We start from the raw sequence: 72,089 nt of genomic DNA on the forward strand, positions 1-72,089 counted from the left end.
TTGCTAATTGAGAGAGAGAGGCAGAGAAAGAGAGAGAGCCAAGAAGTTGCTAATGAGAATACAGAGGAAACCAAAAAGAACAAGGACTAAAGTAACCAACTAAAGGTTGCAATATGGTTAATCCAAAAAAAAATCTAGTAAAGTAAACAAACATACAGTGGAGTAACTTAATACTATGTTGTTTTCGTAGGCAGATAGCATAAAAGGATCAAGTAAACATGTACCTTTCCATCTTTCTCTAGTTCTCCAAAATCCCTATTTTAAGAGAAAATTCATTCTCTTCTATTATTTTTGATTGTAGAGTTCGGAGTAGAAGGATACAAGCCAAGTAGTTTGGATAGATTAAGATTTATTGGTGGAAACACTTTTAGTGAACAGGACCAATCATTTTGCTAATATAATTAGACTGCCAAAATAATCCTGAGTTCCTATTTGTATCATCTCCCTGTTGTGAGTTCCTATTTGTATCATCTCCCTGTTGTGAGTTCCTATTTGTATCATCTCCCTGTTGTGAGTTCCTATATGTATCATCTCCCTGTTGTGAGTTCTCAAACCTTTTCTATAACATTACCTTTTCTTAATAAATTTTAAAAGGTTTCGTTCTTTTATCATGGGACGCTAAGCATCGGAATTCAAAAAGTTTATTTTTTTGTCTCGGGTAAATAGGTTCATATCACACTTAACATTATAGGAACATATATCGGGAACAGAAAAGAAAAAACAACAACAAAGTCTCACCTTCTTTTAATACTTGCTTATTTGCTAGCCACATAAATTGAAGTAACAGATAAAAAAAGAGAAAAACATAAGAACTGATAGGATTATATATGTAAAGTTACAACATCTCTGAAGATTTTTCCTATTAGAAAGAATGGATCTCAAAATTAGCCAGAGTTCTTAACATATAGAATCGTTTATTTTTTTGGAGGAAATGCAAAATCCCTAAATATCTTACACAAAAATAAAGTAACCAGCATCGTCTAATCATTTTGTTCTATGAGCTTTAGGCAATAAATTATGGAAGCGATCATAGTATAGCATTATTGGATATTCTTTAGCAGAATCGACAGCAAGAATGGCCTGCAATGATTAATTTACTTTAAATATGCTAACTTTTGTTTACAAAAATAATATACTAATGTAATATTTCATCTATAGGATGTGAGTAGAGTTCAATATTATCTTGTCTAGATACACCCATAAAGAAATCCAACTGAGAGGAAATAATAGGAAAAATATAAGGGAGAGGACGGGGGAGCAAATGACTTAACGAAATTAGAAAAGCAAAGAATCAAAGTTTGTTGATGCATTCCTCTTGAGAATGAAGGAGAATAGCACCATTTAACCGGTTCTTTACAACTGGGTCAATGGTGATAATTATGCACCTAAGTATCAATTTCAAACCATGCGTGAGTAAATCAAACCACATGCAAGTAGAGAATCCGACAATAAATTACCCAAAAAAAAAAATCTAACATACACACACCAAAAAACCGAAAATAGTAAATACCCAAAAAATTGTGACTACAAAAATGTGAAATAAATAAATAAAGAAAATGTGAAAATCTGCTTTACTGAGATCGAACTTTTAGCTTCATCAACAAAAATCACAATATGTAAGCCCAAAAGGTAAAGAGATATCAGGCCACCATCACATACCATCATAGAATCTGACATTGAAAGGGTGAAGAAGAAAATAGACGATGACATGCAACTAAAGAATATATCAGTGGTTGAAAAAAAAAACTAAAACAATCAGCTAGATGAAACAGAGAAGGATAGACAGGGATATGAAGAACCAGTACCGACAGAAACCAAAGATAAATATAATCAATCAAAGGCCAAGACCCAATCATAAAAATACTAAAAATGCTAACACCGGGTAAATTCTAGCTTTGATTTACAAAATCAATGGTAGAATTCTTACAAGAATAGAAGAAGATAAACTGGGTATGGCTGGCCTTGAGCAATACCTACGGAGAAATTGAGAAGAAAATGGTGACCACGAAATGGTATGGCAAATTATCAATAAAGAATCAGAAATGGATTGCTAAAAGGGAGAAGTGATACACGTGTTCATAGGAGAGAGCAATGAATAGTCAATCACTAATGAGATAGTGCCAAGTTTATAGTACAATTTACAGTACCTTTAGTACAAGTTCTCATTGTTGTGTTCGTCCATCTTGACCATTTATATATATTAGTAATATAAAATCTTTGATTTACAAGTTGAACAACACACATTTCTTGTATATATTTTATCAAAGGAAAGAAAGTCCATTTACATTCTCATCTTGAATATATAACGATGTGACTTACGTGTTTAAATTCTTTTTGTCTTGGATTTTTCTTCCTGTACGTTTTCCCAATCAAACAGCTCAGCTTTTCGGTTTGAAAAAAAGAAAATGGAAAGAGGTTAAATTCAATGTCAATTTAATGAACTTTTGAATTGTATTATACACCTCCAGACAGAGCAACTTGATAGTCAAGGGAGAAACTTCGATCATTGGCTTTTCTGAAGACATTTAGTTTTTAATGCTTTATATATAGAAAGACATGTAGAGTTTGAGTTCTAATTTTTAATATTAATAAAGGTTTGATAAGTTCCTGAATTCACCTAACATCGAATCTTTGTATTTAATAATAAAAACTTCCTGTGCTAGTCACGCCATTTTTATATGGTTCATTTACTTGTCCTTCTTAGGCCTATTTCATGTGTTTTATGTAACAATAGCCAATAAGTAAATTAGTAATTCACATGTTTGGTACATGAATGACAATCCACCTATTGGTATGTTGCTATTAGGGGTGTACAAAGGAAACCGATAAATCGTACCAACCCGATAATTCGAGTCAAACCGGAAAAAAAAATTCAACTATGATTTGGTTTAATTTGATTTGGTATTGGAAAAAAAACCCGACAATAATTGGTCTGGTTTGATTTTAACTAAGGAAAGTCAAACCGAAACCAAACCAACCCGATACTACATATATAAAAAATTTAGATATATTTAATATATAAATATATTTATTGTGATGTAATTTATAAATACTTCTTAAAAGATTTCATAATTTTATCTTTTGAGGTATTATTTCAAGGTTGGACTTAGAACTTTTGAATGTTCCAATAAATTTTATAGTCATTAACCTTAGTAAATTAAATAGTGCTAACAAAAGCACCAAACCAAAATCAAATCAATAGTAATGCTAACAAAAGACATTCAATTCAATACTACGAACGAGAATGTATTGAATATCTATTTTTTATTTTGCAATAATTTAGATAAAAAAGCATAACCTATTTTTTTAGCGTTTAGTCATGTAATTAATACTTCCTTATTAGTCTACTTATTTTAGCATGACTTAGTACTTTTAGATTATGTTTATTTTTATTATGGCTTTTTAATTAGCAATATTTATATTACATAATTTTATTGTCTTTATTGTTGAATATTTTAGCATAATGCCATCACATATATCATATTTTGTATTATTTTCTTGAAAAATACTTTATATAGTTATATCTTACTAGGATTAAAGAAATATTTTGAGCACAATTTATATGTTTTGTTCTACAAAGATTTTACCAGAAAAAAATTCGGAAAAAACCCGAATAACCCGAAAATCCGAGAAAACCCGAGAAAAAACGAGAGTGGAAAACCCAAATTTTATTGGTTTGGTTTGGTCTTTAGATTTAATAACCTGACACAATTGATTTGATTTGGTAATTGTAAAATTCGAACCAACCCGACCTATGTTTGCTATCCTCAAATCGTCCTAATCTATATGTCCTTACTAAGAATAATTTCGCAACTTCTTATCTAATTATCATAAAATATTCCAGCTCTTTCACTGAAATCAGATCTTGCCAAGAAGGATTTTTATTTTTATGTCAGAGTAGGTAAATTTCCTATATCTCCGATTTTGAATTAAATTAATTTGACTAGATGAAAAAAGGTCTAACTCCATCTTTATTCCGAAAATAAATACAATAAGATATGTTAATTTAAAGAGGAATAAGTCAGAACATGTGTTTTTCAACTTACTCAGCATGTGCATAGTGAACCCAAGATCATAAGATTGGAGAAGTAGATGAACTAATGCATTGTTTTTAGTGAAGGTTAAGGTTAATATATAGTTAAAAAAGAAATGGATATTTGACTTGGGAAAAGAGTTAGGCAAATGGGGTTAAAATAAAAAGAAAAAAGAAAGAAAGAGGAAGACAAAATAAGAAGTGTAGAATGGGGAGGAAGTGAAGACAAAAGGCAGGCAAGTAGTAGTGGTTGAGGTGGGAATTAGACAGTGGGTTTGGTGCTGCTGACGCCTATCAAACACACCGACTTTTTCTGACCATTATTTTCAGTCAACTATTATTTCATTCTTTGCTTAGTTGCTGTCATTTACTATGCTTCCTATCAAAATTTCTTACACCTTTTTATTATTACTCTCATTTGTATATATTGATAGTGTAAATTAGATTATATTACTCCATATTATAAAATATAATTTATAGGTAAATTAAAGTCTAGTATTTTTAGTTTTCTACTTGGTATCATGTATTCATAGTAGGACTCGGATTAATTCAATTTTGAGCAAGAAAATCCCTTCTCAGGAGTAAAACACTCCCTATCAAAATTGATTACATTTTCATGTCTCGAATCCAAAATATATTTAGTTAATGAGAATTGAAGAGTGCTTACAAATAGACACATGTAGTGGTATTAGATTTTAAGGGAGGGGGTTAGTCCAGCTCGTGTAACGAAAGAACTTGGTCTGGGACAAAACGTGAAATAGAGATTTAAAAAATCTTTATGTTTTGTTTTGCAAGGGTCAATTCGACAAAAAGTTTTATTTGAAATTGAACAATAATTCAACAACTTTACAAAATAAAATAGTAAAGTATATGAGAACTTATGGAGTACTATATGTATTATGAAAAGCTTAATTTCTAAACTACGATACATCTTAAGAAAACATTTGCCAAATATTCATTGTTTGACTCTTTGACATTTTGAAACAAAAATTAGACAAATTATTTAATAGAATATTTATTTGTTTGACTATTGGTACTTGTATGTGTGCTTTGCTTGTGTGTCTATGTGAGACTCAAAAAGACGAGTGGAGGAAGTTGAGGGTATAATTATTTAAGTGATACTTCATTATATATTTTATGATACTTACTAATCAATCAAATGAAGTCAAGGTTAATGAACCCAAGCATGAATTATTTAAGCAGACAGTTTGTTAAGCGTCAAGGTTATGAAACTATATATTGTTTTCTTCTAGAAATTTTGGAAGATCTTTGACAACTGTATTCTTAATGGATATTATGAGATTCTTATATCCATCCCCTTGAGTTTATTATATCTCTACTTCCTTCTCTTTTCGTTCCGATAATCCAGATAAGAAATTTCTGTCTTATGCGTTCATTTAATATTTGCGTGGACATGGTAATAAAAATCAATTAAAGAATTGCTCTCCTATAACTTGAACAAAATTCAGAATAGTGATATACAATTGGCATCCATAATTCCATATATAGAGTTTCCAAGTTGATTTCTTATATAATCATCAGTAAGGGCCGGGAGAAATAAAAAGAAAATCTAACAGGGTCGAGTGATTAATTTACTGTTAGGCGGTCTAAATTAAACTTTTGAACTCGTAATGTTGCAATATAATTGTGATCTATTGGTCACCAGGTTGTCCATATAAGGACTGATTTTAAACGTAGTTTGTTCATTCCAAAGAGATTCAACGTTATTTTTTTACTTACCTTTCATACACTCGAACTCATACTGGTGGATAATTAGCTACATCTTTCTTTTCAGACCTTTTAAAGATTGTTAAATAACTTAAGTCTTTTATGAATATCTACATAAATTAAGGAGTGAAAACTATGTTGTTGAGATTATTAAACCACTAATGAAAGAGAAAAAGGAAACAAATTAGGGTGATGAGTGGGTCAGCAAAGGAGATTGTGGAGAAGGTGGGTTAGGATGGGTTCTCCACTTGAAATGTTGAATGATGAGATCTTTGAACTCATATATATTATAAAATGCTAGTGGAAACTTAAGCTTTGCTATTGTTTAATTCGTTAATAAACCTAGGTTCTTGTTCATTATCATTTATTAATTCATTTCATCAACCAACCTTATATTGTCAACATCCATCTTTTTGCTTCTTCCTTTTCCCTCCTAGTTTTTTTTTTTAATAAATGTGAAGCGTTGAGATTATAAAAACTAAACGTATCTTGGGAGAATATTTCTTTGAAGTTGAGATTTTATTTTATCTACCAATAGTTGACTCAGAATGTTTTGTTGGGTTTTGTTAATCAAAACAAAAGAGGTGTGAATGGAAAATAGTGGGAAAAGAAAGTAAAAATTGTGTGAGGTAGTCACTTTTTAAAGTGATATTTACTTTTTATCCAGTATTTTTAATGTTTAGCAATAGTAGCCACTAGTCTATTAAAATTAATATGAAAAGACAGTGTTACCCTTTCTAAGTTTTTATGATCGGCAGGATTTTCCTTACTTTGGGCTTGCTATCGTCTTCATTGTCATGGCTGTGATTCGCGTAAGACAAATTTGGCCTCCAAATGAGATTCCTCCGAAGAAAACGTTGCTACTGTTTTACTTTCTCAAGAAGCTATTATGCTTCTGCCATTTCTCTTGTGGCAGAATCGGTGTGCTGATTATTTTTCTTTCTAGTGAGTTTAATGTAATAGGGTTTATTTGCTCTTAGCTCCTTGAATTTATTTTTAGATCTAAAATTTGTGAAAATAAGAAAAAGAGTGATGAGTAAACAGGAAATGCAATTCCTTCCCAGAAGTTAAGGACACGTAGTCCTTAAGTCCTAAAGTTAAATTCAAAAGTTAAGGACATAGTCCTGAACTTAGAATTTCAAGTTCAAAAGTTAAGGAAATGTAGTCTTGAAGTCCTAAAGTTAAGTTCAATAGTTAAGGACACAAGTTCAAAAGTTAAGGACAGACAGTCTTTAACTTACAGTTACAAGTTCAAAAGTTAAGGATAACAGGTCCTTAACTTTGATTTCCAAGTTCAAAAGTTAAGGAGAGACAGTCCTTAACTTACAGTTACACGTTCAAAAGTTAAGGACAAGCAGTCCTTAACTTACAGTTACAAGTTCAAAAGTTAAGGACAATAGGTCCTTAACTTTATTGTCCTTAACTTTGACTTACAAGTTCAAAAGTTAAGGACGCTTGGTCTTGAAGTTTGAGTTCCAAGTTCAAAAGTTAAGGATATGTAGCCTTAAAGTCCCGAACTTAGAGTTCTAAGTTCAAAAGTTAAGGACATGTAGTTCTAAAGTCCTGAACTTAGAGTTATATGTTCAAAAGTTAAGGACATGTAGTCCTGAAGTCTTGAACTTAGAGTTCCATGTTCAAAAGTTAAGGACATGTAGTCCTGAAGTTAAGTACAAAAGTTAAGGACATGAGCACTATTTTCGTCCGGGCAGTTAAAGTTTATTAAAGCAGTGGCAAAAGACTAAAGACATTTTAAACGGTGGCTTAAAAGTAAATACATGTGTTATTAGTGGCCAACCGTGCACTTCCCCTGAAAAGAAATGGAGGAAAATAAAATTTTGAATTAGTCCTTTTTATAAAGGAACTTTGTCCCTTATTGGATAGAAAGAAGAAAATTCTTGTGCTTATATATAGAAGCACTTCTACTAGCTCTTGAAGAGTTGAGAATAGAGCAAGGCTCACGTCGTCGTCGTCGCTCGAATTCGGATTCGGTCAATTGATATGATTGATTGATAAATTTTTGGACCAAATTTAGTTTCCATTTCAGAAATTTAGCTAGCGTTTGGCCATAGATCCCAAATTTATTTTGAAAAATTCTGAGGGTGAAGTTTGGTTTAAAGATGAAAATGTGTTTGGACATACGTTTTCAAAACATATTTTCCAACTTTATTTTGGAAAAATATGTATATAATTCCCAAGTTTTGGGATTTTGAGATTTCGGATTTGGCATTTGGCCAAAATGTAGGGAAAATTTATGGCCAAACATGAGTTTTGAAAATAAATCCCAAATTTATTTTGGCAAAACTCATGGCCAAATAGGGCCTTAATATTTCCTTTCCTAATATTTCGCGGCACTTCCAACGGTCAATTTCACGACCAGTCATTCCGTTTAATAGAAATTCTGTCGAATAGATGCCTCTTCAACCGAACAGGCACCTTTGTAACTGTTGAAACTCAACTATGTTGGTTATAAATAGAGAGGCTCAGCCTCATTTTTAAATACAGGGAGTAAAATGTGTAAGATTTCTTTTATAAATTGATACCACTAGACATATCATAATATTCGGGACAATCCATGGCAATATTCTCAGACTCGGTGCACTAAGGTTACGTTATGCACAAGTCCACATTCAGTCTATTGTGCAATGTTACCTTACATTCTGCCAAAGGCTATTTTCATTGTTTGAACTTGTGATCTCCTGATCATACGACGACAACTCTTAACGTTACGTCAAGGCCTTCATTTAATGACAATATGTATGCTTTTGTTTTCTTTTACTATAATTAAATTCATATTTTTATAGCTGGTACTAGTTTTGTTCCGGTGAGAAGATGTAATTCTTTTGTGTCAAATACTAATATTGTCAAACAAATCCAAGAGAGGTAACAATTAGTAACATATACTGTAAAGAAGTCATGTCAAGTTTTTCTAAAGGCGCAATTAATGTTAAGAAGTTGACAAGAAAAGGGGGTAAAAGGTAGATGAAACACAACATAAATAAGGCAAATAGAGGCAAATTGCATTAAAGCATGATTAAGAGCATTTACTAGGTGCAAACATAATTTTGATGATGTCTTATCATAAAGTCAAAGTGTAATCCGAAAACCATTTGCTACTCGAGAGGTACTTAATGACTTAGTTAAGTGACAGAAAAGAAGATTTAACTTGCATTAAAAACAGCTGACTTTTGAAGTGTTAAAATCAGCTACTTCAACCTAATTTAGGACCCACAAAATAACCCTGAAAATAGCATTTAATTTGTACTCGTACATATCAGTAAATGGAAAGAGTTATTAATATATTTAGTCAAGCCCACCTAAAACACTAAGCCGACAATAAATGTTTTAGTAGCCTTTGCATTTGCATTTGCAACCACCCCACCTTGCAAAATAAATATACGGTTAATCCTTCTTTTTTTTAAACTGCTTTTTACACTGCTCAAGTCGGTAAAAATAACTATTCTCAAACTCAGATAAAGAATAAGGATTAAAGTAGCTGTCAATTAATTTAAAAATAATCAATTTTTAATGATTTATCTCAATAATTAATTAATCTAATAATGTGTTACATTGATACTTGGGTGCAATACTAATTTTTAAAGAGGTCCATCAAAAAAGAATTTATATAGAAATTTGGTATAGCTAATGCCAATTGATTTTGGATGATGATGTAGTTGATTAACATTTACCTCTTTGTATATTCTATATTAAATTGTAAGAACATTCGCTTATTTTTATTTGTTAAAACTTGCTTAAGCTTGAAAGCTATCCTTGTCATGTAATATCGTCGTGAGACGATAAAAATGAATAGTGAATGTGCACATTAACTAAAATCTCTCACATAATAAAAGTACATTAAAATATTAGATTAGTCCATTTCTTGAATTTATGTTAAACATATATTGAGTTATGGAATATTATCTATAATTCTATTTGTTTACCCTCAAAATCGGATAACAATTAAATTTGTAAGTGGTTTTAAGGATACGTAAATTAAATTGATACAAAACGATAATTAAATTGCAATTGAAGTGAAATATGATAAAGTAAATTCAAACCACACGAATTGAACAGTGACAACCCTGAGGAGGTGAACCACCCTTGAACAGAATGCACTTCGATTAGTATTAAAACACAGTTGAATCATAACTTTAAAGAGAAAATAACAGTATATTACTTTGGAATGCGTGTTACAATGTGTTTTACAAGTAATCATACCTCCTTTATATAGTAGGGGAGTAGGTAGGTATAATTCTATAAAAGGTAAAAATCTCTTGATTTGCCGGCTCCTTATTGATACGTGCCGAGATTCTCGCCATAATACCCGACCGGTTACAGATATTTCGGCCTTCCGTTATTCGGTCTGGCATTGTTTCCTCAAGCTCATTCGTGGTCAGGGTCAATTCCGGGGTCATGAACTCGATGTTCTCGAGGACGGACATTCTAACCTCGTATCCTAGCTCGATGGAACCAGGGGTCGATCTTCAATCCATCACGTTTCAATCCCGATCTGTCACGCAGTAGACGAACCCTATTTTGACCGTATACAGATAGTCCCCTCATTTTTTGGAGAGTAAACAAAGAGAAACGATCTCAGCTCCCGATCCTCATCTCGATACTCCACGTCAGAAACGATAAAATGAATGAAACGTCTAGTCAGTCACGCCTTAATGGCATTAAATGCGCGTCAATTGTTGGTCGACCACTCCTGCTTTTGAACCGTCGTTTGAAAATTATAAATACCCTCTTCTTCATTCATTCAAACTTTACATCCAAACCTTCTCTACTTATGTTCCTTAGAAATCTCTACATTCTCTAGCACTTGTTTCCTGATTTCTTGAGATCTTTGTAAGAACTCTCGCTTGTCTTCACTCCATACCATTAAGTGTACCCTTTTAACTTTCTCTCTTTCATCTCTTACCCTCCATTTAAAAGAAAATAGCGACAACTTCAAAGACTGTTCCCCAAAAAGAAGTTGCTTCTACATCACAGCCGGCCAGCAAGGAACCAGCGGCGAAACCTCTTCTTAGAACGTTTATCCCCGGCGGGTGCTCGGTGACTGCCAATTTTAAGGTTGAAAAACCTTCACCCATTCCGAGCCGGGGTGAGGAGGTCTCGAGGTATATTTGCTCGATCACCAAAGAGATCCTCCCTACGGTAAAAAAGGACTGCAACTAGGTCGGAAAAGACGTGGTGGTTCCCCAACCCAAAGAAGATATCACTACCTACGTTAAGGGATATTTAAGTGTTTATACTTATCCCTTTATGTTGGGTCCGTTGGACCCAGTAATTATCCAATTCTATAAAAGGTATGAGGTGTGCATCGGTTAGATCCACCCCTTGTTCTAGCGGATAGTCATTCTTCTTCGATTCTTCGCGAGCAAGATTGACGGATGCTCATTCACCGTTGGCCATCTGATGTGCCTATACAGTCCCCGATTATTTCGTGGGGACTGATTAAACTAGCGCGCTGGGCTAGTAAGGTTCCCGTTCTCGAGCATCGATAAAGATTGAGACTGAGGTTGGCTAGGACGATTTGTTCGAGTGAGGACCTCGGACTTGATCCTAGTCGAGTACATGTCATTCCCTGAGGAGTGGAACACAAAACATAAGTAAAGTTTTCTTTTTCCCAGAATTTCATTTTTTACTCTTTTTCTTCTTTCTTATTGATGTTTGGTGGCGATACAGCTGTTGCTCGGGTCCCAGATGCAATTCCTCGACTCAAGGAGAGGGTCGAGGGCATTGTCTCAAAGAAACTGTATTCCGAGCGTGCATGGCACGAACTTTTGAAGGGTCGGTGGGAGGCCCGTTCTCATGGTGAGATTCCTTTCTTGAGTGGACAATACTTGGGTTTCCTTCGTGTTGCTAAGCCTTTACTCATTTCTTTTTTCTTTGAAGGTTTTTCCAATGATGTCGCAATAAGGCCTTCATCTGGTAACGAGGATTTCTCCTCCGAGTCCCTTCTCTGAGGTAAGGTGAGGAGAATAAGAGAAAAAGGAATCCTAGTTCTCCGAACTTGGAGAATAAAAAATTGAGAATGAGGCTGGTGCGCAAATCCAAAGAAAATACCAACGCCTTGAAAGCTCCCATCAGACTCACTCCATCGACTGAGGGATGATTCTGAAGAAGAAGAAGCTTCTGAACTGGTGGCCCGCTTGCGAGGAAACACCGAACTACCTCAAACCAGGAAGGCCAATGAGGAAGCAGTGGCCGAGGCCTCCGAACTAGAGAGGGGCAAGGTCGCTTTGCCCAAGCTAGCGAGGCCTCCAAAGAGATCGCGGCCAGTGTTTCTCGGGCAGAGGATAATGCCCTGAAGGATGCACCTGGGGTGGTAGATCTCTCCGAGTCGCCTTCATTTACTTACTCCATGATCAACGAGGCTCAGACGCTGGGACACCCAAATGAGGGGCTCCAAGGGATGGCAGGCCCCTTTTACAACATTTTTGATGGTTAAACTCTACCGTCTTGGAGGACGTCACCGGGTTCGGTGACTTACCGGTACCAAAGAAGAGTCCATCTTCGAGAACCAACAAGCCTTTTTCAAGTCCGAAACTAGTAAATTGGTTCCCAGCTCCGAGTGCAGATCCTGACCGGAAGCGGTCAATTATTATGTCTATTCCGGAGGATGCCCCAAGTCCTCTCTGCCCAGTGGGGGTTGCAAGTTATCTTCGGTGTCTGGTTACCAAAGATGATCAAGCAAAGATGAACGAGGTGGACGTGCCCTACTTGTTCAATGAAGCTCAACAGGCGTTAAATTGGGTAACTTTGAATGCTTCTTGACGACTTTTATTATGTACTTAGATTAAGTCAGAAAAACTGTAGCTCTTTCCTTTGTGTTTGTAGGCGCTGTAGACATCGGTGCTTCATCACAAGACTTTTATCCAATACCGATAAGATTTAAACCAACATGAGGCCAAGACCCGAGGGCTCATTGAGAAGAGGGATGCTTACAAACTCCTTAGCGAGAACGTGATGGGTAGGTCAAGAAACTCCAAGCTGAGTTGGAGGCGGCTCGGAAGGAGTATGCCGACCTGGTCGAGCAGGTAAGAAGAGTATTTGAGTTAGTAACGATGAGTCAGATACGATAGTTAATGGTCTAAACCTGCAGGTCCAACAGAATCTCGACCAGATCACACAGCTTCGAGCAGAGGTGGATGCAGTAAAGGCCGAGGCCGAATAATGGAAAAAGAACATGGACCTACTAGCCTCAGAAATGGAGACCACCCGGGCACAACTAGCTTTGGCTAAGACCCAGCTTCGAGCTGTAAAAGAGAAGTCCTTGGTGCAGGCCAAGAAGATCGAGGAGCTCTAGTCCCAGCTGAATTCGGCCGCCTCTGATCGAGAAAATCTGGCTAGGGAGCTTGAAACGGCCAAGTCGGAGGCCAGAGTAGTTAAAGTTGATGTCGATGAGATGGTGGCTGTTTATAAGGCCGATACCGAAGCGGCTCAGGTTTGAACAAAGGATATCATCGAGCACGCAAAGTGGAAATCTCGAAGGGAGGCCCTCGAGGAAATTCATGCTCAGGGTTTTCACTTATCGGGTGAGATTGAGAATGCCAAAGAGCTCGAAGCCGAAAAATATTGTCCTATCCCAAAGATGACGAGGAGTATGAAGATTTGGGCGAGTCCGAGGGTGGCGGAGACCTCGAAGGTGATGATGTTGTCCCTGACAAAGACTAGGCCACTTAGACCCTTTTTAGATATTTTTATTTTTTGTGTTCTCCTTTTGTTGAGGTCGTTTGGCCTTTGTAAAATTTTGCATCGGGGCTGTTTGACCACCATCAAAAAGAAAATATATATATATATATATATATATATATATATATATATATATATATATATATCCGCAAAGATCGAAATGCCTTAGCATGAAATAGGTAGGTTACGTTCGAGGTCGAACAAACCTTGCCTTAACATTATTTCGTTTTAAGGCATCGCGGGATTTGGGGTGACCGAAATTATTTTTTTCCCAACATACTTAGACTTTTTCAGATCATGGTTTGCTGAGGGTAGCCTTTAGAACTGATTAAAATTTTTAAGGCCTTGTTGTTTTTGTTACAGGTCTCGGACGTCTCCGAGCCATTTTAATTCGGTCGTAGCCTTTTAGTTTGGGTGCTGCCTAGTGGGCTTGTCACCCCGAGTTATCCGGACTTGCCTAAGATAACAGTCCCTGAGTGGGGATGGCTGTGGCCTTTAAGATTTCGGGCGTTGCCTGATAGGTCTTATGACCCCGAGCTCCAATAGCCCAGACCATCCGAGTTTGCTTTCGGATGGCAGACCCTGAGTGAGAGTGACTATTCGAACTCAGATTAAAGTGGCCCTTGGGATCGATACCTTTAGGGGATCGGATGTAGGAAATTCCTTGAGAAATGCAAGAATTTTTTTTAGAAAGGATAGGATGTTTATCCGCAAGGAAAATACTTCTTTTTATTCTTGTGCATAATAGTTATATATGCGTACATGCTTTGTGACTAGGCTCAAGTAGCCTATGCAGGCACGGGTCAATTGACTGTTTGGCCCTTACAATAAATTCTATCTATCGAGACCCTTTAATCACGGAGTTTCTTTCCTTGCTAAAGTTGATATCCGAGGGTAATGCCCCCCAGTATTCGAGGTTGATCATATAGAGAAGCCTTAGATACTGTTGATTCAATCTTTGACACTGATTCATGACCGGCCTTCTATTCTAAGTTATCACGATACACTGTTGCCTCGTTAAAAACCTTGCCAAAAAACCATTTGGGACAAAACCGGTTTAAGGGAAAAAGATTGCAATGCGTGCTTTCAGGCCTAAAAATTTGTATCGCTTCTTGTTGGTTACGTGCAAGTGTTAGTTCAAAAATAAGTAAAAAGGGAAACGAATTGGGTTATACCTTAGTTGCAGTATCGCTTCAAGTGAGTTATGTTCTAGTTATTCGGTAGTCGTTCACCGTTCATTGCCCCGAGCTTGTACGATCCTTTTTCGGTGATCTCGAGAATTTGGTACAGCCCTTCCCAGTTCGACCCCAACTTCCCTTTGTTTGGGTTTCGGGTGTTCAGTGTGACCTTCCTTAGTACTAAGTCCCCAATATTGAAATTTTGAAGGTTGGCCCTTTGATTGTAGTATCTCCCGATCTGCTATTTTTGGGCGACAGATCAGACAAGGGCGGCTTCTCACCTTTCATTTAATAGTTCCAGACTCATACTCATGGCCTCGTCATTCGATTCATTTATTGCATATCGGAATCTGATATTTGGTTTTCTAACTTCGACCAGTATTAGAGCTTCAGTGCTGTAAACCAATAAGAATGGGGTGGCCCCGGTACTGGACTTCGAGGTCATACGGTACGCTTATAGGACTTCGGGTAGGATTTCCTTCCATTTTCATTTAGCATCGGTCAACCTCTTTTTGAGGTTTTGGAGAATGGTTTTGTTGGTCGATTCTGCTTTCCGTTCCCCCTAGGGTGATAAGGTGTTGATAGGATCCTTTTGATCTTATGGTCTTCGAGAAATTTGGTCACTTTGTTGCCGATAAATGGTTTCCCGTTGTTGCACACGATTTCAGATGGAATTCCAAATCGACATATGATGTGGTCCCAAATGAAATTGATAACTTCCTTCTCCCTAACCTTTTCGTATGCCTGGGCTTCCACCCGCTTAGAAAAATAGTCAGTCATAAACAATATAAATTGAGACTTACCGGATGCCCATGGAAGAGGGCCAACAATGTCCATTCCCCGCTTCATGAACGGCCACGACGACAAAACCGAATATAGCAGCTTCCCGGGTTGGTGAACCACCAGATCATGTCTTTGGCATCCATCACATTTTCGTACGAACTACTTCGCGTCTTTTTCCATGTCGATCCAGTAATAGTCGGCTCTGATTACCTTTCGAACCAATGATTCGGCTCCGGAATGATTTTCGCAGGTGCCCTCATGAACTTCCCTCAGAACGTACTCGGTATCTCCTAGTCCTAGACATATTGCTAGTAGGCCATCGACCGTTCTTCTAAACAAGGTTTCATCTTCGGACAAGCTAAACCGGGCTGCCTTTTTACTCAGGGTCCTCGATTTTTTTTGATCCGAGGGCAGTTTCCTAGTCTTCAAATATTCTACATATTTGTTTCTCTAATCCCAAGGCAAGCTTGAAGAGTTTATTTCGGCGTGACCTTCTTGAACTACCAATCTCATGAATTGTACGACTGCCCCCGAGTTGATCTCATCGTCCTCAACCTAGGAAACTAAGTTTGCAAGGGCATCAGCCTAGCTATTTTGATCCCGAGGTACGTGTTGCAAAGTCCACTCCTTGAACCGATGTAATGTTACCTGCAACTTATCTAGGTACCTTTGCATTCTTTCTTTCTCTGACCTCGAATGTCCCATTAACTTGGTTCACCACAAAGAGGGAGTCGCGCTTAGCTTCCATCACCTCTGCCCCAAGATTTTGGCTAGTTCGAGACCTGCAATCATGGCCTCATATTCGGCCTCGTTGTTAGTCAATTTCACAGTTATAATAGATTGTCTAACTACATTGCCTGTGGGTGGCTTCAATACGATGCCAAGTTCGTGCCATTTTGCATTTGAGGTGTCGTCCATAAAGAGGGTCTAGATCTCCAAAGATGTCCCCGAGTTTACTAACAACTCTTTTTCGACCTCGGGTATTAGTGCCGGCGTAAAGTCGGCCACGAAATTTGCCAAAATTTGAGATTTAGTGGTTGTCCGGGGTCGATACTCAATATCGTACCCGTTGATTTCCACTGCCAATTTGGTCAATCGTCCCGAGAGTTCGGGTTTATGCATTATATTTCGCAATGGGTAAATAGTCACAACACACATAGGATGGCACTGAAAACATGGTTTCAACTTCCTAGAGGCACTTAACAAAGCGAGCGCCAATTTTTCTAGGTGATGGTACCTAATTTCGGCCCCACCTAGGGTCCTGCTAACATAGTAAATTGGAAATTACATACCTTGCTCTTCCTGAACCAGGACTCCACTTACCACTATCTTTGATACTGTCATGTATAGGTATAGTTGTTCGTCTGCCTTCGATGTGTGAATTAGTGGTGGGCTTGATAGATATCGCTTGAGTTCTTCCAAGGCCCGTTGGCATTCCGAGGTCCATAAAAAGTTGTTCCTTTTTCTTCAGTAGCGAGAAAAATTGGTGGCTCTTATCGGAGGATCTCGAGATGAATCAACTAAGGGCGGCAATGCGCCCAGTTAACCTTTTTATGGCATGTTGTCCACCATCATGATATCCTCGAGGGCCTTGATCTTATCGGGATTGATATCGATTCCTTGATTGGATACCATGCACCCGAGGAATTTACCTGATCTAACTCCACATGCACATTTCTCTCGGTTCAGCTTTATATTGTACTTCTTTAATATGCTGAAGGTTTCCTGCAAATTCTTTAAATGGTCCTCTGCTCATAGGGACTTAACCAACATATCATCAATGTAAACTTCCATTGATTTCCCTATTTGTTATTCGAACATTCGGTTTGCTTGGCATTGATAAGTGGCACCGATGTTTTTTAACCCGAATGGTATCACGTTATAGCAGTATATGCCGTACTTAGTGATAAAGGAGGTGTTTTCCTGATCATCTGGGTTCATCTGTATTTGGTTGTACCAGTAATAGGCATTGAGAAAATTGAGGATCTCGTGGCCGACCATGGCATCGATTATCGATATTGGGAAACGGGAAAGGGTCCCTGGGACACGCCTTATTATAGTCTACACACATTCTTAATTTGTTCCCCTTTTTTAGGGACTACTATTACGTTTGCTAACCAATCCAGGTATTTTAAGTCACGACCCGAATTTTCTACCCTCGGGAGTCGTGATAACGCCTACTCGTGAAAGCTAGGCAAGCCGCATAATATAGAATCACTAACTCTTTTATTTAACCTTTTTAACAATTTAAATTAACATGCGATTAACAATGAAATATTAACGATAAATAAATACATGCGGAAGACTTAATCTAGTAACTTAGCCAAAACCAGTACGACAATACCAACCTACAACTCTACCCGGAATCTGGTGTCACAATATCATGGACCATCTACGAATACTACATACAAATGTCTGGAAAGAAAGGTACAATCTGTCTCTGAATTAAATAGAAACAGAATACATATAAGGATAGAAGAGAACGCCGGGCCTGCGAACGCCTGCAGGACTACCTCGGGATCTCTAACTGGGCTGAAGGCAGCCACCTAATGCTACGGTCCAAAAGCTACCACTCAGGGATCTGCACATAGTGCAGAGTGTAGTATCAGCACAACCGACCCCATATGCTGGTAAGTGCTTGGCCTAACCCCGGCGAAGTAGTGACGAGGCTAGGACCTGACTACCAAATAAACCTATGCAGTTATATAATATGCAGCGAAAAATAAAACAGGAATAGACAGGTAAAGATGGGAGGGGGTACATGCTGGGGTAAATATCAATACCAACAGTAATTTAAGAGAAAGACATAAGGACAATTTAGAATTCATAGAAAAACAATAAGGAAATCGTCACCAATCTATAAGCACATCGTATTATCTATTGTTGCGGCGCGCAACCCGATCCAAAAATATAATAACATTATTGCGGCGTGCAACCCGATCCATATCATTTATCACTGTTATGGCGTGCAACCCGATCTATTTATATAATTGTTGCTGCGTGCAACCCGATCCAAATATAATATTGTTTCGGCGGGCAACCCGATCCAAATATAATATTGTTGCGGCAGGCAACCCGATCCAAATATAATATTATTGCGGCATGCAACCCGATCCAAATATAATATTGTTGCGACGTGCAACCCGATCCAGATAGGCATGCAACCTGATCCAAATATAATATTATTGCGGCGTGCAACCCGATCCACATATACAGTTCAACACCAATCACAATGAAAGTCCCGGCAAGGGATCAATAAAGAAACAACACTATCCTGGCAAGGGAATAAACAATATAAGTAAGTATATCCCGGCAAGGGAAAATCAGCTATAACCAAACTTGTTCCAACATCTAACTACCTCAACTAGTACCAATACTCAATCGTAATTAATTTCCACGAGAATAATCATAATCCTTGCTCAACACAGAGAATCAACAACTTAGGCATTCGTAGTATTTATTAAGAATACAACAATTTCAATTTAAGAATCATGGTCATGTTTGACACCAACGTATAGATACTCGTCACCATGCCTATACGTCGTACTCAACAAGTAACATGTAGCAAATAGGACACAACTCCTAATACCTCAAGCTAAGGTTGGACCAAACACTTACCTCGATGCCACGAATGCAATTCAAGACTCAACTATCGCTTTACCTCTTGATTCCACCACCAATCCGCTCGTATCTAGCCACAAGTTACTTAATTACATCAATAAACGCTAAATGAATCAATGTCAATGCATGAAAATTAGTTTTCCAAAGTTTTACAAAAAAAGTCAAAAATCTCCCTCGGGACCACATGATCAAAATCTGATGTTTGAACCAAAACCCGACTACCCATTTCCCCACGAACCCAATTATATAATTTGTTTTAAAATCGGACCTCAATCGAGGTCCAAATCCCCAATTTTCGAAAAAACCTAGGTTCTACCCAAAACACTCAATTTCCCCCCATGAAAATCATTGATTTTGAGTTGAAATCATGTGAAAAGATGTTAATGATTGAAGAAAACGAGTTAAAATTGACTTACAATCGATTTGGAAGAAGAGTTGTCTTTAAAATCGCCCTAGAGTGTTTTGGTTTTGAAAGAGTGTGAAAAATGAAAGATTTTCGGCTAAGTTATAAAATTGCAGGTTGCAGATGTCACAATTGCGACCAGGGTTCGCAATTGCGAACCTAGACTTCTACTAAGTTTGCATTTGCGAAGCAGTTTTCGCATTTGCGAAGTGGGAATTGCGAACAATGTGTCGCATTTGCGACGTCTGGCTAAAACTGAGGGATCGCATTTGCGATCAATCCCTCGCATTTGCGAGGTAAGCTGGCCTGAGCTATTGTTCTCATTTGCGACATAGCCTTCACATTTGCGAACTCGCATTTGCGAGCTAGGCTTCGCATAGCCTGCAATGCAACAGCTAAAATCTGCAATTCCTCAAGTCTAAAATCCACTTCGTGGCCTATCCAAAACTCACCCGAGCCCTCGGGGCTCCAAACCAAACATGCACACTAACCTAAAAACATCATACGGACTCGCTCATGCATTCAAATCACTAAAATAACATCAACAACTATGAATTAGCATCAAAATCATGAAATTTCTTAAGAACTTCAAATTTTCTAATTTTCTCAAATATGATCCGATTCACGTCATCTCAAGTCCGTTTATTACCAAATTTCACAAACTTATCTTAAATCACATATAAGACCTGTACCGGGCGCCGGAACCAAAATACGGGCCCGATACCATCAAGTTTTAAACACATTTTATTCTAAAACTCATAAATAATTCCAAAAAATAATTTTCTTTAAAAATTCATTTCTCGGGCTTGGGACCTCGGAATTCGATTTTGGGCATACGCCCAAGTCACATATTTTCCTACGGACCCTCCGGGACCATCAAATAACGGGTCTGGATCCATTTACCCAAAATATTGACCGAAGTCAACTTAAATCCCTTTTAAAGTCAAAATTCATCATTTTCCACAATTTTTCACATAATGGATTTCCAGCTACGCGCCCGGACTGCGCACGCAAGTTGAGGTGATGTCGAAAGAGGTTTTTGAGGCCTCGGAATGCAGAATTTACTTTAAGAAGGAAGTACCTGAGTCGGGAAAAAGCTGAGGATAACGGATCTGCATATCGGACTCGGACTCCCAGGTTGATGCTTCAGCAGGCTGACCTCTCCACTGAACACGAACAGAAGGAAAACTCTTCAATATCAACTAATGAACTTGCCGGTCTAGAATAACTACCGGCTCCTCTTCATAAGACAAGTCCTTGTCCAACTGGACAATGCTGAAATCTAACACGTAGGATAGATCGCCGTGATACTTCCGAAGCATGGACACATGAAACACTAGATGCACGACTGATAAGCTCGGTGGCAATGCAAGTCTGTAAGCCACCTCTTCCACTCTATCAAGAATCTCAAACGGGCCAATGAACCTAGGGCTAAGCTTGCCCTTCTTCCCAAATCTCATCACGCCCTTCATAGGCGACACCCGAAGCAATACCCGCTCACCGACCATGAATGCCAAATCTCAAACCTTACGGTCGGCATAACTCTTTTGCCTGGACTGAGCTGTACGAAGCCTATCCTGAATAATCCTAACCTTGTCCAAGGCATCCTAAACAAGATCCGTACCCAACAACCGAGCCTCCCCCGGCTCAAACCATCCAACCGACGACCGATACCGCCTACCATACAAAGCCTCATAAAGAGCCATCTGGATACTCGACTGTTAGCTGTTGTTGGAGGCAAACTCTGCTAGAGGCAAAAACTGATCCCACGAGCCTCCAAAGTCAATGACACAAGCCCGGAGCATATCCTCCAAAATCTGAATAGTCCGCTCGGACTGCCCGTCCATCTGAGGATGAAATGCTATGCTCAACTCAACCCGTGTGCCTAACTCTCGCTAAACTGCTCTCCAGAAATGTGAGGTAAACTACGTACCTCGATCTAAAATGATAGATACGGGCACACCATAAAGACGAACAATCTCCCGGATATAGATCTCAGCTAACCTCTTGGAAGAATAGGAAACTGCCATAGGAATGAAATATGCTGACTTGGTCAGCCTATCAACAATAACCCACACTGCGTCGAGCTTCCTCTAAGTCCGTGGGAGTCCAACAACGAAGTCCATAGTGATACGCTCCCACTTCCAATCAGGAATCTCAATATTCTGGAACAAACCACCAGGCCTCTGATGCTCGTACTTAACCTGCTGACAGTTCAAACACTGAGCCACATATGCAACGATATCCTTCTTCATTCTCCTCCACCAATAATGTTGCCGCAAATCCTGATACATTTTAGCGGCGCCCGGATGAATAGAGTACCATGAGCTATAAGCCTCCTCTAAAATCAACTCTCGAAGCCCATCCACATTAGGCACATAAACTCGACCCTGCAATCTCAAAACTCCATCATCCCTTAAGGCAACCTGCTTGGAAACTCCGTGCTGCACTGTGTCTCTAAGGACACACAAATGTGGATCATCATACTGCCGATCTCGGATACGCTCCAATAAAGAAGAACGAATGATTGTGCAAGCTAACACACAGCTGGGCTCAGAAACATCCAACCTCACGAACTGATTGGCCAAAGCCTGAACATCCAAAGCAAGCGGTCTCTCACAGACTGGAATATAAGCAAGACTGCCCATACTGGCTGACTTCCTACTCGAAGCATCGGCTACCACATTGGCCTTTCCCGGATGATATAAGATGGTGATATCATAGTCCTTTAATAGCTCCAACCACCTTCTCTGCCTCAAATTTAGCTCCTTCTGCTTGAACAAATATTGCAGACTCTTATGATCCGTGAATACCTCACATGCCACGCCATACAGATAATGCCTCCAAATCTTCAACGCGTGAACAGTGGCTGCCAACTCCAAATCATGAACTGGATAGTTCTTCTCATGAATCTTCAACTGCCGTGAAGCATAGGAAATGACCTTGCCATCCTGCATCAACACCGACCAAGTCCAATACGAGATGCATCACAATAAACTGTATAAGGCCATGGACCTGTGAGCAAAACCAACACCGGTGTCGTAGTCAGAGCTGTCTTGAGCTTCTGAAAGCTCACCTCACACTCGTCTGACCATCTGAACTGGGCACCCTTCTGGGTCAACCTAGTCATCGGGGCTGCAAAAGACAAAAACCCCTCCACAAACCGATGATAGTAGCCTGCCAATCCCAAGAAACTACGGATCTCTGTAGCTGATGCTGGTCTAGGCCAGTTCTTGACTGTCTCAATTTTCTTCGGATCAACCTGAATACCATCTGTGGATACAACATGACCCAGGAATGCAACTGTACTCAACCAGAACTCGCACTTCGAAAACTTGGCATACAACTGACTACCCCTCAGAGTTTGAAGAACCACTCTAAGATGTTGTTTGTGCTTCTCCCAGCTGCGGGAATAGATCAAAATATCATCAATTAAGACTATCACAAACGAATTCAAGTAAGGCTTGAACACTCGGTTCATCAAATCCATAAAAGTTGCTGGGACATTTGTCAACCCGAATGACATCACCAAGAACTCATAATGCCCGTATCAAGTGCGGAAAGCTATCTTAGGGACATCGGATGCCCTACTCCTCGACTGATGGTAGCCAGATCTCAAGTCAATCTTCGAAAATACCTTGGCACCCTGAAGCTGATCAAAAAAATCATCAATCCTCGGCAACGGATACTTATTCTTGATTGTAACCTTGTTCAACTGCCGATAATCAGTACACATTCGCATCGATCCGTCCTTCTTCTTAACAAACAACACTGGCGCACCCCAAGGCGAAACACTAGGTCTAATGAAACCTTTCTCAAGCAAGTCTTGCAACTGCTCCTTCAACTCCTTCAACTCATGCGGGGCCACACGATACGGCGGGATAGAAATGGGCTGAGTGCCCAGAGCCAAATCAATGCAAAATTCAATATCCCTATTGGGTGGCATACCTAGCAGGTCTGAAGGGAATACCTCAAGAAACTCACGAACAACGAGCACCGAATCAATAGAAGGAACCTCAGCACTGGAATCACGAACATAGGCCAAATAGGCCAAACACCCTTTCTTGACCATACGCCGAGCCTTCATTTATGAGATAACACTATAAGTAGAATGACCAGGAGTCCCTCTCCACTCTAAACAAGGTAAACGCAGTAAGGCTAAGGTCACAGTCTTGGCATGACAGTCCAAGATAGCGTGAAAAGGTGATAACCAGTCCATCCCCAATATGACATCGAAATCAACCATGTCTAGAAGAAGCAAATCTACACGAGTCTCAAGACCTCCAATCACAACTATACATGAACGATGGACTCGATCTACCATAATAGAATACCTACCGATGTAGACACATAAATAGGAGCACTCAAAGAATCACTAGGCATTACCAGATACGGTGCAAAATAAGATGACACATATGAGTATGTAGATCCCGGATCAAATAATACTGAAGCATCTCTGCTACAAACCAGAACAGTACCTGTGATAACTACATCGGAAGCCTCAGCCACAGGCCTGGCTAGAAGAGCATAACATCGGGGCTGGGCCCCACCACCCTGGACTACATCTCTGGGACGGTCTGCAGTTGGCTGGCCTCCACCTCTAGCGGTTTGAGCTCCACCTCTAACACCTCTACCTACCTCTAGCACCTCTACCCCTACCCCTAGTTGGCAGAGCGGGCGGTGGAACACTTGTTGCCTGAACCATAGCACGGGAACCCTGCTGCTGTGACTGAGTACCCACCAATCTCGGACAAGCCCTCCGGATATGACCATACTCACCACACTCAAAGCATCTACCTGAGTGCTGCGGCTGAGGAAACTGAGACTAACCCTGGCGACTTGAATGACCACCCCGAAAACTTTGGAGCGGCGGTGCACTAATAGGAGCTGGTGGTGCACTATAGGGCTACTGATTGGAATACTGCATATGAGAGCCACAACCACCTGAAGCACCGTGAGAAACCTGAAGGGCTGACTGAAAAGGCCTAGGAGGATGGCCTCTACCATACGAATCTCTTCCTCTAGACGAGGTACCACTGAATCGGCCTGAATGACGAGGCCTCTTGTTAGACCCCTGATCACCTCCCTGCGATAGAACCATTTCAACTCTCCTAGCCACATTGGCCGCCTCTTGGAAAGAAATCTCACTCCCAATCACCTTGGCCATTTGAAGTCGAATAGGCTGGATAAGCCCCTCAATGAACCTCCTCACCCTCTCTCTCCCGGTGGGAAGTATGATAAGAGCATGATAGGCCAAGTTGATGAATCTGGTCTCATATTGAGTAACAATCACAGAACCCTGCTGGAGACGCTCAAACTGCCTCCGATAGATCTCTCTCTGAGTAATAGAAGAAACCTTTCCAGAAATAGCTGAGTAAACTGCTCCCAAGTCAAAGCTGGCAATCCGGCTGGTCTAGCCAAACAATAATCTCTCCACCAAGTCTTGGCGGATCCAGATAAGCAAAAAGTAGCAAAATCGACCCCATTGGTCTCCACTATCCCCATGTTACTGAGAACCTCATGACAGCTGTCTAGAAAATCCTGGGGATCCTCAGAAGTTGCACTGCTAAAAGTAGTAGGGAAGAGCTTGGTGAACCTGTCCAATCTCCACAAAGCATCGGCAGACATAGTTGCTCCCTCACCGGTATGAGCTACCATACCCGGCTGAACTGCTCTAACTGGCTGAGCTGCTGGAGTCTGAAACTGGGGAGCCGTCTGCTCCAGAGTGCGAGTAGCAGGAGTCTGGGCTCTTCCTCTAGCCTGAGAGATGGCTGGTGCTACTGGAAATAAGCCTGCATAGGTGACACTCTTCATAAGGCCCATTAGACGGACCAAAGCATCCTGGAGTACTGGGGTAGCAATAACTCCCTCTGGGACCTAAGCTGGGCCCACCGGAACTATCTGGGCTAGAACCTCATCATTAAAGTCAACCTGAGGCTCCGCCGTTGGTGCTGCTGCTCTGGGCTGAGCTCTGCCCCTACCTCGGCCTCTAGCACGGCCTCGGCCTAGCCCTCTACCCTTCGTGGGAGCTGCTGCTGGGGGCTCGGGCTGCCGATCAGTGGATGAGGAAGCATGTGTTCTCGCCATCTGCGAAAGAACAAAGTAGAAATTCAATTAGCATTGAGAAACCAAGCCGCACGACAGGAAAGAATAAATGTGAAGTTTTTTCTAACTTTGTAGCCTCTTGGGGATAAATACAGACGTCTCCATACCGATCCCTCAGATTCTACCAAGCTTGTCCATGAATTGTGAGACCTATGTAACCTAGAGCTTAGATACCAACTTGTCATAACCCGGATTTCCACCCTCGGGAGTCGTGATGGCGCCTACTCATGAAAGCTAGGCAAGCCGCGTAATATAGAATCACTAACTCTTTTATTTAACCTTTTTAACAATTTAAATTAACATGTGATTAACAATGAAATATTAACGATAAATAAATACATGTGGAAGACTTAATCTGGTAACTTAGCCAAAACCAGTACGACAATACCAACCTACATCTCTACTCGGAATCCGGTGTTACAATATCACGGAGCATCTATGAATACTACATACAAATGTCTGGAAAGAAAGGTACAATCTGTCTCTGAATTAAATAGAAACAGAATACATATAAGGATAGAAGAGAACGCCGGGCCTGCGAACGCCTGCAGGACTACCTCGGGATCTCTAACTGGGCTGAAGGCAGCCACCTAATGCTACGGTCCAAAAGCTACCGCTCAGGGATCTGCACATAGTGCAGAGTGTAGTATCAGCACAACCGACCCCATATGCTGGTAAGTGCCTGGCCTAACCCCGACGAAGTAGTGATGAGGCTTGGACCAGACTACCAAATAAACTTGTGCAGTTATATAATATGCAGCGGAAAATAAAACAGGAATAAAAAGGTAAAGATGGGAGGGGGTACATGCTGGGGGAAATATCAATACCAACAGTAATTTAAGAGAAAGACATAAGGACAATTTGGAATTCATAGCAAAACAATAAGGAACTCGTCACCAATCTATAAGCACTTTGTATTATCTATTATTGTGGCGCGCAACCCGATCCAAAAATATAATAACACTGTTGCGGCGTGCAACCCGATCCATATCATTTATCACTGTTGCGGCGTGCAACCCGATCCAAATATAATATTATTGCGGCGTGCAACCCGATCCAAATATAATAGTGTTGCGGCGGGCCACCTAATCCAAATATAATATTGTTGCGGCGTGCAACCCGATCCAAATATAATATTGTTGCGGTGTGCAACCCGATCCACATATACAGGTCAACATCAATCACAACGAAAGTTCCGGCAAGGGCTCAACAAAGAAACAACACTATCCCGACAAGGGAATCGACAATATAAGTAAGTACGTCCCGGCAAGGAAAAATCAGCTATAACCAAACTTGTTCCAACATCTAACGACCTCAACTAGCACCAATACTCAATCGTAATTAATTTCCACGCGAATAATCATAATCCTTGCTCAACACAGAGAATCAACAACTTAGGCATTCATAGTATTTATTCAGAACACAACAATTTCAATTTAAGACTCACGGTCTTGCTTGACACCAACGTATAGATACTCGTCACCATGCCTATACGTCGTACTCAACAAGTAACATGTAGCAAATAAGACACAACTCCTAATCCCTCAAGCTAAGGTTAGACCAAACACTTACCTCGATGTCACGAACACAATTCAAGCCTCAACTATCGCTTTACCTCTTGATTCCACCATCAATCCGCTCGTATCTAGCCACAAGTTACTTAATTACATCAATAAACGCTAAATGAATCAATGCCAATGCATGAAAACAAGTTTTCCAAAGTTTTACCCAAAAAGTCAAAAATCTTCCCCGGGCTCACATGGTCAAAACCCGAGGTTACATATTGATACGTGCACCGAGATTCCCGCGTGATACCCGACCGATTAAATATATTTCGGCCTTCCGTTATTCGGTTTAGCACTATTTCCTCGAGCTCATTCGGGGTCAGGGTCAATTCCGGGATCACGAACTCGATGTTCTCGAGGACGGAATTCTGACCTCGTATCCTAGCTTGATGAAATCAGGGTTGCTTTTCAATCCATCACGTTTCAATCTCGATCATCACGCAGTAGACAAAACCGATTTCGACTGTATACATTATTAAATTAAATTGATCGTATATCTATATCCTGTCACAGAAAATTGAAAAAAACTTCTCATTGATTTGGTAAAGAAAAACATAAAAGTCAAAAAATCGAAACAGTAAACGTTGTACACGCTAGAAGATTATTGTGTCTACTCAGTGAGACGAGAAAATAAAAATAAAAATAAAGGAGACTTCAGTAAGTGGCAAATGCGGGTTGCCACGTGTCATAACCAGATGGTTTTTTGTTTTCACCAAACACTAATACTCAGGATCCAACGGTGATCGTGGCACATTTTCCTAGAAGTATTAACTGGGCTGCGATCTTTTGACTTTTTCGATTGTTAACACAATAGCATTGAACTGATCCCGCACTCGCTCTAGTAGGACGTGAACAATACCAACCCCTCCCCTTACTATTATTGTCTAATTTTTTCTTTAGTATATACCCCTTCGTTCATTTTTACTTGATATGTATATTAAAATTAGATTTTTATTTTTATTTGTTAATTTACGTATATTAAGAGAAGATAATTTTTTTTCTATTATACCCATAATATTTATTACTCATTTCAAATTATTTTCTCAAATTCAATAAAATATGCATCAATTAATATGTATATCATGATAAATTATGAACTTAATTTATTATTTCTTAAGGGCCGTAAAAAGCCCAAACGTATTAAGTAAAAGTGAACGGATAGTGTATATATTTTTTTTATAAAAAAATTTACATATGCGAACGAACGGGGAGGAATTGTACAAAATTGTGTTAGAATTACTCAAAGGAAAAGACATATTCCCAAGACTCTGGATTTGGCCAGGTTTTAGATTTTGAAAATGCTTTAGAAGTTATTCAAAGCATATCGTAAAATTGTAACTTTTATTTGGATTGTGAATGGGTTAAAATTCCTGGGATAGGCTTAACATTGGGAATACGCAATGTATTAACATAAGAACATTTCATACTAACCCTTGGTTAAGATTAAAATATTTTTACTAAGAGAATTTATATTTGACTATATTACAACGAAATAACATACATGTGGTGTTAGATAAAATATTTTCTCTGTCATTCTTATCGTTAATAATTTTTTAAAGCTATAAAAATATTATAATATAACATATTTCTGGCCATATGTTTAAAAGACTTATAACCAGATCAAGTATTATAGTAGCATGTTTAGTATTAAAAAGTTTTACAAAAAATTCTTTTTCTAAATTTGTTTGGAATCAAATTGCGTCAAGAACGAAGAAACTTGTTACATAGAGTGTTGTAATTTGGCTGTAATAGTCAGGGGTCAGGATAGGGTGACGTTTTGGGGTTAAAGGTCAGGGTCCAGAGCTTCACGTCAACGCCTCCCACACACTAAAGGCCTAAAATTAAAACGAAAATCGGAAAAACCACACATTAAATTGTTAGAATAACCAAACAAATGACCAACGCCAAGAGTTACTACTATGCTTTCATACTTATATTTCAAACATACACCTCCTCCCAACCAAAAGTCAACGCCTCTCTCTCTCTCTCTCCTTCACCTCTTCTTTTTTTGCTCATTTCTCCCATTTTTCTCTCTTCACACTTAACACAAATGAATCTTTGAGGGCTTTTTGAAAGGTTTAACAAAACCACAAAATCTGAAATTTCTCTTTGGTTCTATTAGTTTTAGAGGCTTTTTTCTTTAAATGGGTAACGGTGTAGGAAAGCTCAGCGTCTGCTTCACCAGCGGCGGCGGCGGCTGCGCCGTCGAGTCCCGTCGCCGGAAGGATTTCCCCTTAATGATTTCCGACCCACTTGAAGACCTGGGTCACTCCTTCTGCTACGTCAGGCCCGACCCGACCCGAATTTCGTCCTCCAAGGTTCACTCCGAGGAGACCACCACTTTCCGGTCAATCTCCGGCGCCTCCGTCAGTGCCAACACCTCCACGCCGCTGTCCACGGCGTTCGTCGATCTGTATTCTTACAACAGCATCGATAGGTCTTCGGCCTTTGAGGGGTCCACCTCCTTTGCTTCAATACCTCTTCAGCCAATTCCGAGAAACTCCTCTATCCACTCCGGCCCGCTTTCGACTTCGGGGCTTATTTCAGGTCCCGGCCCGGTTGAACGTGGCTTCATGTCCGGCCCGATTGAGAGGGGATTTCAATCGGGCCCCCTCGATCGTGGTCTTTATTCGGGCCCTCTTGAAAGAAGCTATTGTCCTGATCAGTTCCAAAGAAGTTATTCACATGGTTTTGCTCTTCGATCCAGAGCAAGAAAAGGGTCTTTTATCCGGGTCCTCCAAAGAGCTATTTCAAAGACCTTATCAAGAGGTCAAAATTCAATTGTTGCACCGATTAAAGGGTCAATTTCAGTGAAAGAAAGTGATTGGATAGTGGGTTCTGAGAAGCAGAACGAATTGACAATCAGCAGTGTGAACTTCAGCAGTGAGTGCAGCTTGGATGATGATGACTCGTTAGAAAATCAGAATCTTCAGTGGGCTCAAGGGAAAGCTGGTGAAGATCGTGTTCATGTTGTAGTTTCTGAGGAACATGGTTGGGTTTTTGTTGGGATTTATGATGGATTTAATGGTCCTGATGCACCTGATTTTTTAGTAACTAATTTGTACCCAGCTGTTCACAAAGAACTCAAGGGATTGTTGTGGGATGACAAGTCAGATTCATCTAATACTGATAATAGTACAATCCCAGCTTCGAGTATGGAAGTGAAAGAGGAATCAAATCAGATTTGTGATGATGATTTTACAAGGGATAGGACTAAAGATGGTTGTTCAAGATGCGTTGAACAAGAGAATTATCCTTCAGCAAGAGAGGATCTTTATTTCGATTCGCGGTTAAAGAAAAAGAGGGGGAAGGTTTCAAAGAGTAAGTACAGAGGATTAGCAAAGAAATGGGAAGAAAATCAGAGGAGGTGGCGGTGTGAATGGGATAGGGAAAGATTAGAACTTGATAGGAGATTGAAGGAGCAGCTGAATGGAAATGGTTCTAATGGATCAGGATCAGTTAATCATGAAGATGTTTTGAAAGCTCTTTCTCAAGCACTGAAGAAAACAGAAGAGGCATATTTGGATCTAGCTGATAGGATGGTTATGGAAAATCCTGAGTTAGCTTTGATGGGTTCTTGTGTTCTTGTTATGTTAATGAAGGGGGAGGATGTTTATGTGATGAATGTAGGCGATAGTCGAGCTGTGTTAGCTCAGAAGAAGGAGCCTAATCTCTGGAGCCAAGATTTGGAGCGGATCAATGAAGAGACTTTGAATGATCTTGAGCTTTTAGATGGTGATGAGTCGAACAGTATACCTAATTTAACTGCTAGTCAGCTTAGTACAGATCATAGTACATCTGTGGAAGAGGTGTGCTTATCTAATTTTAGATTTTAGATGTCTTTTTAAAGTTCTTTGTGATCTATCCTTGATAAAACAAAAAAATCCTTTTTTTCGATTGATTGGTCAACTTGGTTTTTTGTGTTGTGTTTCAGGAAGTTCAAAGAATAAGAAGTGAACATCCAGATGATGCATATGCTTTGATGAATGACCGCGTGAAAGGTTCTTTGAAGGTTACCCGGGCTTTTGGTGCTGGTTTCCTGAAACAGGTACTATGGAATATTTGCTTTTTTAGCTTGTTTACAAGTCAACCCTTGAGAATATAGTAGGGAAAAAAAAGATGTGTTTTTGATTCCCTTTGTGCTTGTGAAAGAATGCTAGCTTTATTCACTCCATATGAATTGATATTTCTTGTTGAGAACAAAGTTTATGCTTTTTCATAAACCTTTTCAACACATGGCAAAAGCTACTTTTCTCTCTAATTTGAAGGCATATTCGGCAACATGCTACTTGTTAGCATACGTTGTGTTGTTCTTGTGATCAAACATTTTGCATTTAACAACTTCTTTTGCTATAGTATACACCTTAAAAGCATGAATAGTTTACTTCCAAGTACTGGTACATTTATTTTTGTCTAATGATAGAAAAACAGAACTAAAATTTGAATGTTTCTTCTTTGACTTCTGAAGTGCCATTTGCTGGCTACAGGACATACTAAATTTTCATTTGGCATCTAATATACAATGCTCTTTTCTGTTAAGGATCTATTGGTGGTTTGCTATCAGAATGCGATGCTCCCCTTAATCAGATTAATACTGGTTAAGAACTTATAAACCATAACAGAATAAATGTTTTAGCTCCAACAACTTTATAGTTTGTCAAACGCAATTATCATGTTGGAGATAGTCAAATTGCTGAATCGCTTCTTATTGAGGAAAGATTAAAACATATCCTCTGCTTTTGATTCTTTACTTATGCTCGACTAGATAACTAACTTTAAACTGCTCACTCCCTGCAGCCTAAATGGAACAATGCGCTTCTGGAGATGTTCAGAATTGATTATATTGGAACTTCTCCCTACATCAGTTGTCTACCATCTCTCCATCATCACAGATTAGGGCCGAGAGACAGGTTTTTGATACTGTCATCTGATGGGCTTTATCAGTACTTCACAAATGAAGAAGCTGTTTTAGAAGTTGAACATTTCATCTCATGGTCACCTGATGGAGATCCTGCACAACATCTTATTGAGAAAGTATTGTTTCGTGCGGCCAAAAGAGCTGGTAATTACTTTTACAGATGCAAAATGCTTGAATTGGTCCTAAGGGAAAAAGATGTAAATTTATCGGAGAACTAGTCTGAACCGTGTGATTGTGTTTCATTTCAGGTTTGGAGTTTCACGAGTTGCTTGAAATTCCACAAGGGGATAGACGCCGGTACCATGATGATGTTTCAATTATTGTTATTTCGTTGGAGGGGAGAATATGGAGATCCAGTGCGTAAGTAGGGAAAAAAAATAAGAAGATAAAATCGGATAGAGCTATTCAAAGTGACAATCAAACATCCAATTTTTGTTCTTTCCTTGTCACCATTTTGTAAAATAGCAGCTAAGCCCTGGAACCAGTGATGTCTTAGTTGTAAAATGTAGTGGTGATGGGATTGTAAAGGTATTTAGATGAACTCTTTATCCGTTTATAAGCTGTCATATAAATTGTAATTTCTCTAATAAATGACATCTCTAAGAAATTAAAGAATGTTCTCCAAAATTTTCAATTTCTGTACTCAGGTCACCATTCTTTGTTCAACTTGCAGCAGCAAATCAATACCACATCTTTTGCATGTTATTGCAACAACAACAATTCAGTATAATCCAACTAGTGCGGTCTGAGGAGGGTAGTGTGTACGCAGACCTTACCCCTACCCTGAGGTAGAGAGACTGTTTCCAATAGACCCTTGACATCCTTCCTTCCAATAACTCCCCACTTTGCTCTTGGGGTGACTCGAACTCACGACCTCTTGGTTGGAACTCACACTTTTGCATGTTATTGCATTTCCCATAAACTCATTAACAAGGTTTAAAGTCTTTTTGATTATAAAAAGGAAGAAGAAGAATTTGTAAGTCTTTTTCTAATGCTTGGCTTTGCAACTTTTGACTATAATAATTGTATGGTCTGTCTATTAGTACCTCCCGTGTTTCATGGGACTTGAATTATGTTCAAACTTCAAAATTATACGTCTGTACCTGTTTTTCTAAATCTTTTTGTTCTTTTCAATAGGCATATTCATTCTAAATGACTTGTGCAAATTAAAGTCAGCACCTAAAGTAAGTCAAGTCAATTAATTCTCCTTAGTCTTAACGACGCGGCATGCAATCAATTTCTTATCTGCTTTTTTGTTCTGGTGTTTTTGTCTTTATGATTTTTCTTTGTCATTCTTACGTGGATCAAACTTTATATTCCTGATATTTGAAATTTCTACTTATATACTTCTTTTTTTAAAGATAACATCAGGACGATATTTTTCTGAGTCGTTGCGCGCGTTTGACTATTTTGTTCAGTATCTGCTATTTGTCACCAACATATTTTTGATAACTCTGTCCACCAAAACTTAGGTAGAAGAGAATAAATCATTTAGCATTTTTTTTGTCTCCGTTAGAATTGAACCCTGAACCGCTACGTATGTATTTATGACTTCCTGAGCTTCTATAACCACCAACGTAACTCTGCATGAAATAGGAATGGCCAAGCTGAGTCAGAGAAAAATATAGCAGCAGGTTCAGAGCTATTCTGGGTTATGTAATCATCCCTTATGGCTAACTGCTAACCAATCTTTTAATTTGGGTAGTAAATGCAAAATGCAGTTGGGTGGGAAGGTTGAGTAGCAGTAGTAGGAGAAGAAGAAGTTGGAGTATCAAATTCATCAACAATAAATAAGAAAACCTGTCATTTGTCATAAATTTTGGGGCCAACATTTCAGGTATGTTGCTGCTAACTTTAGTGATCAATCCTGAAACTTAGACAAATTTTTCAAAATTCAGTTTCTTGCATTAAATAATGTCAACTGAAACCCCTTGATTTTTTTTGTAAATTTATGGCATATCGCGTATGAGTTGAAAAACTAGGAACTTTTGGCATGGGATTTTATGGACGGAAAAATTGCACGTCTATGGTCCATTCTTCGAGTCAACATTTTGTCTCAAAGAGAACAATCCAGAAACATTGAAGCAGATGATAATTAGGATCTAGCTTCAAGCAATTGTAGAATTAAATCACTTTAAAAAATACTCAAAATTGATTATTGAACTATAAAAACTACATTTTGTATCTTCGTATTCAACATATTCACGAAGCTGGACAGACTTGATAAGAAAACATTGATCGTGGACGATAATAAGTATATGTTGTTGGAAATTAAACCAAGATTAATTAGTATTCCTAAGTTATCTAGGATTTGATATTTGGTAGTTTGTTTAATTCATGTCTTATTAGGATTTGTTTACCAGTTTTATATTGGAATAGGTTTTTGTTTTGTAGTATTATAAATAGGAGTGCTACTATATATTTTATATTATGGAGAGGTAGCTACGCTGTAGAGAGATTCAAGAGTTTATGAGTTGTGAAAAAGCCTCCAAGTTCTCTCCATAGTTTAATAAATTTCTTATATATATAGCTTTTGCTGAAATTTTTTGCTCGTGCCTAAATCGTTCTTGGGTATTTCAATCCTTCGTATGCATATTTTAAATGTGCATATTTCCATTGATAATGTCGTTTCAGATATTAGGAAATTTTTTTGCTGAGGCGGAAGATATTTTTCGAAAATTTCTTACTTTATGGAAAAGAAAAATACGTTTTCTGAAAATGACTTCTTATGGTTGCTTGGAAAGTCGAAATATTTTTCTAGGAAAAAAATATTATCAATTCTAATAGTGTTTTGATAAGACTTTCTAATAAAGATTGATATTTTGCGTCGTAACAAACACACACGAAAATCCAGCTTCCTCTTTCCACATTGTTTTTGCAAGAATTTTCACCCGATGTTATTTTTAAGGATCGATATTTAATTTTTGTCTTGTTAAGAGAAGTTCCCAAAAAAATAAAAATCCATCAGAACTTAACCTCCTCCTCCTCCTCCTTTTTCGTCTTCTTTATATGTGTTATGTTGTGTAAAAATGAAGACCCGTTGGACTTTGTGGATTGTTGATTAAAAAAAACAAAAACAAATGAGTCTATTGATTTTTGAAGGTTAATTTGTCGAACTAAACCATACAATAGAAATTATTGGGTTTGGTATTAGAAGTCGATGTCAAATTTTGGAGTTGATTTCGACAAATTTGGATCAATTTTGAACAAAAATGTGTTGACAAATCCATTAGAAACTCCTGGATATCCGCCAGAATTTATAAATAATTTGTTCTAAAAATACAACATGTTGGGAAAACTAATTCAAAAATTGTAATAGGAAACCTTAGTTATTTAGGATTTAGTTTATTTTATTCATGCCTAAATATGATTTACAGTTAGAATAAATATAGAAATAGACTTTTCTGTTTTTAGTTGAAATATGTTTCATACTTTTATAAATAGGGGTATTGATAGCTTATTTACGTGTGGAGATTTGTGAGAATTGTAGAGAGCTTTCAGTGAGTTATAATAAACTATTCTCCTTCATATTGGTATTAGAGGTTCTACGATTTTGACAGAATCAAGTAGCTTTCGCTGCCGGCGGGCAGCGCTAAACAATGTGTGCCGCCCGTCTAGCCAAAAAATATATTGGTAAAATTATAGATAGTTGTTAACAGAATTAGACTATTCAATGAAAAGTTTTAAAACAGATTCAAGAAAAAAAAGTAAATTTAAAGAGGGGCAAACAAATATAGCAAGAGGAAGAAACTCTTCTCTAAATGTTGGAGAGAGGTTTGAAAAAGTTGGGAGTTGAAGACAGGTGCTTCAATAAAATTGAGTGTTGGTGACAAAGTGCATCAACGGTTGGTGACAAAGTGCATCAACGTGAGTTGGAGACAGGTGCTTCAACAAAATTGGGTATTGGTGACAAAGTGCATCAACAGTTGGTGACAAAGTGCATCAACGTGCATTGGAGATATGTGCTTTAACAAAATTGGGTGTTGATAACAAAGTGCATCAACGGTTGGTGATAAAGTGAATCAAAGGGTGTTGACTTCTCTGGATAAGGAAACATATATATTAAACTTTTGATGATTCGTGTGAACTCGCAATAAGCAAATCTATCAGAAACTCCTTATAATCCGCCATGATGTATTGTACTTAACTCCTGGTGATCCACCCTGAGTTGTGGTAAGGCAAATCTTCTGGCAATCTGACGGGAAATGAACTCTAACTATTGACCCAAAAGTTATTTTCGCCCGAACTTATTTAAACGAGTCAAAACTTGTATAGTGACACGAAAATAGCTATTTTAGTAGATCTTTGGTTTGGTTCAAAAATCTAGTTTGACAACGGATTTTAGTTTGAGAGCATATGACAGAAGTTACTATTAATAGAGCTTGAATAAAGGGTGGAGGCCGAATACGTTATTGGACCCTATATTTGGGCATTGCAAACCGCCAGACCCCATGAAACAAAAGGAGAAGCAAAAGTTATAGGGAAATTGACACATCGGTATACAATATGATATACATATATGACGTCACTCACACACAACTTCAATCCAACAGAAAAAGAAGAAGAGACAAGGAAAAGAAATTTGAAATCTGCTTTCTGCTTTGCCTTGTTTTTTTTTTTTTTGTAAGGAATACATTTTGGAGGAGTTGCTGAATTAATGAAAATTGGTTAGGAATGTTACTTTACTTTGTTTTGTAACTAAAATGTCATTCTATTTAGTCCTTTGTAACTGAAAAATTGTTCTAAATGATTGGGTTGAAAAGAAAAATGCCAAATATCGTTTAAACGCATAAAATGACTTTTCGATTACAAAGTGCAAAATTAAGTGGCCTTTTAGGTAATAAACAAAGTAAGGTGACTTTTCTAACCAATTTCCATTAGTTCAGTAACCAATTTGCATGAAATCAAAATAAAAATCTTCATATTTTCCTATTATCTCTCCTCTTTTCAAGGAATATGACTATATAAGGTAATTTTCTTGGGCTTAAGTTGCTAAAATATTGCCAAACGTGTTGACAATTGTCACGGTGAGCCAAACAACTACAAGCTTTATAACACCAATATAGTGCACTACATTGCCACTGCCCTTCCACAGCATGCACTAAAATTATCAGTAAGAATCAGTAATTTTTTTTAATAGTTCAGAGGGAATTTTTTTTCCAGCCAAGGCAGAGTGAAAAAGCTGCAATTTTGTCCTTAAACATTGTAAGATGTGGAGAAGAGAAGTATTAATTACAATACCTTACAAAATTTTATCTTCTTATATATTTAGTCATCTTTGACACAATATTTCACAGACTAGCCCCAAAAATCACGCTAATATATTAGCACAAGTGTGAAACTATAATGGGCACTAGAGCTGTCAAAACAGGCTAGCCCAGCCCAGCCCAAGCCTCGTGGGCTTTTAAATTTGATGGGCTAGGGCGGGCTGACCCTCCATCTATATGGGCCTTAAAATGGTCAGCCCAGCCCAGCCCTAAGAGGGTCGCGTGCTAGGGCGGGCCGGCCCTTCAACTTTTTCAGGAAAAAAATATTTCTTCAAATTTTAGATATTTTTTCGTGACATAATCTTTTCATCATATGAACGACTTCTATTTATTTAGAGTGTACAAGAATCTTGATATTTGATAAGGAATCTCGTAATTGAATGCAAATTCTCTATATCTCTAGCTCTTCTTTTTTTAACGTTACATGAATATTTTTTTAATACTTTTCTTACACTTTCCTTAGATTGAGGTAGTGCTTCGATAAATTTATATGTTAAAGTTTTTTAATTTAGGTTTAACATTATTTATTGATTTCATCATTATAGTCCATGAAAATTTTAAAATTCATGAAATTTGCTAGTGTTTTTCAATTTTTCTTTCGGTATTAAAACTTGACCTTTTTCTATACTGAAGAGCAATTTAATAATTAATAATATATTAATGTAACCAAACTGATCATTGGCCACTTAAAGTAATATTTCTTTTGAAAAAAATTACTATTGGCTACTTAAAACTTTCCTAGTTCATTGTTAATTAAGCAAAAGAAAAACTAATCTTGCCATACTACATGTATATCAAAAATATAAATTCTAGTTGATATGGAAGGGTAAATGAGAATTCTAAGGGTGGTAAGGGTGGAAAATGTGGATTATAGTTAATATTTTTTTAGTTTTTACTTTTTTTAAATATTTAAATATGAATTTAATTAATTTTTGGCCCACGGGCTAGCCCAGGCCCAGCCAGCTGACTTGGGCCAGGCTTATAAGCCTCAATATTGAATGGGCTACAACAATTTCAACCCAGCCCTACCCAAGTAGCGGGCTGGGTTGGACTGGCCTCATGGGCCAAGCCCATTTTGACGGCTCTAGGCACTACCATTCTCAGACTAATTGGACGTCGTATTTATATTTCTGCATGTAATATACAGATACTTGGAAACAATTCGTGTTACAATTAAAAAAAAAGGTTCACAACAAGAATGTCACTAAAAGAGCTGGATTTTCTGCCAATTCTGGAAAATTCCTTTACCCGCGGTTATAAAGAATTAGAAGCATTTTCTGTGGACGATAGAGGGACCAGACTCATCGTACTCTGCCTTTGCAATCCACATCTGCATTTCAAAGTGTAACGCATAATTAGTCTTTCCCACCTTTTTATAGTAGCATATATTTATAATCATAATCAAAAATAGTACAGTAAAATAAACATAAACAAAGAGACAGAGAGTAATAGAAGGAAACAGAAACATATACGCATATGAAACTTGCAAACTAAGACCATAAGTGCTAATATGACAATAAACATAAGTGCTTTAAGTCGAGTTTCAAGATTATTTTACTAACCTGTTGGAAGGTACTTAGAGAAGCCAAAATAGAACCTCCAATCCAAACACTATACTTCCTTTCTGGTGGAGCTACAACCTTAATTTTCATGCTGCTTGGAGCCAATGCAGTTATTTCTTTACTCATTCTATCAGCAATTCCATTAAACATAGTCGAACCACCACTAAGTACGATGTTCCCATAAAGATCCTTCCTGATATCCACATCACACTTCATGATCGAATTGTACGTTGTTTCATGAATGCCAGCGGCTTCCATTCCAATCATCGAAGGCTGGAAAAGTACTTCTGGGCATCGGAAACGCTCAGAACCAATTGTAATAACTTGTCCATCAGGCAACTCATAGCTCTTCTCAACGGAAGAGCTAGTCTTTGATGTGTCTAGTTCTTGCTCGAAATCAAGAGCAATGTATGAGAGCTTTTCCTTTACGTCCCTCACTATTTCCCGTTCAGCTGAGGTGGTAAACGAGTAACCGCGCTCAGTCAAGATTTTCATTAGGTGATCAGTAAGGTCACGACCAGCCAAATCAAGACGTAAAATAGCATGTGGTAGAGCATATCCCTCGTAGATTGGGACAGTGTGACTCACACCATCACCAGAGTCCAGGACAATACCTACATTAGAAATTTCCTAAATGATCAGCAAACGTTCAGTTCATTACAGTAAAGTCACAAAACTAATTTCTGTCAACTCACCTGTTGTACGACCACTGGCGTATAAGGATAGAACGGCTTGTATGGCAACATACATAGCAGGAGTATTAAATGTCTCAAACATGATTTGTGTCATCTTTTCACGATTAGCCTTTGGGTTAAGAGGTGCTTCAGTGAGTAGAACAGGGTGCTCCTCTGGAGCTACACGAAGTTCGTTGTAAAAAGTATGATGCCAAATTTTCTCCATGTCATCCCAATTGCTAACAATACCGTGCTCAATTGGGTATTTTAATGTGAGAATACCACGTTTGGATTGAGCTTCATCTCCTACATATGCATCTTTCTGGCCCATTCCTACCATTACTCCTGTGTGACGAGGGCGACCGACAATGCTAGGGAATACTGCTCTTGGAGCATCATCTCCAGCAAATCCAGCCTATTAAATGACATTAAAACAAATCAAAAGAGGAATTTTATGACTTGGGATAGAGTTGAATTTTAATGAATGTTATTTGGTGGTACCTTAACCATTCCAGTCCCATTATCACAGACAACCTCACCATCTGCCATTTTTTCCTATAACAGCTATGAACAAAAATGAAAGCCTCAAATTAGAAAGAACTGAGGCAAAAGAGAATTACAAGAAATTAGCCTAGATAAGACTGTCAAATCTAAAATCTTATAATGGGTGAGGGTGAGGTTGACATTCGCCTTTTCATGATTAATCAGAGTCCAAAAGCGGATCCAGCATTTGAGTTCCTACCGTAATTTCAAATTAATATGTTATAATAACGGAGCAATAACGGAGCAAAATTCAAACGTAGAAAACATATATAGCACCTCGCAAAAACAACTATGGAAAGAGAAACATTACTTTTGGGGGGCTTAGGTGGAGGTCCTGGGACAGCAGGCTGGAATTAGTTCCAATAATATAGAACAAGAAAAGGAAAAACTGAGGGAAAATGATGAGCCAAAGCTGAAACTTTTAAAGCAGAAATTGGTTATAAGTGCAAAGTTTTTGGGGGAAAGCGCATTTCTTGCTTTCGAAAATCTTGCGTATCCTCTCATCTGTTCCTTACCTTTGCAAGTCTCCACTAATCAGGCCTCACACATTCATAACCGCTTACTTCTAATAACTGCTTTGGTTGAGGTCCACTTGGGTTATGCTGACTAAAAAGTCACTGAGATTTGAGCTCGTGAAACTAAAATTAACTTGTGTTTGTTAGCAGTGGCACCCCGACAAGTTCTATGGCCTAAAGCCAAACTTTATGACGAGATCTTAATTTTTTTTATAAAAAAGTTTATTTATTTATTTGAACTCTATTTTTCTAGCGTTTTTTATTTACAAAGTTATTAATAATTTTTTTATAATCAATAACTCTAATAAGTCTTTCTTAATTGACAATATACCTAATCCATTTAACCTTTCTTGAGACGTTGTTGATCTTAGGTAGGATTTTATCTATTTTAATTTTGAAAATTTCTTTTCGCCAAAATGACAGTAACAAGAGTTATTAACATTATTCCATAAGTAATATAGGCATTAGAAAAAGAATCAAATATTTTTATTTGACCGAGTATATCAATTAAACTGTTATCTTCTAATTGTACTATTTTTCTTAATATTTTTAATTCCGAAAATAAATCTATTAAACCATCAATATCGAATTAATTATTATACTTTAAAGAACATTCAAGATTAAGGCAATTGTCACGCCCCAAACCTGAAGAGGCGTGGCCGGCACCCGGTGCCATACTCGGCCCGAGCGTACCACTCTGTAACTGTGAACTCTGGAGGGGTAACCCTCAACTTAGGCCGATGAGGCCATATTCTGAATCGTCTAAAAATACCGTCTCTCTCATCTATGGGGTAAACATATCCAAAAGCTGATATATATAGCTGTGCAGGCCGACGAAGCCGCCATGAACATCTACTGATATACAATATATAATAACTCATCTACAAGCCTCTAGAGATAACTGAACTGTACCATGGTCGGGACAGGGCCTCGACCTACCCATCAAATCTGTATATATAAAATGGACACCAAGGTCTACACCTGGTAACTCCGGGAAGTGGAGCTTACAAACCAAGCTGATGTTTGGCTCTATCTACTGGGAAGGTCTATCCAGCTAACTATCAGGACCTACAAGCATGAAATGCAACATCCCCGGCAAAAGGGACATCAGTACGAAATAATATGTAAGGCAACAGAATAACTGAAAGCTGAAACTGAACTGATAATATAATAATTGAAAGTAATTGGGAGTCAAAGATAATACGAAGATGTGCTTACCTGCTGATACTGACTTAACTCTCTCAATATAGTAAGTAAAATAGTTGTCCGGCCCTATAAGGCTCGGTATGTGTAACTGCTCTGCCGTAGTAGGCTCGTTCATAGGCGCTCGGCCATAGTAGGCTTGATATATAACTTACCATTTGATCGGAGGTTGCCCAATAGGGGCCTGCCCATCGATTATAGCTCGATGGTAGTGAAAATATTGTAATATTGTATATATATAGACTCTCTGCTCTCTTGGTTGACAGAAGATATAGACTCTCTTTATTCGAAGTATATATAGACTCTCTGCTCTCTTGGCTGAAAGAAGAAAAAACTAAACTGAATATGAAGTCCCGATAAGGGAGAATACTGTAACTTATGAGATTAGGATAATGTACATAAGTTCAGGAATACGAACTTCTCTTTATGCCTCGTTATCAAACTCATGTAGTTACGGGATCATGCCAAAATGAAGGAAAGGTTTAGCCTTAACGTACCTTAATCTCGTTGAGCCCTTAATAGCTTCCAAGCAACTCTTCAAACAATGCAACTCAGTCTACCATAGCATAAGGAGATTCAAAATCAGTGCTGAGTAAATGCTAAGTCCGTAACTTAAGCTAGTAGCTCATTTATATAAATTTGGGCAGCATCTCCCTGTAACAAGGACCTTCTCCAATACCATATACCAACAGCCCAACAACACCAATCAATCTACACAATAACAAGTGCACAAACGTCACACATAAAATTGCTATTTAACACGATGAGCGGCAAGCTTGGATTAGAACCAACCCCCAACTCTTTTTCCCATCTTCCCTGTACTTACAACACCATTAATAGGTCCAACATATAAGCAAATATATTTACATGACATTCCAACCCTATATCCATCATAAAAGTAACATCAAACAACCCAACAAGATAAAACAACGACATGAACAATTTCTAGGTGTTGTGTGATTTCTTCTTCTACTATTTACAACATTATCAATATACTCAACATATTGACAAGCATAAAAACAATAAGAACATTATAACAAACCTATTCCCCATGATTTTCAGCCATATGAAGTCATATACATAACTCCAAAATAGTCTAATAAGAGACAACGATTTCTTATACAACTTCGAGTTCTATCTTATAATTCTTCATCCAAATGACATAACTAACACATAGATAAGACTAATCCCATGAAATAGGGTGTTATAAATACCTTAAAGAATCTAGAAAAACTCGAACCAAATCTTCCCTTTGCTTACAATCATCCTTAATCACATCATAACACCATAGAGACTTTCTTCTTTACTTAGGCTAACTTTTGAGGTTAGGTTTAGGTAAAACACTCTTGGATTCGACTTGGAACCCTTGAGAATTGTTAGAGAGGTGTTGAAAGAGTTTAGTAACTGTCCTTGGTCGAAAATGACCAAAAATAAGTCGTCAAATCCCTTTAAAAGGTTCAAGGGTCATCCACCGCCTAAGTGGGTCCCATCAGGAGCTGCTAGTGTGGTCTCGCAAAAATGTGAATATCTCTCTACTCCGATGTCGTATCGACAAACGGTTTAATGTGTTAAAAACTAGACCCGTATATATTCAATTTGGTAGGTAGATCATCCCCTAATTCCAAGTACATTGGGAGAAAAGCTCAGATACATTTGACCTAAATTTCAACATATTTATGAATGGAACTTGTAATGACCTTTTCCAACTTTTGTTTCACAACTCGCTTGACTTTAAAACATAACACACGACTATCATACGACTAAAACCACTCATAAAATAACCTCATTACCATTTTAAGCACCCTAGTCTCACCCCAAAAGTACATGTTATAATATTCCCAACTTGTCGACTTTCGACGAAATATTATTTTCTTCAATTCCTTAGCTTCTAAACCTTCCAACCCTTTTTATACTTGTTGTTCATGATCTTCAACATATGTAACATCCGAGGTAACATGCTAATTTACTTTATACACTTCCAAAGATGATCTCATTTTTGGTCTTACATCAATTGACTTAAGACGTACTCTTACGCACGAAAACCCGGGGTGTAACCGCAATAAATTTTCAAATTTCCATCATCTAATGATATAAATTTTTACTGCTAAATAGAAAATCACTAATATTTTCATATACTTCGAATTGTTCAAATCAATTTTGAAGTGAAACAATAGCCTTGTCTACTATGTATAAAGTAATCAACTCCAAACGACTCTTGGAAAGATTTTGAGATTTTATTATCAACATTCTCATCAAATTGTTACTTCCAATATATCATACATTTCTTACGAAATTCTGGTTTGATATTCATTTCAAGTGCAATTTTCGTGGTAGAAATCATAGCAATTGCAAACCCTTCTTCTCTATACTTGTTAAAGAAAGAAAATTAAACCTTTTCACTTCACAGAACCTTTTTTAAAGGAATTTTTTCGTTCATATACAATATTTGAAACTTATTTACCAAAATTATTCTAATTTTTGTATATTACCCGCCCTAAATAAGGATTACTTACAAATTATATGCATTCCACTTTAAAAGGCTTCAATCCATTATTAGTGCCTTCAATCAAGGGATTTAGGTGTGTTTGGTATAAGAGAAAATATTTTCTGTGGAAAATATTTTCCAAAAAAATGTTTTCTTGGAAAATAAGTAGTAATCTTATTCATTTTCCGGTGTTTGGTATGAAAATTAAGGAAAATAACTTCTCAAGAGTATTCATAAATAATTTAAATATAATAAACATGAATCCATAAACTTTCAAATCAACAACCTTCTGAACCTACAAATTTCATAAACTTTCGAACTGCTAAACTTTCAAAATCGCGGAATTTCGAACCCGTAAACTTTATAATTTCTAAACCCGTAAACTTCCAAATACATAAACCTCCGAACTCATAATTTTGGAACTTGTAAAATTTTGAACTTTTAAATCGATAAATAAAAAAATTAAAACTGAAAAATATATTTTTTTTGGGGGGGGGGGGGGGGGGCAGTAAAAAAAACAGAAATTTAAAATACAAAAAAAAGTAATTTTTTTTTGTGCGGGGGGGGAGGGGTTGGGGTAGGTGGTGCAGAAAAACGAAAAAACAGAAATTTAAAATTGCAAAAAAAAATTTAAGGTAAAAAAAATAAATTTTTTGCGGGTGTGGGATGGAGGGGTAGTAGGGTGAGTGGTAATGGAAAAAGTGAAATTTTAAAAAATAAAGCCTTTTTTGGAGAGGGGGTGGAGTGGGTTGGTGAGGGTGGGGAAGGTTGAGAAAGAGTTTTGGAAAATATTTTTCCTTCTCTTGATAAGGAAATTTTTTTCCTCTAATTGGAGGAAAATGAGTTCATAAGGAAAATATTTTCCAAAATATTTAAGCCAACCAAACATGAGAAAATTGGAAAACATTTTCCGGAAAATGTTTTCCTTCATACCAAACACACCCTTAGTTACACCCTTTTTTTCCCTCTCCTCTCTCCCCTCTTCTCTCCGGAATATTGGAACCAAAGATACCCAACAGCCAACATTTTCCACAAAACAAATCAAGTAATTGCATATTTTGGGACGAATTTTAACAGAAATGAGTAAAAACGAAATAGGATGCAGGGAGTATAAAAATTTTCATTATGACTTATCCCAAAGAAAAAAGCTCACGTATAGTATCTTACGTTACCATCAAAATAAATTTTGCTTATTATTTCATAGATATTGTTGAAAAAGAATCACATGCAAATTAATAAAGCTTGCAAGTTTATTTATTTACTTTAAGTTTTTTCTTTTTTATTAAAAAAAGTTGCACATTTTGCTTTTAGTTTTTGAACTGCCTATTGCATAGTGTGAACTTTTTATATAGAAAGTTAAGGAGAAATGCGACGGATTTTAACAAGATCTAAAAGAAAACTTCTACTGAATCTGAATTTCATTGCATATTTATATTCAAACTAAACAATAAAATCTCTATCTCTAAGAACAATATATGGTACGTCAACTTACAAATTAAAAATAAATTTCGTACAAATTTAATGCAAATTTGAATATCTACAATAACATACATAGTAAAAATAAATTTCAACTATCATTTTGTTATACTTACTTTGTGACATCCACGATGGAGGACCAGTCAAGCAGGATTGTGTAATGACCCGATCGGTCATTTTGAGCATTTGCACTTCGCTCGGTAGTTTGGGGGCACGAGTAGCTCCGTATGATGTATTAGGACTTGTGTGCAAAATTTGGGTTCATTCCGAGTTGATTTGATATGTTTCGGCGTGAGTTTTTTGAAGTCGAAAGTTCGAAAGTTCATTAAGTTTGATTTGAGGTTCGTTTCGCCGTTTCAATATTATTGTGTGTGTTTTGAGGCCTCGAGTAGGTCCGTGTTATATTATGGGACTTGTTGGTATGTTCGTACGGGTTCCCGAGAGGCTCAAGTGAGTTTTAGATAGGGTTGGATTGTGTTGCGCTCATTTTTCTTATGTTTCGACGTCGTTTCGTCAAGCATAAATGCTACCACATTAAATAAATGAGCTCCGATTTCTGTTTTGATTGAAGCATTAGATCCATATTGTAATTACGGAACCATAGCAAAAAAAATCGTCAAATTTGGAAATCGTATGAAGATTTTATGGTCATTTTACTAAGAATTAGATCGTCAGATTTTTCAGATTAATTACAAAATTATCATTGACTTCGTATTTAAAAATCTGCACTTTTTTCAAATATTGAAACCAACATATCTCCTTCGTTATAAGGTAAAATGGAGTAATTCAAAAGCCTAACTTGATTAAAATTTCACAAGGAATCCATTGGAAGCATCAAAAGTAATTTTTGGGATCATTTGGCACACACAATAAGGCAGAACAACCGAACAAAAATACTTAATATCGAAGGTTTGTTCATTTGGTCATATTTTGAGTTGGGGAGCTCGGATTTGGACTATTTTTGGAGGTAATTTTCACCATATGAATTGGGATAAGTGTTATATACTCGATTTTGGTTATATTTTATGAATCCATCTTTGATTTTGGCATTTGTGATGATTTCAAAGTGAAGTTTGGGGGTTTTGTCTAAAATTTCATAAAATGAATTTTTTAGTGTTGAACATCGATTTGAATTCGGATTTGAGTGAAACTGGTATGGTTAGACTCATAATTGAATGGATTGTCGGATTTTATGAGTTTTATCGGGTTCCAAGGCGCGAATCCGGGTTTGACTTTTTGGTCGATTTTGGGAATTGATTAAAGATTCGACCTTTATCGATTGGGTTGGTTTCTTTTGGTATTATTTGATGTATTTGAGTTACTTTTGGCTAGTTTCGAGTCGTTCAGAGGTCGGTACGTGCGGGATGGTATTTTTGGAGCATCATTTGGCTTGCTGGGTATTGGATTTGGCTTGTTCGAGGTAAGTAACCCTTCTAAACTTGGTGCTGATGGTATGAAACCTCGAATTACATGTTATGTGTTTGGTGTTGAGGTGACGCACATGCTAGGTAACGGGCATGTGGGCGTGCACCATGTGAATTGTGACTCTGTCATTTCTGTGGTACTGTGTAGTTACCTGATCTTATCTGTAACCATGAAATCTCTACGTACTTGAGCCATTGAGCTGTGATCCATATTAGAAATCATGTCAAGACTACATGCTTATTCTATTGGGACCCACTGAGGTCATATTGCTGATGAATTATTTGTTTAAATTGCAATTTCATACTCAGTCATCATATCATATCTTGTCTCTGTTGCTATTTTTTTGACACATCATATCATTCTTTTTGGGCTAGTTTCATGGCATTGTGAGCCGAGAGACTGGAGAAATTGATGATTGAGTGAGGCCGAGGTCCTGAGTGTGAGTGATATTATGGGATCGGGCTTCACGCTGCAGTATGCTATATTGATTTATGCATGGATATGGCTTATTATGACGCTTTGGCTGAAGGAGCCCCTCCGGAGTATGTACACACACCCAGTGAGCGCGGTTGATTAATATTGAGGGATGGATCTTCCCTAGGCATGGATCTTGCCCCAAGCATTTATATTTTAGGATGGATCTTTCCCGGGCTGCATTGGCCTTATACAGTACTGAGTGACTGACTGTCAGTTGCTATGTATATACTCGGGGTGGATCTTCCCTGGGCTGGATTGACCATACACAATACTGAGTGACTGAGCATGTTGAGTGGTTGAGCATAATGAGTGGAAAGTGTGAGACAGTGAGATTGAGCACTTTGAGAGTGTGAGTACATGAGTTCATCTCTAAGATACATTGCATTTGACATGCACACTTATCATATAAGCATAGAGATGTATTTTTCTCATGATATACGGTATCACGACATTCATGACTTCTCACACATATTGGATAACTATTAATTGACTTACCTAGCGGGTTGGGGTTAGGTGCCATCACAACTAGTTGGATTTTGGATCGTGACATAAATACAACGAAAATATCATATAATTAAATATAATTTTTATACAAATTTTGTACAATATATCTTTTGTATATATTTTGTCTGTGGTGTGTGCTTCTTCCTCTCTAAATTTCCAATCAAAACTTACTCTCTTAATACAATTTTGATACATATCAACAACTTTATGTAAAAAGATAGTATTGATAACTTAAATACAAATTTTATACAATAATTCATACATTATACAACTAATTTTCAATTTTCATACAACATTCAAATAAAAAAAAAATATAACTACGACAGGATACTATTTACATATAATTATACTACAACTTTACTAAGTTTTGTAAGTATATTGTATGTCATGTCTTCTTCTTCTTTCAATATGAAATTCAGCCAAAATCAAGTCTAATCTTCACCAAAACACCCTCAAATTTGATATATAAACTCCAAACAAAATTTCCAATTATTTGCAACAATACCCAATCCAAACATATAATGATTTTGAAAATCCAAATTATACCTTCAAAATTTATTGATTTACAATTTCAATTTGAACACCAATTGTGCAACATGAAAGAAAATTACTAAGTTAAAACGATTGAAATCCTTTGAAGAATTCCATTAAAACTCTATACAACAAGAAAGCATAAAAAAACAGAGAACGTCAAATGAAGAAAAATAAAAAAAATAGAGAAGGAGAGTAGAGACACGAAGAGAGATAAAGAGAGAGAGAGAGAGGGAGAGAGAAAGAGAGAAAGAGAGAGTGGGTAAGTATAACGGGATAAGGAAATAACTGATATTCCTTATACAATTCCTAATATAAAGGGATACTCATTTAAAACTTATTTGTATATAATTGGTAAATTGTATATTACCATGTAATTAAATTAAAACTTAAATAGGGAGGGTAATAAGATTTCAAATTGTATATAGGAAGGTAAAAATTCCCTTTTAAAACTTATACATAGCCTATTAGATGTAACAAAAAATTAGGCCTCCACAAATATGAGGTCTAAAACAGTTGTTTTACTTGCTTTATGGAAGAGCCGCTCCTGTTTGTTAGTGGGTATGGTACTACCTTACAATTATTTGTTAATAACAATATATTTATGGTGAATTTAACTTCTATGAATTATCATGTCCTATCGTTCCACTTCCCATTATAAGTGGAACTAAGGCATGTTAACATGTTAATTAAATTATAAAGTTAATGTAAAACTCTTTTACAAAGTTCATTGGTTCCGCGTATGCCCAAAAGCAGAAATTATTTGACCATATTCCTAATTAAGAAATCACATAGAACTGTCAACGAGTTACTATTTGACCTACATACTTTCAACGTGAAAAAGGGAAATATTACATCAGACGTATACTTGAACACACACAAAAAAAATTATCAGAAGTAAATAACACACACTGATCCATTAATTGAGGGGCATGAAAAACTAGACAAAGATTACGTACTAAACCAGGAATCACAATAAATTGTACTTTTATAGTTTGTATATCAAAGTCAATTATAAACATACGCAGATACACTTTAGTTTGATAATTCCTTGGTTCTTATTCTACTATTAAGATAAGATAGCGGCTGAAAGATGATTTGGGAATCCCACAGTAAAATATTCGCATGATGATATGTAGTATAAAAAGGAATCAACTTCACGTGCTTTGATTTTCTATATATTTTCGTTTGGCATTTTAATTTAATCATCTTTTCATTTCATGCATGCTTTTCCTTTTTAAAGTTTTAGGAAAAGGAAATTAATCATTTGTCCTCTTGCATGAATGATTTTAAAGTCTTAACTCAATAAATACATGAGGAATTGCTATTGTCTCTGAAAATCTTGCAGGCCCTTCGTCCTTCCAGCAATTCATAGTCTTGTGTCATTAATTTCAGTTGGAGGTCTCAGAAGCTAAGTTCATTAAGTGTAAATTTCTTCCAATTTGGATGTCTATGTCATTTAATATTGTTATAGTTTTCTGGATAATTTGATGAATGATCATTCAAACTTTCACTTTATTGTATCAAAATCACAAAACCTTTTGTACTAGCGAAAAAGTCATTTAGAGCCTGTTTGGAAAGTCTCTTTGAAAATGGATTTGGATGTAATTGAGTGTAATTACACAATTTGGCATGTTTGTTATGCCAAGTAATTACTTGGTCAGCATGGAATTGGGTGTAATTGGAGGGGTGTGATTACACTCTCCAATTCTCAAGGGGGAGGTGAGAATTGGTGGTAATTACACTGTGTAATTACAAGGTTGTTTTTTAGTTTCTTTCCTTTTTGTTTTATTTTTATTTATTTTCTTTATAACTTTTTATTTCTATTATTTTAATTTTTAATTTTATTTTTACATTTTAATTTCTTTTGAAATTTTAAAATATATTTTCTTTGTACATTATTTATCTTTTGTTTCTATATCTTTACTTCTTGTGATTCCATGTAATTGCTTATATTTTATTTTTTATTTTTTAAAACTAAAAAATATTAATGAGTCATTAACAAACTTGGCATATAATGAGTAATGCAATTAAAGTGGAATTTCATTGTTGAATGTGGTTATAAACTTGTCATGTTTCCTAATCTTAAGTTGCAGTGGAACTTACTATATTATGTCGGAATTTGACATATGTTAAACTATTTTTTTTTTGAATTTTAAAATTGTGTTATATTTATGGTTCTAATTTACTTGTTTTAGTAGTATTGGCCACATTGCATGTTGTTCATTTTTTAGTTAGAATTAATAGATTAGTTTTATGAAATATTTGACTAATGTTATGACATTATATTTATAAATTAATTTATTTTATCAAACATGAATTCCATGATGTTCTTATAAAACGTATATTTTTAATTTTTGTAAGTATCTAAACTAAATATTATTAATTTTAAAAATATATATAAATTATTTTTACAATATTAGTTATAAATATATGATTACTAAATTAATGTATATTCACGAAAAATATACATCTTAAATACCAAATATAATATCATTTATACTTATAAAAATTTATAGGCATATATTTATTATATTAACTTTTAAGTTTTGATAATTACTTAATTTAAAATTTAATTTAACTATGTAATTACACTTGTGCAACCAAATAGTAAACATATAATTACATTATAATTATACTATGACAAACAAATAGGTCGTCGTATGACCTTCCGAGGGGATGCCCCCCAGTGTTCCAGATCGATTGTGGAAGAAGCCTTGAACACTTCTTGGATCTTCCTTAGGTAGCATATAAGTGTTGCCTCGTTAAAACCCTTATCGGTAAAACCCTTTTCGGGAGAAAAACTCGGTCGAAGGAAAAGAGTGCAATGGATGCTTTAAAACCTTAACATCTTCAAGCTGGGTTAGCGATTTGACTTCTTTGTTCGGGCGCCTATATAAGGGTTAGTATGAAATATGAAATGAAAAAAGGGGATGGTTATATCTTAGTGTGGGATGTGCCGACGATGTTTCGAGGACCGATATGTCCTAGTTACTCGAGATAAGGATGCGGTACGGTCCTTTACTTTGTTTAATTGGGCTTAATTGAAAGGTGTAGTTTGATTACCCTTCGGCTCTTTTGCGGGCGGAGGTATTGGTGCCGATGCCACGTCGTGCACCGCGAACATTTCCCTTGCCGCATACTGTTCCTCGTAGATGGTTTTAATCCCATCCTTTGTCAGGATTTTCATCATTTGGTGTAGAGTGGATAGTACTGCTCTCATGCAGTGTATCCACGGCCATCCGAACAAGGCGTTGTACCTCATGTCTCCTTCGATGATATGAAATTTAGAATTTTGAGTTGTGCCGACCACGGTGACTGGGGGGATGATTTCTCCTTTTATTGTTTCACTTGCCATGTTGAATCCGTTGAGGACTCGAGTGGTGGGCACGATTTGGTCAAGCAGTCCAAGCTGCTCTATCACCCTCGAACTGATAATGTTGGCCAAGCTACTTGGATCTACGAGTACACGTTTAATTTGAAAAGAATTTACAAGGAAAGAGATTACCTGTGCGTCATTGTGAGGTTAAGACAACATCTCGGTGTCCTTTTCGCTGAATGTGAGAGCATCCTCGGGTATATACCCCCAGGTTCGCTTTTCTCTAGTGGTGGATATTTTTTTCCTTCTTATCACGGGTTCCTGCAGGGCATCGACGCCTCTCAAGATCATGTGGATGACATGTTGTGGCTCATTTGTTTCGTTCTTCTTGGCCGCCTCTCTTTCTCGAAACTGATTTTTGGCTCGGTCGCTGAGGAATTCCCGGAGGTGACCTTTGTTAAGTAGTCGAGCTACCTCTTCTCGGAGTTGGTAGCAATCCTCGGTCCTGTGGCTGTGCGTGTTGTGAAACTCGCACACTAAATTATGATTCCTTTGTAAAGGACTATACAGGCCTGGGCCACCTGGCATCTCTGATTTTGCTGATGGCGAACACGATGTTCGATATATCGACGTTGAAGTTGTATTCTGATAAGTGAGGTGCCCCCGTTGGCCCTGCGTTCCTATCGAATCTAGCTCTGTTGTTGAGTCCCCAAGGATCCTGTCCTCAGTCTATCCTTCGATCGTTATGAGGTGGGTTGCACCTCAGAGCGTTCCTTCTATCTTCGGTGTATAGTTGATATATTTATTTGTTTGTCTTTGGCTCCTTTGCCAAGAGCCTGCTTAGGTATACTGAGCCCGAGGGGGCTCCCAACTGGTCATCTTTGACCCAGATTTTTGACTGGTATCGGTTGTGGACGTCCGACCAGGTTATGACAGGATATTCGACCAGATTCTCTTTCAGCTGTCTCGAAGCCACCGAACTTCACTCATTCAGACCTTGAGTGAAGGCCTGCACCGCCTAGTCATCAGAGACCGGTGGTAGTTCCATTCGTTCCGTTTGAAAGCGAGATACGAATTCTCGCAGCATCTAGTTCTCCCTTTGCTTGATCTTGAAGACGTCAGATTTCCTCGTTGCTAATTTGATGGCACCGACATGTACTTTTATGAAGGGGTCTGCTAGCATGTCAAATGAGTCTATGGAGTTAGGAGCTAGGTTGTGATACCACATCATGGCCCCCTTCGAGAGTGTTTCCCCGAACTTTTTTAAAAAGACGGACTCGATCTCATCATCATTAATGCCGTTGCCCTTTACTGCACAGGTGTAAGAGGTGACGTGCTCGTTTGGGTCTGAGGTCCCGTTGTATTTTGGGAGCTCTGGCATTCTGAATTTCTTTTGAATGGGTTTCAGAGCCGCTTCCTCTGGGAACGACCTTTGTATAAACTTCTTCGAATCCACACCTTTCAGGACTGGGGCTACGCCCGGAATTTGATCAACCCTGGAGTTGTAGGTCTCGACCTTCTTATCGTTGGCTTCTATCATTTTCTCACCTGATTCAATACTTTTGGTGAGATCATCGAGCATTTTTACGATGACGGGATCGGTCATCGACCCTTTATTGCTTGATCTCTCCGGTACCTATTCAGCTGGGGGAGCTGTCCCCGGTACTACCGTGCTAGGAGTTTTTTGTTGTGCCTGCAACATTTCAAATATAACATGAAGGCTAACCTCCCATTCTTCCCTAGTTTGGCTTTTATGAGCTTCTTGTCGATCCCCTTGGTGCACGCTCTTGTCAATGTGGGAGCTTATGTCGATGTGCTGGGTGTCGCATGAGACCGCGTCCATGAGGACTAGCTCTGGTGCATTCCCAGGGTTTTGTGGTGGCACACCAACACCTGGAACAGGCACACCATTTTTCCCGTGGTCCTCAAGATTGTTGTTTTCACCTACATTTACCGAGTTAGATATTTCGACCTGAAATCAAAGATCTTGGACAAGAAAAAGCATGAAAGACAACTTGCGTTATGTAGTAAAACCAGCAAGAAAATAATCACTATTACTTTCACCGTGCCATTGATTCCGTTGTATTTACCGAGAAAATGGTAATAACAATTAAATTTGTTGATGGGACTCTAAAAATACATGATCTATTTTTATGCTAGTTGTTAAGAAGTTGATGCTATGTGTGAAGTTTAAAAACGAGATAAGATCAATGAGCGAAGTAATAACCAAACCGATGGGACAATTATCGGGGCCTCGAGCTTGCTGATTCGGGGCCTCGAGGTCGATTCTGGAGCTCGACTGTGAGCTATCGAGGGGGATCAAAATATGACTAACGGTTAAAGATAAATCAACGGAGGCTCTTTATGGCCAATGATAAGCAATAAATGATGAACAACAATGAAGATACTAAATGAGAGTAATAATATCAAGAGAGTATATTAGAGAGCAAGTGGAATGTTCCTGTATATTTTCGTGTGGAGCAACTGAAGCGACATGGCTTGCAAAGTGATAATGATCCCCATTATATATGAGGAGAATCCCAACATAGTACAAAATGCATTAATTACAAAGATAAAGGATGAAACAGCTATATGACACCCTGATTTGGGTTTAGAGTAGCTCTCTAGGCTCTGTCAGTCCTAGCCACATGCCTTGGGAACTCCCCGTTTCTACCGTGGTCGTGGTCAACATTATCCCAAGATCGAGCGTCGACGAACCTTGAGGGAGGAGACTCGATCATAACCTTGTAGCCTCGAGACCTCGAGATGGTATTCTAAGGTGCTTTGATAATGAGAAATTGGACCCTCCGATTTCACCGTATACAGGTATATTCACATGCACCTGCTTGAACACTTCTAGAAAGTGGTCAAATTGTTTGTCCAACTTCTCTCTTCTTTGCTGCTGGGGGAAATGTAGAGCTTCCATGTATTTGCTCTCTTCAGTCTCATTATTTGTTGGATTATCAATTTTCTTCTTTTTCTGAGCTCTAATCTTCCCCTTCTTCTTCAAATTCTCATCTACTATCACTTCACCTTCTTGAATGTTGCCGATTTTATATTCCTCCAAAATCTCCACATGTCTTTTAATTGGCTCATCCTTTTGCCTTGATATGGGGCCCTCCATTCCGTGGCCACTCCTCAACAACATTGCATTTATTGTCTCTTTTAGATTTCTTTCAGTATCAGCAGGGAGAGTTCCTGGAACCCTCTAAGACAATAGAGTAGCTAGTTTCCCAACCTGTCTTTCTAGGTTTTGAAAAGATGTGCCCAGTTATTTGATAGTTGCACCGTGGGTGTCAAGCCTCTCATCTATCTTAATAATAAAGTCCTTTACAGATCTTCCATGCTAGACTGATTAGACCGTAGAGGCTTATATTGTTGCCTCTACTGATTTTGATAACCTGGAGCTCTTTGCCCCTAGGTCTAGAGTTATTTTGTTGCCATGAGTTCAGGCTACAACTTGGTTAATTCCAAGAAAATCCTGGGTGCCTCTATCCCATAGAATTAAAATTATTCACACTCTAATAGTTACTTCTGTCAAAAATTCCCACAATATTTACCACTGCATCTGCAGCTAAGGCCTGACACTCATGCGTTGGATGCCCCATTCCACAGAAATCACAAAATTGGTAATGGTTGGCTCTGGACCTTAGCTAAGGTTAACTTTCTTATCTCTTTGTCCATGGTGTCAAGTTGGGCTTGCACTAATATGTTAGAATCTAGTTGATGAACACCAACTAATTTTCTTCTATCATTACTCTCAGCAGGCCACTGGTTAGCATCTTCAGAGAGCTCATCGAGAATTGCCATTATCTCCTCAGGAGTTTTCTTCATTAAAGGACCTCCAACTATAGTGTTTAGAGTTCGTCTTGAGGGAGGTGTCAGTCCATCCCAAAAGTCCTGGAGTTGTATCCAAATTCAATCTCATTATGTTGACACTTCCTCACTATCTCTTTGAATCCTTCCCAAGCCTCGAAACCTATTTCGGTGTCTGTTTGGAAAAAAATGTGACTTTCCCTTCTACACTTCACTGTTTTTGCAGCTGAGAAATATTTGTCAAGAAATTTTCTAGTCATATCTTCCCATATCCTGATCAACCCCGTTGGTAAGCTACAAAGCCAATGCTTTACGTCATCCTTTACTAAAAAGGGGAATGCTCTTAAGTATACTACATCTTTTGACACTCCATTGTACTGGAAGGTGTTCATGATTTCCTCAAAATTGATCAAGTACGTGTTAGGATCTTCATTCACCTTCCCTGTAAAGACACAGTTGTTCTGGATAGTTGAAGCAAGCCTTTCTTCAACTTGAAATTATTCGCTGCTACTGGTAGAGTTCAGACACTGAACAGTCCCAGATTATAGACTGGTCTGGCATAATCGACCAATGCTCTACCTGGCTTGGGTACCGCATTCTCGAATTGTTCTTCAACTAAAGGCCAATTTAGATTGAAATTTCGACCCCCGTTATGTTTGACGGTCTCCTCTGCAGCTCTACAGGCTACCTCAACTGCTATCCTTGCAGCTTTTTCTCTATGCTGTGCCGCCTCTCTTACAACTAAATTTAACTCGTCGTCACCATTATCAGCCACGAGTTCTTTGGTTGAAGGTTGCCCCATGTACTTTCCGGTGAACTCTTTCTCTTTCCTTAGTTGTCGCAGGTGTTTTTACAACTCTAGTTTGTAGGGTATTACTTCTTTCGAAGAAGATCCAGTCATACACCATGAACTTAACCTGTTGCCTGCACAAGGAAGAGAAACCCGTGAAGAGCAAAAAACATTCCTGAATTAGCACCAAAATATTTTTTGAACACTATTGATAGCCAATCCCTTGCAATGGCGCCAAAATTTGACGAGCGCAAAAACAACACGAAATTGATGCTCGCTAATCAAAATAGTATAGTATAATATCGTCTCTACAGGGATTGGATTTAAACAATGTTCGAGTAATATTTGGTTTAATTGCTATTCAGAAGGATCAACATTTGAGTTAAATGATTATGAACTAAGCATAACTACTAAATAAAGTAATTGACAATGACGATAAAGAATTGTAGATTTGCAGAGTGATTTCTTATCAATGTGATGAATAATGGTTTGATAGGATATGTGAAGATAGCTATTTAGGATTTAACTCTAGTTTAATTCACTCTAATGTTCTAATGATTCTCACGTATTCACTCGATGATTAGTTTAAATGTGTAGTCAGGACTCCTCTCTCGATTAAATCTTAACTTTACGAGGTGAACTAATATAAGCACTATGAAGTATGCAAGCGTGCGTTAATGGATTGGTCCTTAGAAAAACATCTCTCCAATATTCTCCTAACTTGATTCAATCAACAATTCAACAAACTCTTTCGATTACTTAAGAGAATCAATAAATTAAATCAAACAAAATAATGCAAAGATAATCACCAAGATATTCCTCTTTCGATTGAATAAACTGATGAATAAAGTTGCAACAATTCAAAACTCCATAAAAAATTCAAGCACAAACTAGAGTTTAAATCCACAAATATTTATCAAAATATCATATCTGTCAAACCCTAAGGTAAACTACTCCATAAATATGGAGAAAGTTATCACAAATATAATAAAAGAATAAAGAAGCATCAATCTAACGTTACAATCTCCCGTATTGAATTGATGGAATGAGGACAAAATCCTGAGTCTTGTAGCCTCCAATGCTCTCTGATCGGGTCCAAGCCTGCACTACTATTGAGTAGCGAGAGTGGTCGATGCAGTTTTATCTAACTAGGTCAGGATCGAATCCACAGGTAGTTAATTTGTTTGGAATTAGGTTTATATCTAAGTCTAGATGCGGGTTTTGCTCTTAATTACACTTCCACACATTTTAGGATTGATTCTACTTCTAACTCTATTCTATTGTATGCAGTATTTGAAACTAAGTGTAATGTTTTTGTTGTTGATTTTCAAGGGTTTAAAGAGACTAGGGTAGTGACTTCTACCTAGGTGGATATCTAACGGGTAGCAAGAATGTAGGGCAAGCTTGATTAGAATGGGGTCGTAATATAGCTATCACACCCAAGTACTCACTCTATACCTCCCAGTCGTTTGAGTGATTTTGCCCAATTTGGCTTTCTTAAGTCCAAATGGGTATTCATACAATTCAAGTGATATTAGCTCAAGTCAGGTATTACTATCTCTAGATTTAACCCTTTAATTGGGGCTACCAATTTTTTGAGTTCACCCCAATTCCTTGTTAGCCTAGTTTTCCTAGACTTAGTCCCTCTTTCTCAAGTCGAGACTAAGTCATAAAGGCATGAACCAATGTTTACAACCATTAATTCTATAGTTCTAGCAAGAACTAGGCTAAATATCTCTAACCCATACACGTTCAAGCCCTAAAATTCAATACCTATTAAATATCCACACTAGGGTTGGGTCACAACCGTAGCTATGGGTCTAGCTACTCATGGAAATAATAGAAATGAAAGATGAAAAGAAGATAAAATTCATAATACTAGATTAAAAGTTGAAAGATAATTCTAGTACAAAATTGCCCAAAACGAAATGTACAGTCGTCTCATGTGCTGAGATAATATCTAACATAACCTAAAATGACAAAACGTTCTATTTATACTAAGTTGAAATTTTCAGACAAAAATACCCCTGCGGAGGTTGTGCGGCTGCGTAATTCCGAGCACAGCCGCATTCTTGCTTTCACGGCTGCGTAATTTTGATTGCGGTCCGCGTTCTTCAAATCTGGATCTGGGTTGAGCTTAGTTTCGTGAACTGCATACTTTCAATTGCGGCTGCACAAGGGACTTTCGTGTCCACATAATTCTGCCGCGGACTGCACTTCTCTCTTTTGCTCAAATTATAAGCTCTCAAACCTCAATCATCGCGGTCCGTGTAATTTCAATCGCGCCGCACAAGTTAATTTCACGGCCTCACATTTCTGGTGCAGTCCGCGCTCATCTTTAGCCCAAAATTCACACTATCTGAATCGCCCTTATGCGGACCGTGTAATTATGCTCGCGGTCGCATCTTGGCTTTCGCGACGACACAATATTTGTGCGGTTCGCGATTTAGAGTTCTTTTCCCAACCTTGGTTTTTGTTCAACTTTTGACTCCTTTATGAGTTGATTATGGTTCCTTTGGCTCATTTTGAACAATTCCTACAAGCAAGCATATTTCACTAGTTTGCGGGAATACCTTCAAGCATTTTTGGCCTAAAACACAAGTAAAAGAGAGCAAATAATAGGTTAAAATCCCTACTTATCAACTCCCCCAAACTTAAGCTTTTGCTTGTCCTCAAGAAAATAAGGTAATTCCCATCTCCACTTGATCAAAAAGGACATTTCAGCTGGCCTACAGTGAATCAACCATGCATCAACTGGGACTAACAACTATCCTCAACACAAATGAATTATCAACAACACTATGTTATGACCTTTTGAGTATGATTGTTCTAATGTGACACTAGAGCATCAAGAGTTTACTTAATTCACCAAGGAAGCTCGCTCTATTACGTAACTCGCTCTATAAGCAAATCTAACTTTAGAATGTAACACTCAAAACAAGGATTGTGAAGAAGTACACTCATCTCTCTCAAAAGAATGTTACAAGTCCGGCTCTAAGTACCATAAGCTTGCCCCTTATGTAAATCACCACTAATATAAGCTCACTCAACTCAAAATCATATAGAGCTTTGCGGGAATATAAGGAAGGCTTTTGGATCAAGGTACGACATATCGGCGTATGATGGTTTTATCTTTCCTTAAGTACTCCATTTTCTCATTTCGGCTCATACTTTCTTGAATCTTTGAGTCATTTTCTTCTTCCTTAGGGGAACTAGAGAGACACAGTATCACTCTTTCTTGCTCATGACAATCATTTTTCTCCTTTTCTAATCATTCCATGCCTTTCATCATTGCTTTCTTTGAATCCCTTAAACTTTCTATCTTATTCATTTTCTTTTTGACATATTTCTTTTTGGCTTTTCTTTGTCTTCCCTTTTCTTCATTTCTTTTTGTTCTTTGTACCTTTTATAACTTTTCACATTCCTCGTCTCTCCCCTAAACTTATGCCTTTTGCCAATTGTCTATCAAGAATGCCAAGGAAAGATCGGGTGCCTAGAGAGAGTCATTATAGAATGGATAAAGGCTTGTAATATGGTTATTAAAAGAAAAAGCGCTTCGACTCAAAGGGTTTGACTAGGGATATCACATTGGCTGGATACGAAAGCTTTCAAGTTTCAAAGTGGATCAAGGAGAGCCTACAATCATTTCTCAAGTCGATCTACACTTAGAATTTCACCTAGACAAACATTTAGGGCAAGTTCTAGACTTATTGGCATATAACTTGGACTTGCAATTCAATACTCACCTCTCAAGCTGCTGGATTGTTAAAGAGAACAGAGTCAAGGGCCCACAACAACCCTAGCTAAGATTGAACTTCACAAATGGCTCAAAGAAACCACTCGATGATTGTTTTAGTCAACACAAGAGTATAAAGGTCACAACTAGAACTATTCTTTGCCAATCAACTTGTTTCTAGCCATAAGGTCGAAAGTAAATGTGTTAGTACCAAGTGAATCCTGCCTGAGACACTTTTATTCATTACTACTATATATACCAAAACATAAAGAAAATGGACTCAATCTCTTAAGAAGGTTGTCACGCCATCTATCGTTGGGAAGAGCCACCCGGTCCACACAACATCCACCTTTGGAAAGAACCGTGGCATTAAAAAAACCAATGGCTTATTGTCAACACAAAACTTAAAAAGAAGCTAAAAAATAAAGAAGAAGCTACTAAAGTAAATAAGAAGCTATGCTACTAAAGGAAAATAATGAAAGAAGTTATGAAGTAAACTACAGAAATTAAACTGAATATATACAAACTTGAGGTAAAACGAATATATACATAAATGGAAATGAATATATACATCAAATGGTAAAAATATATACATGCCAAAAGTGAAAATAAAGAATATATACATACCAAAAATGAAAATAAAGATAAAGAAAAATAGTGTAATGGTTATTACATACCAAATGTCATAAATCAAAATGGACCAGCCCCTAAATGAAAGATAGCATTATCCTCAATGATAATAACAAATAACAACAGGGAAAAGGGGTAGAGAGTAAAGAAAACACCCTATGTGGTCTCTGTCTGCATCGGGTCCTCAATCTGAATAGAGTCCTCAGCATCCTCTAATAGTAACTCCACATCCTCTGACTGGGGGACTACGGGGTTGCTGAGCATCCGAATCAGCTCTTCAGTAGCGTGTGATGTTGCAGCTGACTCCTCAGACTGGCCGACTGCTGCCTCTGGTGCTGTCTGCGCTGATAGGACTGTCTCCTCCATGATAAGGTCCATTGGCAAGTCTCCTTCATGTGCAATCTTCTCAACCTCCTTAGCCAACTTCTCTATGGACTTCTTTGAGGCCTGAGACTCCTTCATCTTCCTAACCTGCTTGGTCAGGTCTGCAATGAACTTCCCATGTGTATCAAGATTCTCCAGGATCTTCTTCTAGTCATCCCGAATCTTCTTCTAGATGTACAGAATCATCTTCAGTAAGTCCTCCACCGATGGAGGTACCTGAAACGCTATTTGGGCTGAAGACTGTGCTGCCACTGCACTGGTATGGCAGTCAGCTTTGTGGTAGTTATTTGCATCCAGTTGTTGAGACTGGATAGTGTCTGGGAAACCCTAACCCTCAGTGCAGTCTGAGGGTAAGTAGAAAATGAAGGCACTGGCAGTGACATTGAGATAGATGGTTCGAAAGATGGAGGAGGCATGTCTGCTGCTCCGGTAGAAGTACTGGTTGCTCTGGAGGGATCAACAACTGATCCAGTAGCCACTACACTTCGCTCATCAGACTGGCCAGTGGAGGAAGTGGCTTTACCCTTGGATTTAGGGTTGTCCGCTCCTTGGACTGCATTAGAGATGTTGTAGGAGATCAAGCTCCCCACATTAATAGGGCAGCCTACCTTGATAGAAGCTACCAATACTACCCGGAAAATTGGGAGGACATTCTCATGCTGGCATGGTCAAGACGGCTGCAGACAAATGTTTTCCACCCTTTTGCTTCAAAGTTAAGGGTAACTCTGACAAGTGGCACTCTTACTGTGAGCCATTCATGCATTATCCCGGAATAGCAAGTAACTCAGCTTGGCATGGGCGAGTTTCCTCACCCAAGGCTAGCTTCTCCAGGTATCGCATCACCTCAACCTCCTCAAATCCCTACATATCTGTTCAAAGCTTGGCCATCAAACCGGATTTCAAGTTCCGGAACTTTGTCACTTTTGTACCCTTATTATGTGGGCAACATTGGCATACAATTGCTTGATGAGGTATTCATTAGCATCTAGCTCAAGGCCGGTGAACCATTTCCATCCTTTTCTTTCCGTGAATTGCTTTAGAACATTTGGATTGTGCTGGCTCAGGTCTTTGGTTATGAATTGTCGCTCAAGAGTGAGCGAGATTTGGGGCCACCATTCCTAAAATTTGGAATATGCCTTCAAACACTACCCATATGTTTCTAAGGAAGAATTAAGCATCAATTTGACATATTTGGCATGAATCTAACCCTAACTAAAAAGGAAAATTAAAACAAAGAGGAAAGAAAAGAAAAAGATAAAATTAAATCATTAAAATGAACATAGCATTTGTGAAAAGTAGTAGGAAATGAATACTTGATGAAAATTGGATGTGATTGAAAGCAAGAACAAGTGCACAGTGCTTTAGGCGTGTTTGAGAGGTCAGGGTTCGTAAAGTGTGAATAGCTCCAAAAAGGTATATTTATATTCTGAACCCAGTGATCCCCACCAACTTACTTGAGAGTAATGCTGCTCGGTGGGCCGGGCCTGAACCGGACCGGACCGGGCCCGCGGTCCTAACGGGCCTGGTGGGCCTGGTGGGCCGGTCCTGGGTGGGCCGGTCTTGGTGGGCCTCTGAGCCCGTCACGGGCTGGTCTCCATGGTTGAGCCCACGAGCCCGGGACCGTTTGGCCCGGGACCGGCAGGCGGGCCTGGGCCGGTCCTGGCGGGCCTGGCGGGCCCAACGGCTATTTTAAAAAAAAAAAAAAAAAAAAAAAAATCAAACGGCCATATTTAAAATCTAGCCGTTTGGGCTGAAAATATGACCGTTTTTTAAGTTAAAAAAATGGCCATTTGGCCCCCAAACTTTATTTTAACCCCAAACTTTATATAATTACACTTTTCCCCATTTCTCAACTATAAATACCCCCTCATTCTTTCATTTTTATTCACCAATTCATCAATATCTCTCAATATCTCTCAATCTCTCTCAATCTCTCTACTACAATTACTTAATTTATTGTTGAAATTTCGTGAAAAATTGTGAAGTTGTTGAATTGAAGTTTTCAAGTGTTCAACGATTTTCAATTTTCAAGAAGTTGTTCGGCAATCCGGTAAACTCGTTTCAACTCTTACGTTTTTATAATATATTTTTGTGTGGTTTAGTTTGCATAATTATAATTAATATGGCATTTACTTTGAAAAAAATGTTTGGTAAAGGAAAAGATAAAACCGGTGAAAGTAGTGGCCAACCAACTACCCTTCCCCCGGCTCCCCGACCTAGAAAAGATAAGCAAGTTGAAAGTAGTCGCCAACCTAGACGTCCTCCTCCTTCCGTAATTCTTGATAGTGATCACCCTTGTTTTCAATTTACCGATAGTGAATTTTATCATAATGTTGCACCAGGTGATAGATTAGATGATGAAATTATGAATGCTCTTTATCCTAATGAAACCATCTTAGAAAATAATGAGGAAAATGAGGATGATGATGAAACTCAAGCACCGGATTTAGATGATACACCTACTAGTCCTCTTAATAACCCAAGTGATGCACCGGTCGACCCACCTGTAGAAACTCCTACTTTTAATAGAGAACCTGCTAAACGCTTAGAAACATCATTAGTTTGGAATTTTTTTACTCAAGTAAGAGAAAAAAATAAGGCTAAGTGTAAAACTTGTGGGAAATTAATGTCGCATAAATATGTAGGAGACCGTAGCGGCACAGGTAGTTTGACTAGGCACATAAAAACACACCCTAGAGATAAGGCTAGATTTTTTCAAATGAAAGCGCATCTAGAGGGGACAAGTGTAGATTCTGCGATTAACCCTAGTACAGGTTCAAATCTAGTTCAACCAGGAATTAACACTGTCACTGGAGGTATTTTATATTACGATCCAAATAGAGATCGTGAAGAATTAGCAAAGATGATTACTGTTATGTGCTTACCTTATACTTTTGCTTCTAATCCTAATTGGGTTCATTATATTAGAAGAGTGTTTAATCCTACTTATAAAGGTTGGCCTCGCGCAACAGTTAAGAGTGATATTTATAAATTCAAACATGAATATGAACAATATTTGCGTTATTTATTTACTCATATACCTAATCGGATTTCTATTACTACTGATATTGGTAGAAGTGGTAATGATTGTGATTACCTAACTGTTACAAGTCATTGGATAGATGAAGAATGGATAATGCAAAAACGCATAATTGCATATAGAATAATTAATTCGCGTCACACAGGTAAATTTATAGCTAACACTGTTGCAGATATTTGTAGATATTTTTGCTTTAGCGATAAAATAATGGCAATTTCAATGGATAATGCTTCTAGTAACACCAGTGCTATAGGCATGCTTACAACAACACTAAATCCTGCATTTACTAATATTTTCCATGTTAGATGTATTTGTCATATTTATCATTTAATTGTCGGTGATGGTATGCGAATATTAAACATAGAAATTGAAAAGGTTAGAATGGCTCTTAATTGGCTTTTTTATTCAAACCGTAGAAGTAGACTTAGAGAGTATTTTAAAAAATGTGATGAATATGGCCTTAGAGAAAGAAAGGTTCCTAAACCTTGCCCGACTAGATGGAATTGTATGTACGAAAGTTTAGTAGTAGCATATGAATATAGAAACCCAATTAATGCAACGTTTAATTCTCGGGTAGGTGGTGAAGATGATGATGAAATGCTTACCACTCAAGATTGGACTAATGTTAAAATTCTTTTAGATTTTTTAGAACATTTTCAAATTGCAACAAATGCATTTTCTGGGCAATATTATCCTACTATTTCAAACTGTTTAGTTTATATTGCAGCACTATCTGATTTGTTTGTTGAATTTAGTGAGGGTGGGGATATTTATGAACTTGCTATAAATGAAATGAAACAAAAGTTTAAAAAATATTTTTTTCCTATCCCTCCTATTTATGGTCTTGCTGCAATGCTAAATCCTACAATGAAATTGGGAGGTCCTCATTTTTGGTATTCAAATATTTATAAGGCTTTAGATCTTTCAAATGAGGAAATTGCGACACTTGCAGATGCAAAAGCTTCAATTAAGATTAACGCTCAAACAGTTTATAATGCTTATCAACTTGCCTTAGAGCATGCTAGGCCAACTATTCCAACCCCTACTTCGTCTAGCTCACAATCCTCTAAAAGAGTTGCGGGCTTAAAAGCTCTTAAATCTTGGACGGAGTTCAGGGGGTCTCAAGGTGAAAATTATGATGAAACTTCACATCTAAATGAGCTTCAAGTTTATTTGTCTCAGGGACTTGAAAAGGAGAATCCAGACGGCTCTTTTGATCTTTTGGAATGGTGGAAGGCAAGGGAAAAACATTTTCCTGTTCTTGCAAGGATGGCTCGGGATATTTTATCAATTCAAGCTTCAACTGTTGCATCAGAGAGCGCTTTCAGTCAAGCAAGACTGCAAATAGGTGATCATAGAGCGTCTATGAGGGATAGCTTGGAAAAATCAGTATTGTTTAGAGATTGGATCCGCTCGGAAAGAAGAAACTTTGGAATTGCAGAAGCACAACCGGCGATAGATGAAGCTTATGAAGAAATGATAGCGGAACTTACGGAGGATTCGGCTTCGCCCGGAAGTGGTGATGAACAAGCTTCTTTTCCACCACCACCAACGCAACCTCCTCCGAACCTTGAAGGATTTATGAGATTTGTTAGAGATAATACATAGAATAATATGTAACTTGTATTTTGGCACATCTTCCTTAGTTTTTTTCCTTCTAATGGTGGTATTAGTACCTTGTTGTGCTCATTCCATTGGGGGAAGGATGACTAAGAAAGATATGTCATTTTTTGGTAATAAAATTTATTGCTTCTACCCATGAGCTTCTTTTCGCAATATTTCTTTGTCTATACTTAGAATTATTTATATGCTACAATATATACATAATATACAATATATATACTACAAGAAAATATATTTATAAGATACAATATATACATAAGATACAATATATATACTACAAGAAAATATATAAGAGAATATATATACATAAGATACAATATAATATACTACAAGAAAATATATTATGCTACAATATATACATAATATACAATATATATACTACAAGAAAATATATAAGAGAATATATATACATAAGATACAATATAATATACTACAAGAAAATATATTATGCTACAATATATACATAATATACAATATATATACTACAAGAAAATATATTTATAAGCTACAATATATACATAAGATACAATATATATACTACAAGAAAATATATAAGAGAATATATATACATAAGATACAATATAATATACTACAAGCAAATATATAAGAGAATATATATACATAAGATACAATATAATATACTACAAGCAAATATATTATGCTACAATATATACATAATATACAATATATATACTACAAGAAAATATATTTATAAGCTACAATATATACATAATATACAATATATATACTACAAGAAAATATATAAGAGAATATATATACATAAGATACAATATATATACTACAAGAAAATATATTATGCTACAATATATACATAATATACAATATATATACTACAAGAAAATATATAAGAGAATATATATACATAAGATACAATATAATATACTACAAGAAAATATATTATGCTACAATATATACATAATATACAATATATATACTACAAGAAAATATATTTATAAGCTACAATATATACATAAGATACAATATATATACTAAAAGAAAATATATAAGAGAATATATATACATAAGATACAATATAATATCAAGAAGTGATATTTATGCATGACAATTTAGTGTTTTACTATTGTTTTGTTATTTTCTTTTTCGTCAAGCACTTTAATAATTAGATATACATATATACTACATATTAATATAGCCATGATACTACAAGAAATTGTCTTTAAAAAAAAAAAAAAAACCCGCTAGGCCCGCGAAGCCCACGAGCCCGGCCCGTTAAGCACAGGACCATGTGGGCTTAGGCCCGTCACGGGCCGGTTCCACCCATTAGGCCCACGAAGACCGGGACCGCCAGGCCCGGGACCGCCAGAGCCCGGGACCACGAAGCCCGGGACCGCGAGGCCCGGCCCGTTAGGCCCACTAAGGCCCGGGCCCGGGACAAAATACAGCCCTACTTGAGAGCGGCTGCGAAATTTTGTCACGGTCCACACGCTTTACCTTTTTGTAACTCAGCATCACACTCCTGGGCGCAATCCGGGAAAAATTGGTAGTGGCCACACAAATTGTGCGGTCCACAAAATTTTGAATGCGACCGCGAACTCTTAAGGAATTTTGATAGGCCAACTTCAGAGAGTTAGCAATTTCGATCATCCAGCTGTGCGATCGTGCACATATTTGTGCGATCGCGAAGTGCTTGTGTAGTCCGCATAATTTTGGGTGCGGTCCACGAAATTTTCGAACAAAAATACCCCTGCAGAGGTTCTGCGGCCGCGTAATTCCGAGCGCGGCCGCATTCTTGCTTTCGTGGCCGCATAATTCTGATCGCGGTCTGTATTCTTCAAATCTGGATCTGGGTTGAGCTGAGTTTTGCAAACTCCATACTTTCAATCGCGGCTGCACAAGTGACTTTCGCGGGCGCACAATTCTACCACGGACCGCACTTCTCTCTTTTGCTCAAATTATAAGCTCTCTGAACCTCAATCATCACGGTCCGCGTAATTTCAATCGCGGCCACACACAAAATTTTGCGGCTGCACATTTCTAGTGCGGTCCGCGCTCATCTTTAGTCCAAACACACTTTTTGAATCTCCCTTATGTGGACCACGTAATTGTGCTCGCATCCGCGTCGTGGCTTTCGCGGCCGCACAATATTTGTGCAGTCCGCGATTCAGAGCACTTTTCCCAGCCTTTGTTTTTGTTCAACTTTTGACTCCTTTGTTAGTTGATTATGGTTCCTTTGGCTCATTTTGAACAATTCCTGCATGCAAGCATATTTCATTAGTTTCCGGAAATACCTTCAAGCATTTTTGGCCTAAAACACAAGTAAAAGAGAGCAAATAATAGGTTAAAATCCCTACTTATCACTCTTCCAAAGCTTCCAAGGTCAAAAGTCCCCTAAAAAATGTCTTTTTGGTGTATTTATACCCTGTAGGAGTGGGCCCAAGAGAAATTAGCTATTCCAAGCCGAAACAGGAAAATACTTTGAGAAAATTACACAAGCGCGCCGCGCTTTGTGCCGCCCCATGCGAGGCATTAGTGGAAAAGTTCAGAGAGCAGGTTCTGACGGGCCGCATCCAAAATACACTGCGCAGCGCGATAATGGAGTTTTTATAGAGTATTCGTTTTCTTCATGTTTTGACATCTACACTTGGCTCCCGACCCCCGAACGCGATCCCGGTTTAATCCCTTGGTCTTTTACTCAAACTTCAGAGCTCCAACTTGTTCAATTTAGCTCCCAAATATCTTTTTAACTCAAAATTACTTTCTGCAAGGCATAAAACACATAATAAGTTCAATGCACTAACATTTACGCTCTAACACAAGCGAAATACAATAATTGGAGTGTAAACTATGACTAAACACGTGATTCTAGCCTACCATCATATAGATAAAATTATGAGTTCGGAACCAAAATAATAACTTTTTAAACTCAAACGACCAAAATAGGTGCTAAAAAGGCTGAACCCCGGTAAGGTATAGCGCATGTATTAATGTTGATACCCAATTTTTTCCATAATATTTCAAAACTATGCTTGGGCATCAATTAGTATTTTTCATACAATTTTTGCATTTTTAAATATTTTAACTAATTTCTCCCAGCATTTATTTTATAAAACAACCACTAAATTGCATCACAAATAGTTTTATAATATTTTTTACGGCTTAATTCTATTATTTGCATTTGTACCAAGTTTCAATTATTGCACAAATAGCCACATTTGTATTTTTAGAATGCAATTGTAATTACTTTGCAACTATGGCCTATGCATGCATTATTACATTATTTGACCGAAAAATAGCCTTTAATATTTTAAAAATATTAAGCAATTATTTTAAAATATTTTCAGTCACAAAAATAATTTTATTATAGCTTATTAGTTATTTTTAAAATTGTTCTTTTAGTTAAATAAGGTATTTAACAAATGGCCCCTATTTTCAAATTTAGCCTAATTACCCAACCCAATTTTAATACCTTATAAACCAGCCTAGAAACCCTAGGCCCAAACCCACCAGCCCGACCCAATACCCGGCCAAATCCTGGCCGTTGATCAATTTGATCAACGGTCCAGATTCACCCTTACCTAAATTAAACCTAATGACCCCCCCTAAGCCTCTCATTTCCCCTCCTCACACGTCGAGAACTGATCCTCTCTTCTCTCAAAAGCTCTCAAGTCCTAACCCTAGCTCACCATCATCGCCGTTCATCTACTACCGATCATGGTGTTTCCCCACCACCATCAGGCCTATAATGGCTTCCCTTATGTTGGTATTACCATCCCAAAGGTCCTCGAGGGACCAGGGTCAGTCCACTCGCATCTATGGCCCTTTCTCTCCTGTTTCAGGCTATTCCGGTTCGATTTCGAGTAAGATCTTCCTATATCGCCTTAGATCTAGGGATTTCTAAGCCTACTTATTCATCTCTGTGTAAGATATTCCATTTTTTCTAAACTAGGGTTTCCCAAAAATTTCTTTCTCCAAAACGTTTGATGATTTGAATGTTTAATCTTCTATTTCTTATGTGTTTTAACCGATTTCGTATAGGTTGCTTTAACCCTAACTAGTTTATGCTTAAAACCCTAATTTTTCAATATTTTGTTTGGCTTCTGAGTTACTTGTGCATGACTTTGTCTTATGCTTTGGTTCCTATGATTTTTCTTTAGCCTAATTAGATGTCTTGTGATTTTTATCATGATACGCCTCTACTAAGGTTCTTGGTTTGACTTTTCTACTGATTCTATATGCCTATATTCATTTTGGCTATTCATAGTAAACCTATATTTTTCTCCTTAAATTAGTGTTGTTTTCTTGATTTACCAATTTGTTTCGTTAAAACTTATGTATTGAATCCTGACTATTCCTTTCTTGCCTTATTTTGTCTGCGATACTTGCTGACTTTTTACGTTATTTTCTCCTTAATTAAACCCTGGACTATTCTGAAATTCTTATTTTTGGTTTGATTTGAACTCTTTTCCTTAACAAAACCTTTGATTCTTACTTCGCCACTCAGTTTGATTGAACTTCTTACCTTAATTAGTTTTCTCTTGCCTTATTTGATTCAACGATGTTACTCGCTAATTCTTACTAATTATTTCCTTAATTGAACTCCTGCTCATTCACCCCTAATTACCTACCCTGTACCTAAGTCCTACTTGATTTCTTTCCTTAAATATCTGTCTTGCTTTTACCGATGATGGATTATCCCTTTATTAAGGGGAAAACTTTACTGATTTCATGTGTGTGACTGATTCTATAAATTTACCTTATTGCTACATAATTGATTCTTTACCTTATTTGTTTAATTCTTAATTACTATATATGCCCTTACCTATTCTCACTTCAAAAACACGAACAATAGTTCATAAACTACCACTTTTACACTATAAAAAAAGGCTCTCTCTGCTCTCTCTACTAATTGTGATCTCTGTTATTCTAGCGGACGGCAAGCCCAGGCTGGAAATTGCACAATACCTTTCTCACATCTTGTGTTTTCTTTCTTTAACTAGGTATGCTTCTGATTAATTTTAAGAATCTAAACCTATGTGTTTATTTACTTCCTTAGTACATATGGCTTGAGTCCATTCTTGCTTCTGTTTACTGCTTACCCAGCATGCCAAATATTGCCTATTCAAATATGTCATTAGCGTGTTCCCACTTTACTTGCTGGTTTGCTATCTTGTTTAAAATGTCTACATATGTAACTAGCATGTTTGACTGACTACTGTTTATCTAGCATGCCTAAACTCTACTTTTGTGTAATTAGCATACCTTCACTTGTTAATACTTTCCTAGCATAAGTCCTTGCCTATTCTGCCTCACTCCTGCTAAGTTAGCTAATCTTGCTAGAGTGACTCTAACTGTGTTGTTTAGATGTCCTCAACATGTTTCTGCTGTGATCTTTGTTGGATGACCTGCATTCTATGTAACCTACTAGTTCTGTGAAACCCCTTAAGAACTCTATACATCATGTTGTTTATGTGATCCATTAAGGAGTATTCTCTGTGTTCCAACCCCTCTTTCCTTGTATGAAAACTGTTTGCCAAAGTACTTCCTAAAGCCTGTTTGTTCTATGACTTGTGTTCTGATTGTAGATTGTTTTTCATACTTTCCTCAAAATGTTTATCAGTAAATCAGTACGGGTTTTCAGAAATTCTTTTCACTCCTAAGACCTTTCTTTATACTGTCTATTTAACTCTTTCAAACCATTATGCACTTTCACTTACTCCTAGATTATTAAGTTCTGCCCCTCTGGTATGTGTACTACTTAGAGACCCTTGAGATCTCTCTAAACTCTGGCATATCAGGGATGACACTTCCACACTGCACATAAATCAGTTATTATTTGAGAAAGGTCTAGATGTGAGCACTACCCGGGATCCTTGAGGTCCTTAGGGATTTTTGACACACATAGACATGAAATTGACTATGGAACTTTGGGCATTTGAGACTACTGGAGGCTTGGAAATCACTTTGGGACTACTTCAGGCTCCCTATAGCTTAATTTCTATTCTATTTATGTAATTTTTATTCAATCATTGGTATGTAATGATTAATTGTAAACAAATATTGGGGTGACTAGTGAAAAGG

General features: G+C 37.6%; 2 protein-coding genes across 2 annotated transcripts; one reads left to right on the top strand and one right to left on the bottom strand.

The window, feature by feature from the left end:
* The first annotated feature begins 28,977 nt into the window (after positions 1–28,977).
* On the top strand, positions 28,978–32,641 carry LOC107790198 (putative protein phosphatase 2C 4). Its single transcript, XM_016612103.2, has 4 exons — positions 28,978–30,920; positions 31,046–31,159; positions 31,909–32,173; positions 32,278–32,641. The coding sequence occupies exons 1-4, from the start codon at positions 29,256–29,258 to the stop codon at positions 32,391–32,393; spliced, it is 2,160 nt and encodes a 719-aa protein (XP_016467589.2). The 5' UTR covers positions 28,978–29,255; the 3' UTR covers positions 32,394–32,641.
* Positions 32,642–38,393: 5,752 nt separating this feature from the next.
* LOC107790199 (actin-like) lies at positions 38,394–40,537 on the bottom strand. The gene is made up of 5 exons (XM_016612104.2): positions 40,386–40,537; positions 40,034–40,096; positions 39,554–39,947; positions 38,859–39,472; positions 38,394–38,626 (listed from the first exon to the last, which is right to left on the bottom strand). The coding sequence occupies exons 2-5, from the start codon at positions 40,079–40,081 to the stop codon at positions 38,561–38,563; spliced, it is 1,122 nt and encodes a 373-aa protein (XP_016467590.2). The 5' UTR covers positions 40,082–40,096; positions 40,386–40,537; the 3' UTR covers positions 38,394–38,560.
* Between the last annotated feature and the right edge of the window lie 31,552 nt (positions 40,538–72,089).

This window comes from Nicotiana tabacum, chromosome 8, assembly GCF_000715075.1.
Source record: "Nicotiana tabacum cultivar K326 chromosome 8, ASM71507v2, whole genome shotgun sequence".
Taxonomy (NCBI): domain Eukaryota; kingdom Viridiplantae; phylum Streptophyta; class Magnoliopsida; order Solanales; family Solanaceae; genus Nicotiana; species Nicotiana tabacum.

Bases quoted from the DNA above. Each gene is read 5' to 3' on its own strand.
- LOC107790198 (XM_016612103.2), top strand. From the start codon at position 29,256: ATGGGTAACGGTGTAGGAAAGCTCAGCGTCTGCTTCACCAGCGGCGGC. The intron at 30,921-31,045 runs GTGTGCTTATCT...GTTGTGTTTCAG, and splicing joins ATAGTACATCTGTGGAAGAG to GAAGTTCAAAGAATAAGAAG. The intron at 31,160-31,908 runs GTACTATGGAAT...CACTCCCTGCAG, and splicing joins GTGCTGGTTTCCTGAAACAG to CCTAAATGGAACAATGCGCT.
- LOC107790199 (XM_016612104.2), bottom strand. From the start codon at position 40,081: ATGGCAGATGGTGAGGTTGTCTGTGATAATGGGACTGGAATGGTTAAG. The intron at 39,948-40,033 runs GTACCACCAAAT...GTCATTTAATAG, and splicing joins ATGGGACTGGAATGGTTAAG to GCTGGATTTGCTGGAGATGA. The intron at 38,627-38,858 runs GTTAGTAAAATA...TTTGAAATGCAG, and splicing joins CTCTAAGTACCTTCCAACAG to ATGTGGATTGCAAAGGCAGA.